This window comes from Rhinolophus ferrumequinum, chromosome 6 (assembly GCF_004115265.2).
Source record: "Rhinolophus ferrumequinum isolate MPI-CBG mRhiFer1 chromosome 6, mRhiFer1_v1.p, whole genome shotgun sequence".
Classification (NCBI taxonomy): domain Eukaryota; kingdom Metazoa; phylum Chordata; class Mammalia; order Chiroptera; family Rhinolophidae; genus Rhinolophus; species Rhinolophus ferrumequinum.
Genome location: NC_046289.1, coordinates 96,105,484 through 96,162,232, shown reverse-complemented (window position 1 = coordinate 96,162,232; position 56,749 = coordinate 96,105,484). Strand labels below are relative to the sequence as shown.

General features: G+C 44.3%; 1 protein-coding gene across 1 annotated transcript; it reads left to right on the top strand.

Moving 5' to 3' along the window:
* The first annotated feature begins 6,999 nt into the window (after window positions 1–6,999).
* LARP6 (La ribonucleoprotein 6, translational regulator) lies at window positions 7,000–34,242 on the top strand. The gene is made up of 3 exons (XM_033109126.1): window positions 7,000–7,310; window positions 28,470–28,680; window positions 32,684–34,242. The coding sequence occupies exons 1-3, from the start codon at window positions 7,111–7,113 to the stop codon at window positions 33,749–33,751; spliced, it is 1,479 nt and encodes a 492-aa protein (XP_032965017.1). The 5' UTR covers window positions 7,000–7,110; the 3' UTR covers window positions 33,752–34,242.
* Window positions 34,243–56,749: the final 22,507 nt, after the last annotated feature.

Sequence of the window (56,749 nt, the reverse complement as noted above, 5' to 3'; positions counted from 1 at the left end):
CAGGGCACAGTTGTGTCCATCAGGCACCTCAGGCTCCCCCTGCAGCTGAGGAGCACAGGGGATGCCAAAGCTGTGATCTATTGTTCTGTGCTGTGGCAAGAATGCCTCCCCCTTTGTGTGTATGTTCAGTTAGTAGGGCCCCAAACTCATATTCCTTCTGCCCAAATAATTCATATGAGTTATAGGGAAACACTTCTTTTAGTTTGAATGCACATGCTCCCAGTTTTCCCTGGAACTCAGATATACAACCACAGGGCATCAACTGGGTTTGGGCGCTGGGGCTTTGGCCCATGCATCAGACACTAAGCTGTCCCTCAAATCATTCCTCCTTTCTGACAATGGAGGCTTTGTCAGTGGGTCGGGATTGTGGTGCCTGGCTCCTACTTCCCCGGATGACTCTTCTTCTGGGAGGAGCTTCAGTCCCTTCTGTAACGATCTCTGGGTCTGCTCACCAGTTCTCTGAATGTGCCAGACCCAGCTGAACCCAGCAGAAGTCATAGCTTAGGCTCTTGGGACCCACATTTTTTGTCTGTTTCTCCCAGTAGCTCAGGAGGAAGGGACAGGGTCTTGTTTGCTCTTGCAGCCCTGAAAGGTGGCATGGGCCCCGCCTGCAGGAGGTGCTCAACTTATTTTTATTGAAAGACCATCCCATACCCTAGGCCACTGGTCACCAAGCTTCAGCTTGATGGAAATCACTTGGGATATTGTTAAAACACAGATTGCTCGGTCCCATCCCCAAAGATCTGATTCATTAGGTCCAAGAGCCCAAAACGCTGTGTTTTAATAAGATGCCAGGCAATTCTGATGCAGGCGGTTCTTGAATCTCCCTTTGCCTCTGTCTCAGGCAGGCCTGAACCAGGGACACTATTAGACCTTTAGCTCCTTTGTGAGAACTAGAAATAGGCACCTCTTCCCCTTCTAGTTGCACCAAGTCCAGGGCCAGGGTGACGATTCGGTGAGCAGAGTTTACGCTGTGATTTCATCCACTTTGCTAAGGAAACGTGCTATGTACAACCTGCATAACTGCTTGCAGCAACCTGGTCTAAAACCTGTTCCTGCTAAGAGATGATGCAACTGAGAAATTCATCTTTAAGTCACCCCAATCTCTCAGTAAATTCCAGGAAAACTGTGCTGGTTACTTGCTCCTGGATACGAGGTGAGCCAGTAACCAGTCTCCAGACTTCTTGGAAGGGGTCTGGAGAATACGAGCTTGAAATATCTAACAGAGGCTCTTAACCTTTGCCGCGTGTTGGAATCACTTTGGAAGCTTTGAAAGATTCTGACGCCTGGGCTCTACCCCCAGAACTTAATTGAGTGGGGGTGCAGCCTGAACATCAGAATATTTAAAAGGTCCCAGGTGATTCTAATGTGCAAACTCTGACCTAATACAGCACTCACCCTGATCAGAAGCATGAGCTGCTGTGTTTCTTCCCAGGGATTGGAGCAACCCGGCTGGGCTCACCTTTCTGACTGGAGAACGCAGCTGGCTCTCTTGTTCTTAGTGCAAGTTCTTCTGGCTTTTCCTCCGGCATTTCTGCCAGTCACCTTTACCCCTGCAATGTCTGGACACTCTCCTGTACCTAGCCCTCCTCTCACTTCCCTCCCCTCAAATAAAATCCAACTATTTTAATGTGTCATATTCTTCATTAGTTTGATAACTGGTCTTCCACAGGCATAAATGGCAGGCAAAGCTTAAACACACTCTCTGAAGTATGTGCCAACACAATCTATTAATGTGCCACAATGAAGTTAATGTTATACCAGCACCGTGTTCTTTTTACATGGTGGGAACCCAACTCGGCATTTTGTTGCTTTTTTGGTGGGAGGAAACCTCAGACTTAGGGGAGTGGGAGACAGTAACTGAGAGCCTTTTTGGAAGCCCCCACTGTTTTTGCCACTTGCAACAATGGTTGACTTCCATTAATAATGTTGGTGATGCTGTTCTTGCAAAAGGGTTAGAAGAAGGAATACAGAATCTAATTCTCCTATTAGAAAATGAGTTCTTAAAAAGAGAGACCATATTCTATTCCTTTTTGACCTTGCATCATTCTTACCAAATAATTTGTGTACTTGCATCATGCAATGAATGCGACTGAGTTGTCAAATTTTAAAAATTCAAATCCAGCACAATTTATTGAGTGGCTACTTAGTCCTGGGCCCTGAACTAGGTGCTTCCGTACGTTATTTCATTCACTCTTACTCAGTCCGCAGGTGTTAGTTAGGATACAGGCCAAGCTGCCATAAGAAAGATATCTCTACATACAGGATTACACAAGGTGTGAGTTTCTTTTTTTCTCAAATGATGGTCCAGATGATGGTCCACTAAACAAATCCAGAGCTTGTTTGTTGGCTCTCCCAACTTTAACATGTGGATTCTATCCTTGGGTCCAACTTGGCTGCTTCAGCCAACTGATAGAGGAAAAAGGCCAGGGAAGCACATCCATATTTCTAGAAGCACAACCTAGAAAACATTTTACTCACATCTTATTGGCCAGAATTTAATCATATGGTTATAACAATATGCAAAGTGTGCTGGGAAATGTGATCTCTAATTATATGGACATGTATCCATCTAAAACTGGTTGATGTTATTATTTTATATTTGATATTATTAAACAATGGAAAATATATATTGATGGACAAGTCTCATAAAACACCCCGTACCTATGGATGAGTATCTTAGTTTTTATTGAAGCTGGAAATGAATTCTAGGAAGATGCTGATTTGCTGCCCGGAGAAGTCCTCTGTTTTCTCAATATATTCAGAATTAACTTGGCTCTGAAAAGCTACCTCAACTTATAAGAGCTTGGCATATAGACAAAATAATAATAATAATAATAATACCAATTTCTTAATTGCCAATGGAGGAAAATACATATTAGTAACTCGAATGTTTGTGTTCCCCATTCAGGCTAAGATTTTCCCAGAATGTAGTCACTTAGAAGACCACCTGACGGTATATACTAGCACATACTGAGCATCTAATCTGGGCTGGGTACTGTGCTAGACATTTTCCACAAATGATCTGATTTGATCTACATCCCCAACTTGATGAGGTAAGTATCATTCAAATCATTTTACAGGTAAGAAAACTGAACAGCAGAGAGGTTATGTAGCTAAGATGTGGGAAGGCTGGTGTCTGAACACAGGTCTGTTCCATACCAGAGCAAGTGCTTTTTCCATTATACTCCATTGCTTACGTGGGAGTTTTTCTAATTAGCTTGAAGACATCCTTGGTGATATTTCCACCGGCTTTGCCTCTGTACAGATTTCTACTATGGAATTTGTTGCAGTAGACACTCTTATGGTTGAAGGCTATCTTTTCCAGGCTCTCTCTATCTCCTGGTAATGATGGGTCATGTCTTAGTCATTTTACAAAGTCGACACCAGCACAGGACCTGGCATTTGTTGTATGTGTAAGCAAGTAATTATATGAGTAAATAAATTCCCCCTTCACCTACCGCTAAAAACGGACACTTTACACTGTACCCCATGTTATCAATTCTTGCCTTCAACATGTAGCCCACCCCCACTTTCAGCACATTAATATCTTATTCTGAGTTCTTGGTTTCCAACTCTAATGCCAGGGACATTCAAATATATTTCCAACTGACTCCAAAACAAGAACCTTTTACATACACACTGGGAAGGTCTTCTGTGGTTGATTTTTACTTCAGACTAACCTCAGTCTATCTTGATGCCTTGTCAATGTGTTACTTTTTTGTCTCATCCTCAGAAGCAATAGAAGAAAGCTGTTTCCCATTTCAAGTTTACTAGAAAAATGAGCCCTCAAGATTCCAGGGAAAGGGACGGATGCCAGCTCCAAAGTGAGGTCATGATTTTGTTGAAGAAGACTTTACTAATCAGTAAAATCAGTGCTGACGCAAACTCCCTGCAATGATACTCAACACAGGCCTGGGTGGGACTGGCCTCATTCTCCAGCCACAGTTCTGTGAAGCAAGGAGCTGGAAACCAGAAGGGGCTCTTTAAAAGGCCTGGTTCCTTCACTTGTGACACAAATGATGAGGTCCGTAAGTAGAACTAATCAAATCAAACCAAATGTGAAGTTGCCTTAAAAATTCCATGCAAAGTTTGCATTTGATTCCACAGTATATTCCAAGTTGCGAAATATACATGTTTATATAAAATATAAAAAGTATTAAAGTACATATGAGGTGTGTGATCAAAAATTATGGTGAGTGCTGCTGCTGAGTGCCATCCAACAGAAAGGCAGGGATCTTCAATATGGGTAGCAGTGAGTCAAACCTTAGTAACAGTGTGTGACAAGTTTCAACTTGTTCAGTGCAGTCAGTCGGGTGTGAGCTATGATGGAGAGAAAGTGTATTTTTAAGTGTGCCGCAAATCATGGATCACGAACAATGCTGAAATTCTGTTTCAAACTGCAAAAAAGTGCTAACAAAGCACACAAAATGTTAAAATTAGTTTATGGTGATGCTACAGTGACCATGATCTGGCACCATGCAACTTCTGGCTTTTCCACAAAGTCAAAATGGCCATGAAAGGAAAACATTTTGAATCGATTCATGACATGGAGGCAGCCATGACAGCGCAACTAAAGACATTCACAAAAGAGGACTTCCAGAACTGGGTTTCAGAAAGTGGTAAGAACGATGGGACAAGTGCATTCGAAGCGAGGGGGAGTATTTTGAGAAGGATTAATGACAATGTGACTTTTATTGGAATAATTTTTTAAAATTTAAATAGTCACTGTAATTTTTTATCACACCTCATATATATATATATATATATATATATATATATATATATATATATATATATATATATATACACTTTTCTATCAGTGGAGCCCTGGAAGAAAGGGGTTTGTTCTCTTGGGGGTACCCATTCCCTAACAGGAGGCATTCAGAGCTGTGTGACGTCTGACATCCTTCCTACCGTGTTTCCCCGAAAATAAGATCTAGCCAGACAATCAGCTCTAATGTGTCTTTTAGCGCAAAAATTAATATAAGACCTGGTATAATTAAGACCTGGTATAATATAAGACCCTATAATTAATATATTATATAAGACCAGGTCTTATATTATATAAGACCTGATATTATATTATATTATATTACATGTGGTATTATATTATACCCAGTCTAATATTATAGTAAAATAAGACCGGGTCTTATATTAATTTTTGCTCCAAAAGACACATTAGAGCTGATTGTCCGGCTAGGTCTTATTTTCAGGGAAACATGGTAGATCCAACATTCTTTTATGAAGAGTCAGGAATAAATAATATCAGAATTGGTATAGGCAAATATATTTGAATCTAACAGCATATAAAATCTTTTTATTTTTCAAAACTCTAACCAAACAAAACCCTTCTTCAGACCAGATTCATTCACCAACTGGCAGTTCTCAAGCTATGGGGGCTTAGGAACCTATATTTTCAGAAAAATCCTCAGGGAACTCATATGATCAGGCAATTGGAAACCCCGAAATAACGTAGGCATAAATTCTTCATAAACTTTAAAACCTGGTACAACTGTGAGCCATTATTGTGGGTAAGGATTATAATACCTCTTGTCTTTGCCACACAGGATGGTTTAAATGAAAGAATGTGTATTGCTTTGTAACGTTCAGGAAGTAAAGTGATCCGATCTGCAGGCATGGAGGCGACTGCAAACTTCTCTCCTCTCCATCCTCATTGCAGGGCTAGACCAGGTGGCTAGAGACTTTATAAGCTCCATAACCCTGGAGAGAGGCCCAGCTGGCTTGGAAAAGATCCTTTCCATTTCTTGCTTCTTCCTTCAGTAGCTCAGACCTAGGGCTGGGAGCTGTCCTCGGCAGAACACCAAGCGTCTCTCTCTTTCTTCATTTATTCATTCAAAGGCCTCTTCTGTCAAAAGACAGATCTGACAAAGAAATGGTGGCTGATTCCAGTCAAACCTTAATAAGAAGGGCTGTCTTTCCTGCATCCCTGGGTCTTTCCTGGCCCCAGCCCAGACACCCAGGGCCCCATGCATGGTGCTCTTTTATAAGGGCACTGCTTTCCAAGAGAGCCCATTTCTTGAACCTCTCCTGACTTGCTTCCCTATATCAAAATGCCTTGGTCCAGGGTTCTGTCCTTTTGGAGTCCTAGTGTGGCAAATTAATATGATAAACTATGTTTAAGGCACTAAATTAAGAGTTTCCTGAAAGCAGATTCAGGTTTTATTCATTTCTATGCCTCTGTCCCTAGTTTGTGGGTCACATTTGAAGGGTTGAGATGGAACTAATGAAAGCTAAATGTGGAAAGGTGGCAGGGTTTTCGAACATACTGGCGTTCAATGGCTCCCTTTATTCATTCAACGAGTATTTGAATACTTACTATGTGCAGGGCATATTCTAAGAAGCAATACAGGGCAGTGGCTTTCAACCTTTAGTAAACTTCAGCATCACTCGGAGGGCTTGTTAAAAGGCAAAGTTCTGAATCATAGATTCTGATTCAGGAGGTCTGGCTGGGCCCTGAGAATTGCCTTTTCTAACCAGTTCCCAGGGAAGGCCGGTGCTGCTGATCTGAGGGGCCACACTTTGAGAACCACGAGTATAGGACATGGTAGGCACCAAGTCTGACCTGGCAGGACGCAGTCGTGGGTGGTTATACCAGAGACTACCGTGGAGATTTCCGTCACCTTGGCAGGTCAGTGGAAAAGACATTGAAGAGGCACCCAAGCCCCTTAAGCTGATGTCTGCGCCTGCTCCCCCCAGACACAGCAATGAGATGTGGGGCGCCCCTCCACTCCCCAGGGCAGTGGTATAAGGAGCGGGCTCGAGGCCGGAGCCCTGACTCCTCCCCTCCGGTTCGGGCCCCGCGAGCCGAGGGCGCGCACTGGAAGGCTCTGGGGTCCAGGGGATCGTTCCCGGACAGGCCTCTGCGGGAGCAAAGCAGAGGAAGTCACCTCCCCGCCGGCGGCCCCGCCTACGCTGGCTCTCCGCTAGCGGCCGGGCGGTGGCGGCTGCGGCGCGGGGCGGGGCGCCGCGACCCCCGTCCCTCCCCGGCCGCCTCCGCTGCCTCGGTCGCAGACGCAGCCGCCCGGCTGGCTCGGCCTCGCGGCGCGGGGACCCGGCGCCGCCGCAGTCCCGGCCGGTCCGCGAGCCATGGCCCAGCCCGGCGAGGAGGCTCTGCCCGGGCCTGAGACTGCGGTGCAAATCCGCGTCGCCATCCAGGAGGCCGAGGACACGGAGGAGCTGGAGGACGAGGAGGAGGGCGCGGAGGCGCAGGGCGCGGGGGACCCGGCTCGGTATCTCAGCCCCGGCTGGGGCAGCGCCAGCGAGGAGGAGCCGAGCCGCGGGCACAGGTAGGCGCGGCAGCGCCAGGGCCGCGGGGGAGCCGCCGACCCCCGAGTCCAGGCGAACGGGAGTCCGGGGACGGCAGCGCAGCGGGCGGAGGGGTTTGAGTCGGGGCGGGCGCACGGCGTCAGAACCGGCTTGTGTCGGTCGTTGGTGCTCCGCTCCGCAGCTTTGTAACCCCACCGAGGCTCCCTCCAGGGGCCGGCGGCGGGTTCTGAGGGCCTGGACGTGGACATGCTCTGGGACCCAGGAGGAAGTCCTTCCTGGGCCATCTTCGTCCTGTCTCGCCTTCAGTGAGCTCACCCAAAGACCCTCCAAAAAGCCCGCGCAGCCCGGTCTTCACCTCCGAGGCTGCACCACTCCCTCCCCAAACCACCCCGAGAGTGGTCCTTCCTAGACCTCACTGCCCTTTCCGCTTATCCACATGGCTTCACTCAGTCTCTGGGTGGGGGCAGGCCAGGCACAGCTGACACTTGCTGCTGGGAGATCCCAGGAGGGGTGATTTCATGGTGTAAAGCGCTCTCTTGCCCTGATTCGGAATCAGTTCCAGGCTTGCTGCCTGCATCCTCCCTGGCTGGGGGATTCCCATTTTCAAGCAGCCTTCTGCATCCGATTTCTAGGTTTGCATCATCAGCTTGCTGCCTTGGCCTTGGGTCCCTGGGTGATGGGTTATCCGGAGCTGGTATGGCACAAGAAGCCACCTGTCTCACCTTGCCTCTGGGCTTTGAGCTTGGTCATCAGCTGGAGATCTTAGTCTTGTGTCCACTAACGCCAGGCCTTTCGCAACTCTGGTTTTGTTTCTGCTGTTGAAAGGAGATACTCCATGTTGTATGGAGTATCCATTGGGATGGGATCCACAGGGCAATGGCAGAACTTGCAAATTCTGGGAAAGGCCAACAGGCACTTATGAAGAGCCCTGTTCTGGGATTCTGCACATGCTTCTAGCTGTCAGGGCTCTGCAGTTTCTTCTGTGGCAGACATGTATCTTCTTCACTGGGCGAATACTGAACTCAGGGCATAAGGAGACTGGGGCCAGAGCCATTCCCCTTCACTGGCTGACACTTTCCCAATGGAAATGGTCTGGATTTACGGACCCAGAGATTCAGGGCAGTTCAGTGGAGACAGGTATTCCAGGAGGAAAATCCAGCTCAACAGTTTAGAGCAGGAAAGCTGGGCCACAGCAGATGACACAGGAGATATGTCAGCACTTTATATACTGTAAAGCCTGATTCATTCATTCAGCTCTGCTGAGTATTGAGAGTATACAAATAATGAATCCGTAGTCTCTGGCTTCTCACAGTCTTGAGGAGAAGGCAGCCACCTGGTCAGATAATTTCAGAGGTCATGTATAGTAGCCTCGAGTGATTTATACTTCTGACTTCGTTTTTGCCTGTAACTGGCAAAAAGCTGTCCCCTGTCCTGGGTGCTAAGTTTTGAAACTGTACCATTAGCTGGGATGAAAGCCCTACTTATTTCTTGGGTCTGGAAAGATCCCTCATGAGATCTAAGCGAACATGATCCTCAGCTCTGGTAGGCCTCTTGCCCCCCCCCCACCCCCCCTCTCCCTGCAGAGCCACCCTTCTTTCCCAGTTCCAGTGGCTGGAGTCTCATGGAGTTTTCAGTCTGAAGCGTTTCCTGCTGCCCACTGGCATAGAGTTGACCCCAGAAAATCCCTGGGGCTCTTCAGGGTGGTGGAGCTGACAGAGCCCAGCAGGCAAACATCCAGAGCACAAAGAGGTCCAGCCAAGAACAGGATCCACACTGTTTGGGCCCAGCTTGGCACAGGAGCAGCCACCAGCCTGAGAGAAGACTTCTGAGCTCCCAGAACCTGCAGGAAAGGAAAGCCCAGGTTCCTAAATTGAGAACATGGCGCCCACCCCACAGCCCATTGCTTCTTTCCCTGCCTGTCCTAACAATTCGTACTACTCACAGAACCGACCCCCTCTAGGTCCCTGAACACAGGGTGCAGTTTGTGTCCACGTGCCTTTGCACCCGCACTTCTGGGTCCCTCTGACTGACTGATTGCTAGTCACCTGCAAACTTAGCTGCCTCTTCCCCTCCATCCCCGTCCCTACCCCAAGGCTGGATTTGCTTTCTCTCCACTGTGTGGCGGTAGCCCTCTGTCCGTTTTATGCCTAGCACTTACCCACAATTGTAATTCTAGAGTTCTGTGTGCCTCACCAGTGTATGAGCCCTGCGAATTCAGGTGCTAGGCTTGCCCTATTCTCATTTTATCCTCAGCACCCGGCACATAGTGGGTGCTTTATAAATATTTGTTGAATGAGTGCATGTCTCTATCATCACACTCACTCCATGGAATTGAAATATCTGTGTGTTTCTCCTCCACTAGACAGTGAAATCCTTGAAGGCAGTGACCTGGCCTGAGTCCTCTCCATATCTCCAGTACCTAGCCCAATACCTGGCTTATACCCGGGGGAACAGGAATAAATGGAAATAAGGAAAAATCTTTATAAGCTCCACATGTCCATTAGTCTTCTCACATCTTGTTCACTAAAAAGGTGTCTTTCTTTTCAGTTTTACCTTTTTCACCTACAAATTTCAAACATAAGTTGAAAGAGTAGTACTGTGAGCACTCATCTATGTACTCACCACCTAGATTTAACAATTGTTAATATTTTGCCATATTTCTTCGATGGACATATAATGTGTGTGGTTTTCCCTGAATCATTTGAAAATATCTTGTGCATAAGATTTACACCCTAAGTACTTCATTTTGTAGTACTTCATTAATGTTGACTTTCTCCTATAAAACCGTAACTCTATTATTGCAACTAAAAAAATTAACAATAATTTCCTAAAATAATCTGATAGCCAAGTTTCATATTTAAGGTTCTCACCATTGTCCCATACTGTGTTTTACAACTATTTCTTTCCCCCCTAAACCAGAACTCAATCCAGGTTGAGACATTTGCCTATTATGTCTCTTTAGAATCTTTTAATCTAGAACATTATTCCCCCCGCCACCCCCTTCCACCCCCAATGCTTTGCTATCTTGGAACTAAGAAGCCAGATGTCTTGTTGAATGTTTCACAGTTTGGTTATGTTCTCATCATCTAGTTTAACTTGCTCCTTTGTACTGTGTTTCCCATAAATTGGGATTTAGAGCTACAGGGTTGATTAGATTCAGATCAAACATTTTCTCATGAGCACTTCATATGCAATACGAGGAACGGTTCATTGCATCACCTTAGGCAGCATCCACCGTTAGTGATGCTAAATTTGACCCCTTGGTTAAGGTGATCTTGCCATTGCAATTAACAAGTAGTATGTGTGGGCTTCTTGTGAATATTCTTTCACCAGTGAACTTTCCCCTAATGGTTTTAGCATCTGCTGATGACCCTTGCTTGAGTCAGTTCATTGGGAATTACAACTAGGTGGTGTTCTATTATTCTCTGTATGTTTATTAGCTGGCATTCCTCTATAAAAGAGAGCTTTACCTCATTATCTGGGATTGAATAAGAGTTCCTCCCAATGAGGCAAGCAGAAATGGTTAATTATTCCCCCTTTCTTTCAGCACTTCCTTGCTTTCTGATACTAGATATTCTAGGCCTAACTTGCACATTTCCTACTCCAGTCATGGGATCCAGCCATTTCCACAGAAATCCCAAATACTAGTAGGAAGGTATTTAGAAACCAGGACTTGGAATTAAGAGTGCTGATTTCTACTGGCGTTTCATTGCCTTTAGGCCCTTTTAATAGACAGAACTGGGAAATGTTTTCTAAAAAGAAATTTGTGTTGATAATTCCAATTAAAATTTAATATTATGTTGTTTTTGCTTTGTTTCTTTTATTTCTTACACTGGGAATCTTGATTCCTAATAACATGAACCTATTTACTTGTTTGCTTTGTCTTAGAATGTATAAAAATGATTATAGTACTAAATATCAGTACAAATAATAAAACCAGTGGCATGTCTGCTTTTCATTTAACAAACAGAAACATCTGAGTTTCTTTCTTTTCGTGATGTTTAGGGACATTGCACAAGCTATCATTTCCCTGTTCTGGATGATGATAATGCCAGCCTCCATTTATCAATGCCAACTTTGTGCAAGACGTGGAACTAAGCACTTTGTATACCTTATCTCTGCTCCACACCACAAATCATTATTTAGATCGGCGGAGACATCCACTAGTTGTACTCCTTTCCCAGGCTCTAGGAAATACACCAGAATGTCATGTCAGAAGACAGGTCATGATCTCTGTCATAAATATATCAGAACCCATGGGCCACAAAATACAGGATGTGGCTTCCCTTAGTGCCATCCAAATGTAGTTGTTCCAAAATGGTTTTTCTGAAGTCAGAAACATACTTGTATATATTTTCTATCTATCTCTATGAAGAAACTTCATCTTTTGACTGTGCCCTCGTGTTTTTATATTGCATTATCAATTGTTTGCTTTTTTGAACCTTTTCAGGTTCGTTATCTTTTTCTAGAGGCGAGGCAAAAGAAACTTCACACAGATGGAACTGGACCCTAGTGTTTTTCATAAGTGATGTTTTCTCTCTCTGTTCAATATCTTTCTTGTTGCTGTCCAGCATTTTCCTGGTCTTGGTGGCCAAAGCACCACATTAGGCCATCTGCAAGGATAAGTGAGTCCAGGAAATCTTTCCTGTGTTGAAAGTCACAGTGAGCTCATCGCTGCACCATTTCTGTTTTGGTATTTTCCTTCTGTAAGGTATCATTTGAATAACCACTGAACGAACATACGCGTATTCAAATTAGCTTGAGATTTTATCAGAAAAGCAGCCTTGGAGGTTTTATGCTGCACTTGTTTCTCCAAATTATTTACAAATATGATAAATATTTCCACACTGGTCTGTGGAGCTAAATCATCTGTTTTGAAATGTGGCTCCTTATTGCTACCCCTTGTTTCCATTTCTTGCAGGTTTACAGCTGTAACAGAACTGATCACCACTGTAGATTTTGCAATGCTTTATTTAAAATGAAACAATAATGTAAATGTAAAAGTCAAATGTAAAACTTTTTCAATGTCCTCTTGAAAGGCCACTAACAAAATATACCTCTGTCTCAAAGAATCCTGATAGGTGTGATTTGCCATACGGAAATGATTCCCCTTACCTTGGTGACACTTTTTAAATTCCTCCTGTGCAAGGCTCTAGGTTGGTGCTAGAATGAAAGAAAACAGTATGAATCCTACTGTCCAGACACTTAGGGTTCAGGGCACTAAGAGATGTAGTTCCGACACAAGTATAGACAAGTAGTGGTTCAAATTTGAAATGACTTCCTTCTTGGGAGAATTGCTTTACGATGGGCCTTGATGTGTAGCTAGGATTTCGACCTGAGAGACAGGGACAAAGCATTCAAGGAGATGGGAAGAGCATGCAGGAACCTTGTGACCGTTACAGGGAACTATACGTCTTACTTGCTTGAGACAAAGGAGCTGGAAGGAAATAGAAATAAGTTTGTAACTGGTTACAGCCAGATTCTAAATGGATCTGCATTAAGAGTTAAGGACTTTGGATTTCATTTAATATGAAATGGGAAACATTATTGTTATTATTATTATTATTATTATTATTATTCTTATTCACATCATCATTAAAGTAGAGAAGTGACATCGCTGTTCTTCAAAACATGTAATAAGGTGCAGAGTGGAAGAGGCTTAACTCAAAATACAACTGGAGTGGGCTGGGGGCCAGGGGAGGTGGCAGGAGCTGTGAAGACAGAACCCTACGACTGCTCCGGATGGGAACTATGCGAAGGATGCAAAAGGGAAAGGGGATGCTGGTATCTCAGAGATCATTTCAATTCTTCCTTTAGAACCATCGCGCAGCCTCCCTGCTTGAAATGAAAAGTAGCGGGCAACCGACTGTTTACTTCCAAGGGGAAGAAGAAGAAACAAGATTGTTTTCTATAGGGATTAAATGAACTAACTGGTAATCTAGGGCTGCTGAGGTGGAGCAGTCCCTGCAGCGTACAGCCTTCTCCATGTAAAGCCCCTACTTACTGATCCGCCGCCTGTTCTCTCTGAAGTGAAGCCTGCCGGTTGGCATGGCCCCCCACCCCTTGTACTATATAGAGCCACCGAAGAAGAAAACCAATAGGGAACCCACACGACCCACCAAGGAAAAGCAATCCAGAACTTCATTCTTCAAAATGAATAGCTATGGAGCGTAACTCCCCACTCCTTAAGTGTGGGGTGTAGGGTGACTTCCTTCCAAAGTGTACAGTATGGAAAGGGGCAAGAAAGAGTCACTTGACAGTGGACGTAGACTACCTCAGCCAGGTGATCAGGGTCACGTCCAGTGATCAGTCATGTTGATAGTATGTGCCCTTGGTATGACGTGAGGAAAATGGAAATTTACTTCTGTTGTCCTCCCCAAAACCTATATCCCCAGTCGAATCATGAGAAAAATATCAGACAAATCCCAAATGAGGAGTAGTCTACTACCTACCTGAACAGTACCCTTCAGCACTGCCAAGGCCATCAGCAACAAGGAAAGTCTGAGAAACTGTCACAGCCCAGAGGAACCTGGGGAGACATGATGACTAAATGTAATATGTCATCCTGGATGGGATCCTGAAACAGAACAAGGACATTAAGTAAAAACTAAGAAAATCTGAATAAAGTACGGGCTTTAGCTAATAATCATGCATCAGTGTTAGTTTATTACATTATCATGCTAATGTAAGCTACTAATAAAAAAGCCTTGTGTGGGGTATATAGGAACTATTTTCACAATATTTCTGTATATCTAAAACTATTCTAAAATGAATTTATTTTTTAAAATGCTTATAAAGAAAAGGATGAATTTTTGACCAGTCACATGAAGAGAATCAATGACATGAAAGTTAAATTGAAAAAGTGACCCCAGAGGATACAGAGGTGACACTGTTGGAAACAAAAAGACTAAAAGTATATACTCCAGTTAATACCTTGAGAGACAATTTAAAATATCGCATTCACAAAGCAAGAGCCAGATGATATTAAAAAGGAACAATCTGAAGACACAGAAGAGTTTTCAGAGAAAAAAGTAGATTCTTAACAAAATTAAAAAATTCACTAGGAAAGGTTGGAAGACAATGTCAAGGACATCTCTTACATGTTTCCCTGAAAATAAGACCAGGTCTTATGTTAATTTTTGCTCCAAAAGACGCATCAGGGCTTATGTTCATGGGATGTCATCCTGAAAAATCATGCTAGGGCTTATTTTCCAGTTAAGTCTTATTTTCGGGGAAACATAGTACCATGTAAATCAAAGACAAATGCAAAGACAGACCACATGACAGAAAAGATAGAAGACATAGAGGAGCAGTCCAGAGTCAGTCAACTAATAGGACTTTAAAAAAGAAATGTAATCTTAGCAAATACCTTCTTCCTGCAGTGAACAGTATTTACATAGCCATACAAATACATGCAACTGGTTGACTTTCACTATCTATAGACAAAACATAGAAATTTAGTTACAGAATAGAATGTAAATATTATGAACCATGACAAAATGAAATAAAGGTATGTCTGACAGAGTTTGGAAGGTTGGAAGGGGACGAAGAGGTGAAGGAAAAGGTAGGGTAATGATATGCACATCCTCTATAGTGAGGAATTGAGAAATATTATTTACTGTTGATGGAATAAGCAACAGGGTTTTACATGTATTATTTAAAAAACACAATTAGAAGGTTAATAGAAAAATTTTAAATAACGTAAAGTTTTAAAAATTGGAAGAAGAGGCTTTGGGGGATGAATAACCCCAAATCAACATATAATGGGACATGCATACTGTCTAAAATTGGCAAAGAGAAACAGCGCCATAAGCATATCTTATAGACTATCAAGCAACTCTCATAGAACAAAATGGTTAAATAGAGGATGCCTGCAGGGAGGAGAGGTGGAACAGGGACTTACTGTTTTCTTTATAAGTTCTCTACCATTTTATTTCAGTTTTTGCTATGGATATGTATTGCTTTAATTTTGAAGATTCACTTTTGATGAGCTATTAATATGTCCAAGGGTTACATAAATGAGAACAGTTGGAATGGAAAAGAGAACAGATGGCAGACACGCAGAATAAAATCCACACTTGATAACTGACTTGATGTGGGCCTGAAAGATGCATTTTAGGTTTTGAGCCTAAGTGCAGAGATGAGTGAATAGGAAAAGTAGTTGGGGCATTTTGGGAGGGATGATATATGGTTTTTACAGGACTGTTGTATTTGACTGAAAGTTGCCAATATTTATATTTAAAGAATATAAACTTCTTTAATGTCTGTAAAGGATACAGGGTCTGTTTCATTCAAAGGCTGTTGCATAAATCAGGATACAGTGCAACATGCTCCCAGATACAAAATAGGTTTTCCTGCTCTTCCAGCACAGTTGCTGTTGACAGCCCCCATGCAAGGGAGGGGTTCCCTGGGTGCAAGAAGCTCACCTCTGCACTCGCAGAGGGGTGTTAGATCACCTCCCCAGAGCTGCCCGCCTGTTCTAGAATCTCTGGCTACCTGCTATCTGCTCACTGGGTGCAAATAACTGATGCAGAGTCACCACCCAACATGTTATGGGTTGTTGACTGTGAGACTGAAAGGAAGAGGAGCTTCCCAGATAGAATGTCTCTTGGTAGCTCAAGTTCTGCAGAAGCGGATAATTTGATTCTGGACATAATTGAATTTGAAGTAGTATCAGACTATCCAAGTGGAAATGTCAGGCAGGCACAAGGCAGTTAGGAATTGAGGGGTAGAGCTCAGGAGTTAGAGAAGGATGAAGGGGTGCAAGGAGAGGCAGATTTGAATTGGATGAGCTAACCAGGGACTGAAATGTAGAGTTTGCCGGGGATAAAGCATCAAGGAGAGATCCTTGGGGAATACCTACATTTAGAAATGGGAGAGGAAAGAGGAGACAGAAAGGGCAGCTAAATGGGGAGAAGAATCAGAAAAAAACAAATTATATAATTCCAGGGGGAGAGTATCAAGAAGAAGGTGGCCATTCTGCATCCGGGGCGAGAGGACCAAGATGGAAAGAAAGCACCTGGATATGGCGATTGGGGTCTTTGGTGGATTTCCAGACACAGAACAAACTTGGGGGTAGGAGGGTGGGGCACAGGGGAGGTCTGAGCAAGTCTGATCTGATGAACTTCACTTTCTCAGTCAAGTCTGAAATAGAATCATCTGCAGGGAGTAGCGTCTCTCCATGGCAGATCTTGGGAAGAACAGGAGGCACTGGAATGGGTCTGGAGGGTTGAAAAATTACATCACCTTCCTTCCATTTTTTAAAAATTTTTTTTACAAGTACAGTTTTTATAATAGCTTCAACTGCTCTAGTTTGGGAGTAGGACATAGTGATCTGTGGGTCCCTTCGATGGTCTGGTCACCTCTGATATACTAGCCACGTGTAGTAAGTTAGGCCATTTTGCTAATACCCAAGTCCACCCAAAATTCTTCATTGGTCATTATGACACCCCTCACCCCATCCTCTGTTTTCCTGTCATCCTTGTCAGCTGGGCTCAGAATTTCCTGTGCATTTGTAGTTATTTTTATCTGGTATATTCAGCCTGTTTTCACTGCTATCTAGGGTATAAAATTTATCTAATAAGTGAAATTTTGTTTTGCCCTTTTTTAAATTAGTTTCAGGTATACAAAACAACATAATGGTTAGACATTTACATTCCTTACAAAGTCATAACCCCAACAAGTCTACTACCACTCTGACATGGTATATAGCAGTTATGATACCATTGACTATATTCCCTGTGCTGTGCTTTATATCCAGTGACTATATATAGCATATGTATATATATGTCATGCCAGGTGTCATGCGGGGTCTCTTCTGGGGTCTCTGGTCCCACTCCCCACATAAGAATGCAGGACATGGTGAGGCCAAAAAGGAACACCCACGGAGCCTTAGGTAAGGGAGTCACACCACTATATTCTCGCTGGCGGCTGGGCCGGAGACACAGGAAGCAGGAGCCACACTGTCCGCAACCCGCCCTCCTGACTGCAGTCCGCGCTTGCCAGCCCCCATCTTCTTGCTAGCCCCCATTTTCTGCTAGCGTAGCCACAGCAGTTATATTAGTGCCCAATGGCTCACAGGTTACAGCTGATGGCCAACTAGCCACAGCTGATGGCCATCCAATCACAGTTGATGGCCATTTACTACCTGAGCCAGCACCTTTCCACATGAGGCCGAGAGCCTGGCAGCTGCTCTCTGGGGCTCTATCCCCACAATATATTTACCAGGGGTGCCAAAAAATGTATACACATTTTAAGATTTGTTATCTATGCTCACGCAGTAGTTTACGGTAATCAGAAGTGTCTGGACGCTGATGGTAACCACTTTGAGCACCTCTTGCAATTGCAGAAGTCAAACGTAGTTTGTCTTCATCTTTTCTTACCGGAATATATTGAGTACTACAATTAATTCAGTTTGTCCCTTTCTTAAAATGTATATACATTTTTTGGCACCCTCTGTGTGTGTGTGTGTGTGTATATATATGTATATTTAATTATAGTTGACGTTCAATATTATTTTATATTAGTTTCAGCAGTGATTAGTTATTTATATAATTTATAAAGTGATTCCCCCCAACTTCAGTACCCATCTGACACCTTACATAGTCTTTACAACATTATTGATTATATTCCCCATGTTGTGTTTCACATCCCCGTGACTATTTTGTGACTACCAATTTGTACTTCCTAATCCTGTCACCTTTCTCACCCATCCACCAACCCTTTTTCCATCTAGCAACCATCAGTTTTTTTTCTTGTATCTGAGTCTATTTCTGCTTTGTTTGCTTGTTTATTCTGTTCTTTAGGGTCCACATGTGAAGGAGATCATATGGTGTTTGTCTTTCTCAGTCTGACTGATTTCACTGAGCATAATATTCTCTAGGTCCATCCATGTGTTGCAAATGGTAAGATTTCTTTCCTTTTTATGGCCAAGTAATACTCCATTGTAGAAATGTACTACAGTTTCTTATTGATGGGCATTTTGGTTGTTTCCATGTCTTAGTTATAGTGAATAGCACTGCAATAAACTCAGGGTTGCATATATTTTATTTTGTGAATTAGTGTTTTGGATTTCTTTGGATACATACCCAGGAGTGGAATTGCTGGGTCATAAGGTAGTTTTATTTTTAATTTTTTTTTTTAAGTCTGCCTCTCTCTTTTTTGTTTGTTTTTTTGTTTGTTTGTTTGTTTTAAAGATTTTATTGGGGAAGGGGAACAGGACTTTATTGGCGAACAGTGTGTACTTCCAGGCCTTTTTTCTAAGTCAAGTTATTTTCCTTTTGATCTTAGTTGTGCAGGATGCCATTCAGCTTCAAGTTGTTGTCCTTTCAGTCTTAGTTGTGGAGGGTGCCATTCAGCTTCAAGTTGTTGTCCTTTCAATCTTAGTTGTGGACGGCGCAGCTCAGCTCCAGGTCCAGTTGCCGTTACTAGTTGCAGGGGGCACAGCCCACCATCCCTTGCGGGAGTCGAACCGGCAACCTTGTGGTTGAGAGGATGCGCTCCAACCAACTGAGCCATCCGGGAGCTCAGCGGCAGCTCAGCTCAAGGTGCCGTGTTCAATCTTAGTTGCAGGGGCAGAGCCCACCATCCCTTGTGGGACTCGAGGAATTGAACCGGCAACCTTGTGGTTGAGAGCCCATTGGCCCATGTGGGAATCCAATCAGCAGCCTTCAGAGTTAGGAGCATGGAGTTCTAACCGCCTGAGCCACCGGGCCGGCCCTATTTTTAAGTTTTTGAGAACCTCCATACTGTTTTCCATAGTGGCTGCACCAGTTTGTAATCCCACCAACAGTGTCTGAGGGTTCCCTTTTCTCCACATCCTCACCAACACTTGTTGATTTATTGATGATAGCCATTCTGACAGGAGTGAGGTGTTATCTCATTGTAGTTTTAATTTGCATTTCTCTGATGATTCGTTATGTTAACCATTTTTTCATACGTCTGTTGGCCATCTTTATGTCCTCTTTGGAAAAATATCTGTTCAGGTCCTCTGCCCATTTTGTAATTGGATTATTTGATTTTTTTGGTGTTGAGTTGTATGAGTCCTTTATAAATTTTGGATGTTAACTCCTTATCAGATGTAACATTGGCAAATATCTTCTCCCATTCAGTAGGATGTTTTTTCATTTTGTTGATGGTTTCCTTTACTGTGAAAAAAACTTTTTAGTTTGATGTAGTCCATTTGTTATTTTTTCTTTTGTTTCCCTTGCCTGAAGAAATATATCAGTAAAAATATTACTAAGGGTAATGTCTGATAGTTTGCTGCCTATGTTTTCTTCTAGGAATTTTATGGTTTCGGGTCTTACATTTAAGTCTTTAATCCATTTTGAGTTTATTCTTGTATGTGGCGTAAGAAGGTGATCCAGTTTTATTTTATTTTGTGTATCTGTCCAGTTTTCCTAGCACCATTTATTTAAGAGACTGTCTTTACTCCAGTGTAAACTCTTGCTTCCTTTGTCATAGATTAAATGACCATGTAGGCATGGATTTATTTCTGGGTTCTCTATTCTGTTCCATTGATCTATGTGTCTGTTTTTATGCCAATACCATTCTATTTTGATTGCTATGGCCTTGTAATATATTTTGATATCAGATAGCGTAATATCTCAAACTTTGTTCTTCTTTCTCAGGATTGCCGTGGCTATTCAATGACTTCTATGATTCCATATAAATTTTAGGATTATTTGTTCTAGTTCTGTGAAAAATGCCATTGGCATTTTGATAGGGATTGCATTGAATCTATATATTGCTTTGGATAGTATGGACATTTTTACTATATACTTTCTATCCATGAGCATGGTATATGTTTCCATTTATTTATATCTTCTTTTATTTCTCTCTTCAATGTCTTACAATTTTCTGAGAATGGGTCTTTTATTTCCTTGGTTAAATTTATTCCTAAGTGTTTTTAGTGTTTTGGTGCAATTGTAAATGGAATTGTTTTCTTAATTTCTTTTTCTGGTAGTTCATTATTGGTGTACGAAAATGCAACCGATTTCTGAATATTAATTTTTTATCCTGCTACTTTACTAAATTCATTTATCAGTTCTAATAGTTTTTTTGGTGGAATCTTTGGAGTTCTCTATGTATAATATAGAATCATCTGCAAGAATGACAGTTTTACTTCTTCCTTTCCAATTTGGATATCTTTGATTTCTTTTGCTTGTCGGATTGCTGTGCCTAGGATTTCCAGTACTATGTTGAATAAAAGTGGTGAAAATAGGCATCCTTGTCTTGTTTCTGATCTTAAGGGGAATGCTTTTAGATTTTCCCCATTAAGTATGATATTAGCTGTGGGTTTGTCATATGTGGCCTTTATTATGTTGAGATATGTTCCTTCTATTTCCACTTTGCTGAGAGTTTTTGTCATAAATGGATGCTGGATTTTGTCAAATGCATTTTCTACATCTTTTGATATGACCATGTGGTTTTGATTTTTAATTTTGTTTTTGTGGTGCATCACGTTAATTGATTTGCAGATATTGAACCAACTTTGCATACTAGGAATGAATCCTACTTGATCATCGTGTATGATATTTTTAATGTATTGCTGAATTCGGTTTACTAATATTTTGATGAGGATTTTTGCATCTATGTTCATCAGAGATATCAGCCTATAGTCTTCTTTTTTTGTAATGTCTTTGTCTGGTTTTGGAATCAGGGTGATAAAATGGTGGCCTCATAAAATGAGCTTGGGAGCCTTTCCTCCTCTTAGAAGTTTTTGAAATAGTTTTAGGAGAATAGTAGGTATTAATTCTTTTTGGATGTTTGGTAAAATCACCTGTGAAGCCTTCTGATCCAGGACTTTTGTTTGTTGGGAGCTTCTTGATTACTAATTTGATTTCATTGGTATTAATTGGTCTGTTCAGATTTTCAGTTTCATCTTGATTCAGCCTTGGAAGATTGTATGCTTCTAGCAATTTATCCATTTCTTCCAGATTGTGCGATTTGTTGGTGTATAGATGCTTGTAGTATTTCCTTAAAATTTTTTGTATTTCTGTAGTGTCACTGTCACTTCTCCCTTTCATTTCTGATTTTATTTATTTGGGTCCTCTCTTTTTTTCTTGATGAGTCTTATTCAAGTTTTGTCAATTTTGTTTATCTTTTTTTAAAAAACGGTTCTTGGTGTCATTGATCTTGTGTATTGTTTTTTTAGTTTCTGTTTCACTTATGTCCACTCTGATCATTACTATTTCCTTCCTTGTACTCACTTTAGGCTTTGTTTGCTGTTATTTTTTCAGTTCTCTTAGGTGTAAAGTTAGACTGTGAGATTTCTTTTTGTTTCTTTAGGTTAGGCCTGTATTGATATAAATTTCCTTCTTAGGACTGCTTTCGTTGTGTCCCATAGATTTTTGGGTCATTGTGTTTTCATTTTCGCTTGTCTCAGGTATCTTTTTATTTCTCCTTGATCTCATTGTTGACCCATTCATTTTTAGTAGAATGTTATTTAGCCTCCATGTGTTTATGTGTTTTTCAGTATTTTTCTTGTAATTGATTTCTAGTTTCATACCATTGTTGTCGGAGAGTACCCTTGATATGATTTCAATGTTCTTAAATTTATTGAGACTTGTTTTGTGGCCTAACATATGGTCTATTTTGGAAATGTTCCATGTGCACTTGAAAAGAATGTATATTCTGCTGTTTTGGGGTGAAATGCTATAAGAATATTAATTAAATCCATCTGGTCTGTGTGTCATTTAAGGCTGCAGTTTCTGTGTTGATTTTCTGTATGGAGGACCTGTCCATTATTGTCAATGGGGTATTAAAGTCTCTGCTATGATTGTGTTACTGTTGATCTCTGCCTTTATGTCAGTCAATATTTGCATTAGATATTTAGGTGTTCCTGTGTTGGGTGCATAAATGTTTACTAGGGTGATCGCCTTTTGTCAGATTGATCCCTTTGTTATTAGTTAATATCCTTCTTTGTCTCTTATTATAGTCTTCATTTTAAAGTCTATTTTATCCAATATAAGTATTGCTATCTTAGCTTTTTTCTCGTTTTCTTTGCGTGAAATATCTTCTTCCATCACTTTACTTTCAGTCTGTGTGTGTCTTTCAGTCTGAGGTGGGTCTCTTGTAGATAGCATATGCATGGGTCTTACTTTCTTACCCATTCAGCTATCCTATATCTTTTGACTGGAGCATTTAATCCATTTACATTTAAAGTGATTATTGATAAGTACATAGTTATTGTCATTTTATTATTCATATTTTTAATCTTCATTTGTTTGTTTTCTCCTTTCTTCTGTTTAAAGGAGTCCTTTTAACATTTCTTGGCTTGGTGATAATGAATTTCTTTAGCTTTTAGCTTTTCCTTGTCTAGGAAGTTCATTATCTCTCCTTCAATTTTAAATGATAGACTTGCTGGGTAGAGTAGTTTTTGGTTGTAGGTCCCTGCTTGAGTTACTTTGAATATTTCCTGTCACTCCCTTCTGACTGAGAAGTTTCTTTTGAGAAATCAGCTGAGTCTTATGGGAGCTCCCTTGTACGTAACTAGCTATCTTTCTCTTGCTGCTTTTAGGGTTCTCTCTTTGTCTTTAAATTTTGGCATTTTAATTATGATGTGTCTTGGTGTGGGCCTCTTTGGGTTCATCTTGTTTGGGACTATCTGCATTTCCTGGGTTTGTATGCCTATTTCCTTCACCAGGTTAAAGAAATTTTCAATCATTATTTCTTCAAATAGGTTCTCAATCCCTTGCTTCCTCTCTTCTTCTGGTACTCCTGTGATGTAAATGTTGTTACAATTGATGTTGTCCCATAGTTCCTTAAACTATGTCAATATTTAAAATTCTTTTTGTTGTTCCAATTTGGGTGTTTTTTGCTACCTTGTCTTCTAAATCACTGATTCAGTCCTCTGCTCCATCTAATCTACTGTTGATTCCTTCTAGTGTATTCTTCATTTCAGGTATTGTATTATTTATTTCTAACTGGTTCTTTTTTATGGTTTCTATGTCCTTCTTTATGTACTCTCTTTGTTGAAGTTCTCACTAATTTCCTTAAGCATTCTTATAACCAGTGTTTTAAACTTTGTCTCTGGCTGGTTGGTTCCCTCCATTTCATTTAGTTCTATTTCTGGAAGTTTCTCCTGTTCTTTTATTTGGAACATGTTTCTATGTTTTCTCATTCTGGCTGCCTCTGTGTGCTTTCAACTATGTCCTAGGTATATCTCCTATGTCTCTCAGTCTTTGCTTGGTGGCCTTATGTAGTATGTATCCTGTGTGGCCCAATGGCACAGTCTCCATGATAACCTGTGCGTGTGTTCCAGGAGTGTTCCTTGAGTATGCTGTGTGTGTATTCTTCTGTTGTAGTTGAGCCTTGATTGTTTTTGGTGCATCAGTTGGTGGGATTGACTCCCACACTGACTGACTGAGAGGATTGGCTACTCCCACAGTGTATGAGCTGCTGTGTGGGGGCTGACCCCTCAGAGGAGGATTCACCCCTATGAGCTCTTTTGCATGTTGAGACTATCCTTTGGGTGTGCTGCTTCGGGGTATAACCAGGTAGTGCTCTGGTGTGGTCTGAAGCTGGCTTCTGGGTGTGTTGTTTCTGGTGTCTCTTGGGAGGGGCTTCTGTGCAGGCCAATTTTAGTCTTGCCTGTGACTGGCCCGTTACTGCGTGGTAGGAGCCACAAAGCTATATGTGGTTGGCTGCTGTCTGTGCTAGACCTAGAAGTGTGTGTGGGTGGCCTTCCTGTGAACTGAGGCCAGCTGCCACCAGTATTGGGCCTGAGGCAGCTTTGCAAAAGGACCAAAGCCCCCTAGGCCTATTGTGCCCTTGGCTATGCAGTACTAGCTGGGTGGGATGGGGTCCCAGGGAGTCATGAGATGTGGCTGGTAGTTTTTACAAAGTTAATGCAGTTTCGGTTCTTGCACTGGTCCTGGGCCCATGACCACTTCGCAAAATCCCCTGAGAACACTGTGGCCAGCCACTGCTCGCCTCAGGCTCGCAGGTCGCTGAGAGCTGCCCAAGAGTATCTGTGGTCCACGTTTTGGGTCACTGCCCACCACCAAAAGTTCTCCGCTGCTACAGGCCATCTGCTGCTGTAAAAGGCTTCCACAGCTTGTGGGGCAGGGCCTGCTGCTTAGTAGTCATGAGTGTCCCGGGTGATGCAGTACTAGCTGTACAGGGCATCATGAAGGTATACGTACATGCAGATTTTACCAGACCAACACAGTCTCAGATTGGGCCTTTTGGGGGAGGGTTCAACATAGAAAAGATGGCGCCTTCCTGTAGACAACACATGAGTCAGGCTCCACACAGGGATAATGGCTCCTGTCCCTCCAGACCTCACTCTGAAGTCATACAACTCAGTCTTTCCCCGTGTATCTCTGGCACCTCTCGAATTGCTGCCCCACTACTAGAGAGCAGGTGAGTGATTGCAAACACGTGAGTCTGTGTGTGGGTTCTTTGAGAGGACTTCTGGGTTTCCAGCTGCATTCCATCTCACCAGGAGGAGCAGACACAGTCCTCACTGATTTTCACTGCCAGATGTTGTGGCAGATCCACTTCCCAGTACACGACCCCTGGCTGGGGACCTTTCCTTCTTCCAGGGGGACCTCCACCACCAAGGGGTCCCTCCTGATGTTCAACCACTATCTGTGGGTTTGGGGTCAGTCCATTTCACATCTCCATGCCTCCTACAAGTCTCAATGTGGCCTCTTCTTTATATCCTTAGTTATACAGGTTTCTGTTCAGCTAGTCTTCAGATGATTCTTGAGGTTGATTGTTTTATAATTTATTTGTAATTTTGGTGTGATCCTGGGATGCAGTAGGCATAGTGTTCACCTAATCCACCGTCTTGGACCCTCTCTCACTCTTTGTCTTTTGATTGGAACATTTAATCCATTTACATTTAAAGTAATTGCTGATAGATACGCAGTTATTGACATTTTATTATTATTATTTTCATCTTAAATAAGTCCCTCTAAGATTTCTTATAATACTGATTTGGTAGTGCTGAACTCCTTTAGATTTTTTCTTGTCTGGGAGGCTCTTTATCTGTCCTTCAATTCTAAATGATAGCTTTGCTGGGTAGAGTAGTCTTGATTGGAGGTTCTTGCTTTTCATCGCTTTGAATATTTTGTGCCAGTCCCTTCTGGCCTGCAAAGTTTCTGTTAAGAAATCAGCTGATAGTCTTCTTAGAGCTCCCTTGTAGGTAACTAACTGCTTTTCTCTTGCTGCTTTTAAGATTCTTTCTTTGTTTTTAACCTTTGGCATTTTAATTATAATGTGTCTTGGTGTGGGCCTCTTTGGGTTCATCTTGTTTGGGACTCTCTGTGCTTTCTGGGCTTGTATATCTATTTCCTTCACCAGGTTAGGGAAATTTTCAGTCATTATTTCTTCAAATAGGTTTTCAATTCCATGCTCTCGCTCTTCTCCTTCTGGTACCCTTATAATGCTTGATGTGGTCCCAGAAGCCCCTTAAACTCTCCTCATTTTTTTGGATTCTTTTTTCTTTTAGGTGTTCTGTTTGGGTGTTTTCTGCTACCTTATCTTCTAACTCACTGATTTGATCCTCTGCTTCAACTAATCTACTGTTGATTCCCGCTAATGTATTCTTCATTTCAGTTATTGTATTCTTTATCTCTGACTGGTTCTTTTTTGTTCTCTATCTCCAATTTTATGTTTCCTATCTCTTTTGAAGTTCACCCTGAGATCACTGAACATCCTTATAACCAGTGTTTCTAATTCTATAATACATCTGGTAGATTGCTTTTTTTTCCATTTTGTTTAGTTATTTTTATGGAACTTGTTCTGTCCTTTTATTTGGGACATGTTTCTTGGTCTCCTCATTTTGGCTGCCTTCCTGTGTTTGTTTCTATGTATTAGGTTGGACTGCTATGTCTCCTCGTCTTAGTAGAGTGGCCTTATGTAATAGGTGTCCTGTGGGACCCAGTTGTACAGTCAGTTGTGGAGTCACCTGAGCCTGGTACTCCAGGTGTGTCACTTTTGTGGGTTGTTTGTGCCCTTCTGTTGTAGTTGAGCCTTGGTTGTGGTTTGCACATCAATGGGAGGGATTGGTCATCAGAATGATCAGTTGTGAGGACTGGCCGTGACTACAGTGGAGGAGCTGTGATGCAGGAGCTGACCCTATGGAACAGGATTCACTTTAGCAGGGCTCTAGTGCCTGTCCAGTCTGCCCTTTGGTGTGTCATCCCTGAAGGTGGCTGGGTGATGCTCCAACTGGGTCTAAAGCTGCCCATCGAGTGTGCCAGCCCCAGGGCCTCCTGGGAGGGTTCCCACCACAGGCTAATTTTATGTTGTAGCATGGTGTTGTCACACAACAGCCTAGCCGATTGTCTCCCCCATGTGTTTCCTTAAGGAAAGAAGAGTCTGTGAGTCTGTGCATTTCTGGGACTGTATACTTCTCTCTATTTAGTCTCCAAAAGAGGGTTTGCAGCCAATGACGAGTAAGATTCCCCATGGCGGGGGGACAACTCAAGCCAGGTGGAACCCTGTGGAGACCCCCATGAGCTGCCTTAGAAAGATCTAAGAAGGAGCCTTGCCCCCCCCTTTCCCCTGCCAGGGAAAAGCCGCTGCTGACTCTGCCTTTCCCCTCTCACCTAATTGTGAGAAGAGTCTTTAGAGCAATAAGATTAAGCTTTCTCTGCTCAGCTCTGTAAAACAACTTTGACATGTAATATATGTCCCTCAAAGGAGTCACATATCTCACCTCAAGGACTTTCTGCTTCGGCTGTTTAAAGATCAACATAATTGGTTTGGGTTATTTCTAAAACGTGATAAATGAGTCTCACAGACCGTGTCAAAAACAGTAACACTTCCTTGTATACTTATCAATAAAAACCGCCAGTCGGCTTCATTCTGGGCTGCAGTCTTTCATGACTGTGAGACCCCTGGCCTTCTGAGATTTAACTGCATTAAGTCTGTTTCTTTCTTTCTTAAAAACTCAACCCAAAGCCTCCCCTTCTTGCACCCTTACTGCCTGTGTTGCGCTGGACGCGACAGCGTGGGTCAGAATATTTTTCTTTGAGGCTCAAATATATTTCACTGTATATATGTATATATATACTACATCTTGTTTATTCATTCATCAATTGACTCTTGAGTTACTTCCACCTTTTGGCTGTTGGGAATAATGCTGCTGTGAACTTTCTGACCCTTTCTGGGAGCCAGGCAAGTTCTCCCAACAGAGTAGAAACATACGGGTGGACTAGATGTCTGATCTAGATTGTTCAATGCTCAGAACATGTCAATGGAAGTTCTGCGTCTGATGGCCATGTTATTAGACATCAAGATGCCATATAGGATGACTCCCTGTTTATAGATAAACTGGGAGTTATGGCGCCCTATGATCATAACTCCCAGTTTATAGATAATGGAGCTGAGGTAGGCGTGGCAGTGGAGTTCCTTGCCTCAGTTAACTCAGTTAATAAATGGTGGTGTCAAGATTCGAACCCAGGCAGTCTAACTCTAGAATGGGGACGTTTAGTTGCCCCACTAAACTGTCTTCTAGGAATTGAGATTTGCCGGGTAGGGGAGGGAAGAACAATAGCGTATGTGAAAATCCTCCTGCCGGTGTCAGAGAATCCTGTAAATGTTGGTAGAGGGTGTTATTTTAGTGATCCTCCCTCCTTGTTAAAGACAAAAGCTTGATTTCTTAGCTCTGTGGAGGCAAAACCTATCCTCTTGTGGTCATGCGATCACCACCTCGGAGGAGTCCCGCTCAGGTGTGACCCAGGGCAGTTTCCTGGGGCCGCTGTAACAAAGTACCACAAACTGAGGATCTAGAGCAACAGACATTTATTGCCTCACAGGTCTGGAAGCCAGAGGTTCTGGAAATCAAGGTGTGGGCAGGGACATGCTCCTTCTCAAGGTGCTAGGGAAGGATCTGTCCTAGGCCTGCCCCCTAACTTCCGGTGGTTTGCTGGCAATCTTTGATGTTCCTTGACTTCTGCATCATCCCATCTCTGCCTGCATCGTCACATGGCATTCTCCCTGTGTGCACGTGTCTCCAGATGTCCCCTTTTAAAGACACCAGTCATACAGGACTAGGGCCCACCCTACTCTGGTATGACTTCATCTTTACCTAATGACATCTATAAGACTGTTTCCAAAAAAGATCACATTCTGAGGTGGGGCGCGTTGGGACTTCAACATATATATTCTGCCAGGGAGAAACAATTCAGCTCGTAACACCTAATGTCTCCTTCTGGTCTCAGCGGCGCCACGACAAGTGGGGGCGAGAACGAGCGTGAGGACCTGGAGCAGGAGTGGAAGCCCCCGGATGAGGAGTTAATCAAGAAACTGGTGGATCAGATCGAATTCTATTTTTCCGATGAAAACCTGGAGAAGGACGCCTTCCTGCTAAAGCACGTGAGGAGGAACAAGTTGGGATATGTGAGCGTCAAGCTGCTCACATCCTTCAAAAAGGTGAGGCTTCCTTCTCAGGAGCAGCCTCAGGGATCCCAAGGGTGCTCGGGGTTATGGGTCTAAATAGTTTTCACCCCTTGAAACCTAATGACTCATGATTCTTTATTTCCTCTGAGGCCCGTTGGTAGGAATACTGGCCCACACTATTAGGCCTGGGTGTTGGGACAGATCTCAGCTGGCAGCAGGAATGAAATGACATGGCTTGTTCTTAGTAAAGTCAGGCACTCTTGGCAGGCGAGTGGGTCGCCAGGAGGATTCTGTGCCTGGACAGGGGGACTCGGTGGCCTTGTGAGACACCTGCCAGGCCTAGAAGGATATGAAATCCAAGCTTTTCATTTGTCCGGTTCAATAACTAAAAGGAGGCAGGAGTGCTCAGAACTCTGGAGATGAGTCGTCTCCAAGACGCCAGTGGTCTTTGTTTTGCTGTGAAATGCCCACCTCCTCCTCTGTAGGTGGAGATCTGGGATATCTAATGATCACTGCCGTATGGACAGCAGACCACATGTCCCTGCTGTGTACACAGCCAGCACCTGGACTGTGTTTGCCCTACTTCTCAAAGGGCCGACAGGCCCATTGGTGTAAGAACTCTGTGTTTCTCTCGGGGGAAGTGGTGTACTTACCAGGATAGAAAGGCACTATGCGACCTGTTGCATCATGAGATCTGTAACGAGTGGGGCCTGGCCTAGTTGCCTGTCCACTTTGTCAGGGAACACTAAGGAGAGCTGTTCTCCCAGAGCTCTTCTTGCCTTGCCTCCTGGTAACTCTGCTCTCTTCCATTGCTCTCTATATTCAGTCATCAAACATATTCATCCTGTATGCTGAGTACTGGTTAGGCACAGGGTATATTAAATGAACTTGGCATTCCCTCCGCCCTTGCAAAGTCCAATGAAGGAGAGAGATCAGTGAAGGATTACAGTATGACCATAGACAGTACCACAGAAGAAAGAACAAAGCGCTGTTGGGGGTGAGTTGATCGGAGCAAGTAACCCTGCCTGGAGAATTGAGAAGTCTTCCCAGAAGTGGTGACATTGAAGTAGGGTCTTGGAGGAAGGAGTAGGGGTTTTCAACGTACAGGAGAGGGAAAGGGACATTTCATGTTGTAAAGGAAGAACGTACTCTTCCTCCTGTGTATCTCCTTTATGCTCACACTACTGCCACCAGATGTGGGGGCGAGAGTTCTCACACCAAGCGATTCTGATACCAGCTGGGTATCCTGCAATTTAACTCAATTCTGACACTGTCTTCCTGGAGATAGTGTCAGATCCCAGAAGTTAAGGGCTCACTCCCACAAGAATACCCCCCATTTCAGATGCCAATTGCAAATAGTAGGTCCCCAGATTACCCACAACTTCTGTCCAACTTGGCTACAAATTGGAGGTTTTGACCTCCTCCCCTTGGATTTGATTAGTTGCTAGAATAGTTCGCAGAACTCAGGGAAACACATACATTTACCAGTTTGTTAAAGGACATGATAAAGGATACAAATGAACAGCTAGATGAAGAGACACAGGGTAAGGTCTGGAAGGGTCCTGGGTGCGGGGGCTTGTGTCCCAGTGGAGTTGGGACATGTCACCCTATAGGTAGGTGGCTGTGTTCACCCACGGGGACTTTATGGAGGCTTCCTCAGATAGGTGGGATCAATTATTAACTCCGTTTCCAGCCCTCCTCCCTCTTTGGAGGACGGGGTGCTGAAAATTCTAAGCTTCTAATCATCGCTTGGTCTTCTGGTGGCCAGCTCTGATCCAGGAGCCACCTGGAGTCACCTCATTAGTACAAAAGATGTTCCTAGTGCTCTTATCCCTCAGGAAATTATATAGGTTTCAGGAGTTCGGTGCCAGGAACGGAGATGAAGACCAAATATATATGTGTGTGTGTGTGTGTGTGTGTGTGTGTATATATATATATATATATATATATATATATACACACACACACATATATCTATTTCTTACTATGAATCACAATACCACACGTGTGGAGAACAGAGAGCACGCCCTCACATGAAGTATTTGTGGGGGACCTGGAATGAAGTGGGATCATTCCCGCCCCTGGGACTCTAAGCTTCGGCCCAATTTTCTTTCCTTTTTAAATTGCCACTATGGATCCATGTAGGAGGGGTCTTCTCTGCTGAACACTGGCTACAGAGTGGACACAGACTCCCCAACACCTACAAAATGAGAGCAAAGACCCTTTTCCTCTTAAAGGGTTTCCTGCTAATCATAGAAAACCTATGTGACAAAGGTCACAAGCAGGGAAATTACAGAGTTTCTGGAATTCTCACAAAGCTCTAGTAGTTGCACGAAGCCCTCAGCACCCTGGTTCCTCTTCTTAGATGGCACCTGGATACTCCTCCTCAAGATTCAGACACAGGCTGGGACACAGACTGGCTGAGATTGCCCAATGGGCCTTGCTCCGGGCTCTGGAGGGGTGCCGGGTCCTCGCCAGAGCCTGCTTCTCTCTGGAGTGGACGCGGTTGTCCATCAGCTTCCCCTGCCCCCTGAGTAAGGCAGTGCTGGCCTCCCCTAGTCACCTGCTGCTTAGGCTTCAGGCTTAGGTGGTCTCCTCTCCTCTCCGGAGTGCTCCCTCCCTGATGGGTTGTGTTCTACCCCCAAGAGAACCACTGCTGGGTTTCCTACAACCTAGCACTGACCTGCAGCCATCATCTTCACCCTGTCCAGATCCCTACTTGACATCATCCACTTGAAGTCTGACCCTTTGCCTGGACGCGCTTCTCTCTGCCCTTAGCCTGTGTCATGGTGATCAGCCCATGGAGTCTGTGTGCAGGTGACTTGGGGTCCCTGTACCCTAAGCCCAAATCTGGGCCATTTCACCGAGAGGCCACAAGCTCGAGTGGATAGTACCCCCTCTGCAGGAGCCTGCCTGCACCTCTAATAGCTCTGCCTGCCAAGGTGCCCCCCATGCCGCCCTCCCTTCTTGAGTCCTGGGAAGTTCCTATTTTGGTCTCAGGGTTCCTCTACAGAGCCACGGCTTTGGGCTGGCCTCAGAGGACTCGGGGTGATCTCGCCATTCCTGGCTCAGGCTACCCACCCCACCCACCTCCACTGTGTCTTTGGGATGACTCATTCTCCCTGGCATTCTCTTCACTGGAAGTGGGCCTCCTGAAAATTACTGTTTTACGATATAAATATAGCTTTCACGTACTGCAAGCCTGATACGCACAATTTCCACTCAGGGAGGAGGGGGACTGTTTCATCATTCTCCATGGGGCCCAGGTCGAATTTGATTGTAAGTTGAAACAGTCCACATCATTCCCAGGAGATAGTGCAGTGAAATATGAAAGATCTTTTGAGAACTTCTCTGTATTAAATGTAGAAATACAACTTCAGAGTAGCTGAGAATCTGTGAGTCCTATCAAAATGATAGACCGTAATATTTGCAATAATGACAGCACCTAATATTGAGTACTCACTGTGAGCTAGACACTGTAGTCAGTTACATGTGTGTGTGTGTAGATAGATAGATAGATGATAGATAGATAGATAGATAGGTAGATAGATAGATAGATAGATAGATAGATAGATAGATAGATAGAAAGATAGATAGATATTCATTTAATCCTCTCAATGACTCTATGAGGCAGGCACTATTATCTCCATTTTACAGATGAGGAAGTCGAGGCACTGAGAAGTTGAATAACTCCTCAGGTCTCACTGCCAGTTAGAGGTGGGCCTTCCATTTGTGTATCCAACAGCTTTGTTCCAAAGCCTGCAGATTTAACCTCCAAACTTGGGCATGATAGAGTATTTCCATGTCATGAAAACGTCCCGTGGACAGCACTACTACAAACTGCTGCCTCATTTGACGTTATGGAAAGTACGTTTGTTCACTCATTCATTCACTAGAATTATGAGCACCTGCTCACACCAGGTATGATTCTAGATCCCAATGTTCCAGGGGTAAGGAAAGGACGGAGGGAGATTACAGAGGACACACGGTGGACAGGACATGAGGTGCCATTTCCTATTTGCTTTGCGTTCTTCAGGTAAAACACCTCACACGGGACTGGAGAACCACAGCACATGCCTTGAAGTACTCGGTGACCCTGGAGTTGAATGAGGACCACCGGAAGGTGAGGCGGACCACCCCGGTCCCGCTCTTCCCCAATGAGAACCTCCCCAGCAAGATGCTCCTGGTCTATGATCTCTACCTGTCCCCCAAGCTGTGGGCCCTGGGCACCCCCCAGAAGAATGGCAGGGTGCAGGAGAAGGTGATGGAACACCTGCTCAAGTTATTCGGGACGTTTGGCGGTATCTCGTCCGTGCGGATCCTCAAACCCGGGAGAGAGCTGCCCCCGGATATCCGGAGGATCAGCAGCCGATACAGCCAGGTGGGGACTCAGGAGTGTGCCATCGTCGAGTTCGAGGAGGTGGAAGCAGCCATCAAAGCCCACGAGTTCATGGTGGCGGAATCGCAGGGCAGGGAGAACATGAAAGCAGTCCTGATTGGTCTGAAGCCACCCAAAAAGAAACCCCCCAAAGACAAGAACCAGGACGAGGAGCCCACTGCGAGCGTCCACCTGAACAAGTCCCTGAACAAGCGAGTTGAGGAGCTTCAGTACATGGGTGACGAGTCTTCCGCTAACAGCTCCTCGGACCCCGAGAGCAATCCCACGTCCCCTATGGCTGGCCGGCGGCACACGGTCAGCAGCAAGCTCAGCCCCTCTGGCCACCAGAATCTCTTTCTGAGCCCGAATGCCTCCCCGTGCTCGAGCCCTTGGAGCAGCCCCTTGGCTCAACGCAAAGGCGTGTCCCGAAAATCCCCGCTGGCCGAGGAAGGCCGGCTGAACTCTAGCACCAGTCCTGAGATCCTCCGCAAGTGCATGGATTATTCGTCTGACAGCAGCATTACTCCTTCCGGCAGCCCCTGGGTTCGGAGGCGCCGCCAAGCCGAGATGGGGACACAGGAGAAGAGCCCCAGAGCGAGTCCCCTGCTCTCTCGGAAGATGCAGACTGCAGATGGGTTACCTGTGGGGGTGCTCAGGTTGCCCAGAGGCCCTGACAACACCAAGGGGTTCCATGGTGGACATGAGAGGGGCCGGGCCCAGGTATGATCACCTTCGGTTTTTAATGCCAGCTCCATTGAAAACCACCTCTGTTTTCAAGCTTCTGACACATACCTGGCATGACATAGAATGAAATAAGTCCCCTTTGAAAGATTTTGTATACATGTAGCCCTCTTAATTTATATATTTGTAATGTACACAAGTTGTCTGGTACGCTCTGGGTTTACGACCATCTTCCAGGTGAGAACACCTGTTCCTCCCAGCATGGCCATTGTCTTGACGCTGCCCGGAGTGTGTGAATGTCATGGCTCTGTGCGGCCGTGGGACAGAGGCTCCGCAGGGAAGGCCTGGCAGGGCGTCTCTTCTTTGGGGCAGGGCTCTTCCCTCCGGTGACAGAGCTGTCCTCTGTGGGCCACGCAGGTGCTGCCGGAGAGCCCAGAGTTCTCTCATGTAATGGTAACTAATGAAGCCGGTAGCATGGTTGCTTCTAGGACCAAATGTATGTTTCCTGTCAAATGAATAAATAATAAAACACCCAACCGGGAGTGCCAGCTCTGAAGTCATAGACTGTGCCTGACAAAATCTGCCTGTCTGACAAGGCTGGGGTTAGTGTGTCCTGAGGCCCTGAAGAGTAACGGGGACACATTTCTTGAATGTGCCTGGAGGCAGCCCTGGGGCTCCTGGCAGCCTGAGGGGTTGGCAGAGCGTGTGCAGATGTTAGAGCATCTCCCATCACAACGAATCCTGCCCAGGAGGCAGCTGAGTATGATATAGACCAAGGTCTCTAGACGTGGCCCCCTAGACTAACACTAGTGACATCGCCTGAGAACGCGTTAGAAATGCAAATTCTCAGGCTCTGCCTCAGGCCCACTGAATCAGAAACTCTGAGACAGGGGCCTGGAATCTGGATTTTTAACAAGCCCTCCTCACACCCCAGGGATTCTGATGCATGCTGGAATTTGAGAGCCACTGTCACTGTCAAAGGTGAGGGGATTCCCACATCTCCTCCCCCACTTACTAGTTCTGTGTGTGACCTCAGGACAGCCACTAGCCCCTCTCAGCCTCGTTGTACCCTGCAGAATGCTTTGTCTCAATGTCAGTGTCTAAAATGCAGTTGGCCCTCCATAAATGGTCGCCCATTTTCCTTGGGTTACTGTCCATTATCACTGGAAGCTGCGTTGGTGTCACAGAAAGAGGACTGGCCGAGATTCCAGGGTTGGCGTATCCATTTGCCATTTGGGGGGATTTTAGACAAGTCACATTCGATAGAATTTGTTAATAATTATTGAACAGTGATTAGATACCAGCCACTATGCCAAGGGTTTTCCATGCATTATCTCATTTAATTCTCCCAGCATCCGCACAAGAAAGGTTCAGATATTATCTCTATTTTATACTGCAAGAAACACTTTATGTGGGTACCTTGCTGATGAACCCGAGCTCTAAAGCTCTGGCCAAACCTTCAGCGGGGGCATAGCCTTCCTGTTTGTTAGCAGAGCAGGCCTTTCTTGAACAGCTTGACTGGGAAACTCAGCCAACAGCATTTTTACAGATGTTTTGTGATTTTTTAATGAAAACCAGCTCCCTGTCCGCATTGGGACATGAAGCCCTCTGGACCTCTCCACTGAGGTGCTGGCAGCACAATCGGACCCTACACACAGCCACAGTATCACCTTATCTGACCCACACCACCTTCTACACAAACAAGCACACCTGCTCCTCCTGCCTTTCCATCTCACCCAGGGACCTCACTGTCTTCCATGTCCCCAGACGGGAAAAGAGTCTGTGCGGCATTTGTGCAGAAGGCAGGTTCTGGAGTTTGACAGCCTGGGTTCAAATCCTAGTGACCTTTGACAAAGGAATAACTTCGCCTCTCTGTGCCTCGGTTTCCTCTCCCAGAAAATGTGGATGATAATAGTCCTACCTTGTATAATTTGTCAGAACTAAATGAGTCAGTACCCGTAAACCGCATAGTAACTGGCACATGGTAAACACTCAACGAATGTGAGCATCTCATATTTAGACCTTTTCCTTCACCATTTTCCACCTTCAGTGAACAACTCAGCGCTGTCAGTTCTAGCCCTGAAAGGTGTCGTACATGCTGTCTCACTCCCCACATGCTCACTTACGTCCTTACACCCCCCTCCCAAGGCCTCCCCATGTCCAATCCTCCTTGTTTACCTCCCTTATAATGCCTCCAAACCCATCTGACTAGAGTTCTGTTCACATAACTTCCTTACTTAGAAAAAAAGTGCTGGCTGCCCCTTCCCGTACCACGGACTAAGGAGCGAACGCCCTTTGCACTGTGCATCATGGGGGGAAGGCCCTCTGGACGTTAGCAGGGTTGATCCAAAAACGTGTCCATGCCCGTGTCTCATTTCCCATTGCCTCACTCCAGGGTGTGTCTGGGTTGAAAAAGGCTCTGTTTGGTTTCTGCCACACAGGACTGAAACACGTGAGAAAGGACTCTTTGAAGACACATTGGTCACCAATTATTTTTAACTACTTTCCCTAAAATGTGAACTCGCCTTTTCCGATAGTATTCAGCCGTGTGTTCTATCCTTGGGAGTTGTAAACATGATGGAAAAGTACCCAGAAACGAACAGCAACGCTCTAGGAGGAAAGGACTGAAACAGCAGGGAGTGTCGACTTCTTGTTCCAGTCACTGACAGCGGTCCTGGCGGGCGCCCATTCTCACAGGGGAAACGTGATCTGTAGGCTCCAGCCTGAGGGCGTCGTTCCCATGTAGCTCCCCTCACACGAGGGGCATGTTGATGCATCAGTCCTTTGTATGCTGCCCGTGGAACGGGGCCACGCCAGCCGCTCATTGCCCTGGGAGCTGGAATAAATGGGGTGGTGAGGGTCGTGTCTGGAATGTATGCAGCCCAACGGGTGAACTAAGCTCCTTTCCCTTGGACCCATTTCTAGGTGAGCAGCTAAGTTTGCACCACACCCCGTATTTGGAATCAGCTATGGGATGAGCAGAGGTGAGCGAGAGATGTGTCTTGTCACTGTACACAGTAGATATCTAATTAACTTCCACAAGCCTTCTATACTTTGGGGAAAAGAAACAGTGGGCTGAAGTACTTTGGATGAAAGATGTATCCTAAGTGATCCTTGCCCTTATCTGTAACCGGAATGTGTGGTAGGTTCAGGCCTGCTTTCTCACCCCTGCGGTCATAGTTAACTCACCTTCAAAGATGAGTTTGGGAAGGTCAGTTCATTATGGCTTGTCAGAATGATACCCCTGGAGGTGAAGTCCTCCCATGGGTTTGCTCTCTGCGCGCCCTCTAGTGTCCAAACTGGGACATAGCCCTGTCTAAATGGATCATAGCCCTGCATAGAGTCCAGCTTACACTTTTACGGTTGGGGAGTAAGAAAGACCCTAGTTCAAATTCCAGCCTTGCAACTTGCCAAACTAGGACGCCTGTCTCACCTGTCTAGGCTTCAGTTTCCTCATCTGTAAAATGAGGATGATAATACCTACAACATTGTGTTCTTGTAAGGATTAAATGGGCTAATACATGGAAAATACTTCACACCATCCCAACTTTAAAACATTGCTCCAAGAAACTTACCGTCACTAAAACTCTCAGCTATAAATTCATCCTAAGTAAGAAGAATGGGAAAGACTTACCTGGAGCACTAATCACTTTACATTATAGTCAATTGTTTATGCACCATTTCTGTGCTGAATGGTGAACCATGAGGTAAGGACCACATTTAGTTAAGTCTGCCCAATGGCTGGAGCTTGGGAAGTATTTGTTGAATGGATACTGAATAAAATCCTTGTTTTCCTGAGCCTTAAATATATTGTACAGTGTACTATACATTTAGTGTTTCCACCCATCCAAGCAGACCTGTTTCCAGGCCATATAGATTGCAAGAGCACTACAATTCAGCTCTGTTTGACCACTCCATGTCCTGAAACACTCTGGCCCTGGAATGCACCTTGGAGTGTCTGCATGTCTCATCGCAAGGTATGGGAAACCATATTGTGTATGATTAAGTCTAGAATGGGGACTCCTGAACTCTGAACCCCTGAGGAATCCGAAAAGGAGCATGTGAACCTAGGACAGACGGGAGGAGCTTAGGAATGGAGGCCAAGTCAGGACCAAGAGACCACTGAAGCTGCCTCTCGTGTGTGTAAAATGAGGGTGATGGTCCCATCCTGAAGCACCTGGAATACACTCTGAAGGGCCAACCCAATCAACATGTGCCCAGATGACTTCAGTTACACACATGTACGTGAGTAATATGTCATCTCAAGTGGCCATAGAGCAGACTTCAGGGAAAGAACAGATAGCAAGTATTATGAATGCGCATACATGTTTTCTTTATCCAAAAGCAATTCTTCTAATACCACAGGCCTACAACCAAGAAAAGAAAAGAAACGACACAGACAAGTATATTTGTTCTGCTTTTAAACACAAGAAATATCATGTGAGAAATTTCAACTGTTTTCACTTTTAAGGAGCTAAATTTTGGAACAGAAACTTGCTTGTTCTGAGTTGCACAGCCTCTTCAAAGTTGGAGAAGCTGACTTTGACATCGAGAACAGATTAGCAGCTGGTAATGGCAAATTTATAGAGTGCAACATCTGTTTTTTGTTTAGCGTAGCCTTACAACAATTTAAGGAAGATGGAGTCTATAAAACTCCAAAGTAGTCTGAAATTAACACCTTCACTGGGGAACTTAATAATAGGTCAAATGAAATCGCTGGGCTTTGTGGTCTTTACAGATTGGCAAATAATCAGATTTCGGGACTATGAAATGATTGTGAAGAACTCCTTGGGGGCAGACTTAGTCTCTGCATCCATTAAAATCTTGCTGACCATCCAAGGAAAACAGAGCTAGGACACTTACGTGAAGAGCTGGGATCCCTTTGAGACAAAAAGTGAGGCTTTATTGAGTTCTTATTCTTTAAATAATATAAAAAATAAAATCCCCATCAACTACAACATGTAACCTGTTTGAGACATCATATTAGATGTAAGATGCTGATAAAATTCATTGTTTATAACTGTTTTCATTGCTGGGAATAAAGGAGTGAGCAAGACCCAGCTACATCCTGTACTCATTGTGCTTTTATTCTAGGAGGAGGCAGGCAATACACCAATGAGCAAGATAATTTCAGATACCAATTTAGAAAAAAATAAAACAATGTAATGGTGTAGAAAATTATACCAAACGAGGGGATGAAAGTTTATTTATTTTTAATTTTAAAATAAAAAAATTTCAAGCAAATACAAAAGTCGAGAATATAAGAAACTCTAATAAGTTCCCCAGATTCAACAATTATGAATTTTTCCCACATTTACTTCATTTGGAACTTTTCCTTTCTTCTTTCTTCTTTTTATTTTTCTAAAAATTTTTAGGGCAAAGTTTCTGGATTTAATAGCTAAAATATTTAAAAACGGATCCCATGCTTCATTCAATTCATCCCTACATACTTCAGAATGCAGCTCTAGTAACTGAGGGCCAGATAAGTATTTCTAAAACTTTTGCTTAAATTTATAATTCCTAAAAATTATAAGTTATATAAAAATATAACTAGACATTTTAATAATTATTAGTTATATAAATAACATACAGTTATAAAATTGTAATTTATAAATTATAAATTATAAAAGAATGACTAAACATTATAAAATAACATGAAAAATAAAATTATATAAACAGTCCAAATCTAATCACCTGCACTTAGTAACTGTTTCAACTTAGGTGCTTTTTCTTCCATCTTTAAAAAAAAAAATTTATTACAATAGAATGTACTGTTGAAAAGTACACCTATCATAAAGGTATGACTTGGTAAATAAAGCATCACAGAGTAAACACATCTGTATTTACTACATGTAGTAGCTGGCACTCCAGCTGTTTTTTCTTTTAATTTATTTATTGAAGAAACTCATCATCATCCTGTAATTTCCCACATACTGGATTCATTCAACATTTCTTCTATCCCTGTCTTTTCTGTAAAACGGTCATTAGATCTAGACTCTAGACCAGAGTCAGGATTAATAACAGTCCGAGCCATAATGGAAAGGAAAACCCAGTACTGCTGATCCTGTCTTTATTTAAAATGTTGATATTTGGTTCATCATGAATTTTTTGCATTAATTTTGAGTTTTTAAAATATTGCATTAAGATGTTATTTGTCAGAGCGGCCGGATAGCTCAGTTGGTTAGAGCGCGAGCTCTGAACAACATGGTTGCCGGTTCGATTCCCACCTGGGTCAGTGAGCTGCACCCTCCACAACTAGATTGAAGACAATGCACTGCTGCTGAGCTGCCGGAGGGGCGGCCGGATGGCTCAGTTGGTTAGAGCCCGTGCTCTTCCCAAGGTTGCCGGTTCAATTCCCACATGGGATGGTGGGCTGCACCCCCTGCAACTAAAGATTGAAAACGGCGACTGGACTTGGAGCTGAGCTGCGCCCTCCACAACTAGATTGAAGGACAATGACTTGGAGCTGTTCAGCCCTGGAGAAACACACTGTTCCCCAATAAAAAAAAAAAAAAATGAAAAAGAGATGTTGTTTGTCTTGATCACTGAGTTTTTTGGCATCCCCTAACGAGTGGCATCATCCCTGGCTAGAGGCTTGGTCAGTCTCAGGTTCAGTCTTTGCCCGGATGCTACTTCACAGCCGACTGTGCATCCCTCTTGCATCACAGTTAGAGGACTGGCCTGGCTGTGTCTCTCTTTTCTAATGTTAAGCATGGTCAGCGAAGGATGTCAGCTCTGAGCACAACTGTTCCATATGGTACTGGAAATCCTAGCAAGTGTAATTAGACAAGATATAAAAGGCATTCAGAATGGAAAGGAAGAAGTAAAACTAGTCTCTGTCATGGGTGAGATGTAGAAAATCCCAAGAAATCTACAAAAAAAAAAAAAAAGCTTCTAGAACTAAGTGTGTATAGCAAGGTCATGGAATAAGTCAACATACAAAAATCAATCATTTTCCTATACCTACAAATGAACAATTGGAAACTGAAATTTAAAAAAACATTACCATTTATAATGCGTAGCTCCAAAAAGAATATGATACACTTAGCTATAACTTTAACAAAATATGTGCAGGATCTATATGGCGAAAACTACAAACACTGATGAAAGAAATCAAAGAAGACCTAAATAAACAAGGGGCCTTATTCTGTTCATGTGTTAGAAGATTCATTATAGTTAAAATGTTAAACTTACCCAACTGATCTGTACATTAAAGGCAATGCCAAGGGAATCCCACTATGTTCTTTGTAGGTATAGACAGCTGATTATAAAATTTACGTGTAAAAGTCAAGGAACTAGGTTATCCACAATAATTTTGAAAAAGAACAAGTTGCAAGACTCACCCTACCTGATTTTAATATATACTATAAAATAAAACTGCAGTGATCAAAACAGTATAATATGGACTCAAAAATAGACATAGGTGGGCCGGCCCGGTGGCTCAGGCGGTTGGAGCTCTGTGCTCCTCACTCCGAAGGCTGCCGGTTCGATTCCCACAAGGGCCAGTGGGGTCTCAACCACAAGGTTGCCGGTTCAACTCCTCGAGTCCCGCAAGGGATGGTGGGCTGTGCCCCCTGCAACTAGAAAACGGCAACTGGACCTGGAGCTGAGCTGTGCCCTCCACAACTAAGACTGAAAAGAACAACTTGAAGCTGAACGGCACCCTCCACAACTAAGATTGAAAGGACAACAACTTGACTTGGGAAAAAAAAAAAAAAGGCCCGGAAGTACACACTGTTCCCCAATAAAGTCCTGTTCCCCTTCCCCAATTAAAAAAAAAAAATAGACATAGGTAAGTGGAACAGCATAGAGACTCCAGAAATAGATCCATAAAATATGGTCAAATTTAAAGTTTTGTTGAGGTATAATTGACTTACAACAATCGGACAAATTTAAAGGGATTTGATAAATTTTGGCATGGATAGGTCTGTAAAACCATCACCTCAATCAAGATAATGAACATATCCATTATCCCTAAAAGTTCCCTTGCCTCTTTTGGTAATTTTGCCTCTTTCTCCCTACCCCTCTCCACCTACATACTTTATCTCCTGGTAATCACTGATCTGCTTTCAATCATTTATGTTAGTTTACATTTCTTGAAATTTAATATTAATGGAATCATGCAGAGTGTACTTTTTTGTCTTGCTTCCTGAATTCGACATAATTATTTTGAGAATCATCCATGTTGTAGCATGTATCAATAGTTCATTCCTTTTTATTGCTGTGCAGTATTCCATTGTATCCATTTTGCTTATCCATTCAGTTGTTGATGGGCATTTAGGCTGTATCATGTTTTGGCTATTACAAATAAAGCTGCCATGAACATTCATGTACGAGTTTTTGGACATGTGTCTGAACTTATGTTTCCATTTCTCTTTGTAAATAGGAGTAGAATGGCTGCATAAAGTGGTCATTGTGTGTTTAACTTTTAAAGAAACTGACAAACTCTTTTCGAACTGTACCATTTTACATTCCCACCATCAGTGTCAGAGTTTCAGCTCTGTCACGTCTTCACCAACACTTAATTTTAGCCAGTCTAAAAGGTGTGTGGTGATAACTCATTGTGGTTTTAATTTGCATTTTTTTTTAACATTGAAGGTCTTTTCCTGATGCTGAAGACCTTTCCACATGCTTATTTGCCACCTATATATCTTCTTTTATGAAGTGTCTATTGAAAGTTTTGACAAAGGTATTAGAGAAGTTCAACAGATTGTCTTTTCAACAGATGGCGGTGGAACAATTGAATATTCATATGCAAAGTTTGAACCTCAACCTACACCTCACATCAAATACAAAAATTAAATGAAAATGAATCCCAGACCTACATGTAAAATTAAAAAACTATAATACTCAGATTAAAAAATAAGAGAAAATCTTCATGCTCTTGGATCGCAAAACAAATCCTTTAAAAATGTTGATGAATTGGAATTCATTGATTTAAAACCTTTTGCTCTGTGAAAGACACTATTAAGAGAATGAAAAGATGAGCCACGAACTGGAAGAAAATATTTGCAAATCACATATCCAACAAAAGACTTGTTGTATCCAGAATATATAAAGAACTCTCCCAACTCAACAATAAGAAAGCAAACAACCTATGTTTTTAAATGGGCTAAGGATTTGAACACACACCTCACCAGAGAAGATACACAGATGGCAAATAAACATATGAACAGCTGTTCACATCATTAGTCATTAGGGAAATTCAGATGCAAAGCCAGAATGAGGTACTATTACATACCTATTAGAATGGCTGATATAAAAGATTCTGATACTATGAAGTGCTGATAAGGTGTGGAGCAACTGGAACTCTTGTGTGTGGCTGGTGGCAATATAGCATGGTACAGGACAGGCTCTCTGGAGAACAGTTTGATATTTTCTCACAAAGTTAAACATATACTTCGCATTTGACCCAGCAATCTCATCTGTAGGTATTTATCATAGAGAAGTGAAAACAGGCTCACACGAAAACCTACACACTCATGTTTAATAGCAGCATTGTGAATAATTGCCCCCAACTGGAAACTATTCAAATATTCTTCAATGAGTAAATGGGTAAAAAAAAATGTGCTGCATCCATACAATGGAATACTACTCAGCGATGAAAAGGAGTGGGCTATTGCTACATGCAACAATATGGGTAAATCTCAAATGCATTATGCCACATGAAAGAAACCAGTCTTAAAGATTACATACTGCATTATTCACTTCATGTGACAGTCTGGAAAAGGCAAAAGTCTAGGAACAGATCCGTGGTTGCAAGAGGGTGGGAGCAGGAAGAGATTATAAAGCGGCAGCATGAGGGATTTCTTTTGGGAACTGGAATCATTCTGTGTCCTGTTTGTGGTGATGATTACAAGAATCTATGCATGTGTAAAACCTTGAAAACAATGAAAGTGAAGCTGATGTATGGGAAGTTTTAAAAAGTAATAAAAAAAGATTGATGGGAGGTTTCAGGTGTTTGCGCAGCCTGATCTATCCTTATTAGTCCCCTAAACCTGAAATACTTGGTGAATAAACCCAAGGCCAGTGTGGCTGGAGCTAAGAGCTGTGGGAGACACAGTGAAATCAGGGAGAAGGGCAGGGCAAGCCCAGGTACAGTCATAGAAACAGTTGGAAAGGAATCTGCGTTTCTTAAAAATCTTTCTGGCTGCTATGTGGAGAATGGATGTATAACAGTGAATTAAGATAAAAGGGCTTTCTTGCTTCTACAATATGATTAATTAAAGAGAAAAGTAATCATACCTTGAGAAGAGCAGTCCAAATAATTGGAACATTTAACTGGTACTGAGGATGGGAAAGAATAAGAAACCAGTTCACTTTGATAATGCGGTGTGGTCTTGTGGTTAGAATCTCCTCGTCTGGCTCACCCCACTGATGAAGGGGCAGGGCTTCTTTCCAATGTGTTTTCTTGGCCTTCTGCCTCGAAATAAACAAACGTGGTGTCGCCAAGTTTTTCTGAGGGTCCCAGGCACAGGGTGACCTGATCCAGACCACAGAAGCCTTACTGCCAGCTTCCTTCAGCCCACACAGCTTGCATACTGTTGCTATAAACACAGCACTCAGGGGGCCCAGGCAAGTTTGGACACCTCCCAGAGCTACCTCCTGTGTCATCCCTGTTCCTCAGGGACAAGTGCGGGCTCAGCCACAGAGCACAGAGCATCATGGGAAGGGCTAGCACCTTGGACCTGGAAAACGAGCGTGGTCAAGGTTGTTGGGAGGCCCACAAGTCACCACTTGAGGCGGCTTCTCATTTAACACAGAAAAGAGGTAATACTTGGGTGCCAGTATATGTGTCTATTTTGCCAGACCCTCTGACCAGCAGCAAAAATGCCATCCCAAACCCCCAAGTCTGGATGACAAAATGGCATTAATTCTGGAGGGGCGGGGCAGGGGGGAGAGCGGGGGGGGGGGGGAGAGAGAGAGAGAGAGAGAGAGAGAGAGAGAGAGAGAGAGAGAGAGAGGCTTAAGCCTGAGTTCTAAGAGTCATTGACGCCTCCCAAGGGGGCATTTCAGTTGGTTCCTGGGATGTTTCTGCTCCTGCTTCGTTTCTCTTCTTCAAAGCTCTGATCACCTTGGTTTTGGGCAAATGACTCCTTAAGGAAAGGGTTAGTTAGGCTGCCCTCCTTGGAATCACTTAGCATGGGAACTACAGCCAAGCTCTGTGGCTCAATTTCAAGTTCCCTTTTAAATGGAAACCATTTGATACTCTTTGCGCATGCAGTTCTAAAGTCTTTGAGTACACTGCAAACAAAGGGGAGAGTGCTGGCTCAGATATTTAACTCCCTGCCTACACAAACAGTGGTAATTACTAAAAACAAAACACAATAAAAATAGATTTAAAACACAGAAAATAACACTTACCTTTGATTGTCACCAGAAAGCCCAATGAAAGAAGATTGGTTGTTAAGTTCCCCAGAACAGCCCACCCGTTGCCTTCACGTGTTCACTCTAGTCAATATTCAAATGACCAGGATCAAGATGACACGTGGAAACCAGGAAACAAAAACAAGATGTAAACTGGGAGTCAGGAGAGGTAGAGTCCAGCCATGGCTCTCAGGTCAAATAGCTCCACAGCCTTGGGGACGGCAGTGACCCTTGCCTCTCTCAGGGTCTGTTTTCTCGTGTGGAAAATAAAGGGCCTAGGATTTGGCCTATGTGTCCCAAACCTGTTACCCCTGGAAAGTTTTCATACTGCTTAGAGTCCCCAATTTTAACCTCTGGTCTTAAACTTTTCACTTTTTTTTTCTTCCATATATGTCCTTGTATTTATGGGATGTCTCTGCTACTGCAAACTAATTCAGTAAAAATCACATCTCTGGATCTGCCTTCGCAATTACCTGCCTTTCTCTTTCCCCCTGTAGCTCAGTAATGAAAAATATATGGTGTAATCTAAATGACAGCTTTCTCTTCCTTCTTAAGGGTCGCCTCCCTCTATATTTGGGAGAAGTGCAGGTTGTCACCATCCTCCTGTGTTCTGAGGTTTCCTGACCTCTGTGCCTCTGAATTCTGTTCTCCTGGTGGCTCTGGATTCTGTGTGGGCCACGTTGATAGGGTAGGTAGATAGATAGAAATGAGCAAGAGGAGAAATTTAGTCCCTGTTAGAAAGCCCCTTGCTGCAGCTCCTACTTGGGTCAAGACCCCTTGCAGCTGCCCAGCAGGACTCCAGGGCTACACATACCCCTAAGGAGTGTGTTTACACATGCCCCTAAATCAAAGGGGTGTGTTTCAACATAGTCCTATATCAAAGAAATGCATTAGAAGAGAGGAAGACATCCTACTTATCAGGGAACACATCCTATTTGTCAGGACCACCAATAACTTACTAGCCCAACAGGATTCTAGGTTTTCACATACCCCAACGGGATGTATTTACACATGCCCCCAAACCAAGGGGTGTGTTTGCACAGGCCCCTAAATCAAAGGGGTGTGTTTACGCAGGCCCCTAAATCAAAGAAATGCATTGCTAAATGCCAGAGGACCAGGCACCTCAGGGAGAGAAAGAGAGATAAGAGAAGGGAGAGGGGGAGGCAGGAATCCTACCCATAGAAATAAAGGCCTTCACCCAACGTGAGGCTGGGCCGCGTCCCTCTCTTCGGTCAGCCCCCTCCATGTCTCGGAGTGTACTTTCTTTTATTAATGCATTTCTGGCTGTTTTATTCTGCACAAAATTCTGTCTCTTGATTGAAGTCTTTCCTTCAAGAACCCAAGGACCGAGGATTCAACGCCATCTCCCAGTAACAATGTCTCGGGTCACCTTGGGGCAAGCTGACTCAGCATCCTGCTGTGTGGGGACAGAGCCCCAAAAAGCAGTTTCCAGGCTCTCGGCCTCACATAGAAAGGTGCTGGCTCAGGTAGTAAATGGCCGTCGACTGTGATCAAATGGCCATCAGCTGTGGCTAGTTGGCTGTCAGCTGTAAACAGTGAGCCATTGGGCACTAATATAACTGCCGTGGCTAGGCTAGCAGAGAATGGGGGCTAGCAAGGAGATGGTGGCTGAGCCTGCAAGAGCGGATTGCAGCTAGCAAGTGAGGTGGGTTGGCAGAGACAAGTGGACGGCGGGTTGCGGATCGTGTGGCTCCTGCTTCCTGTGTCTCCAGCCCAGCCGCCAGCGAGAGTATAGTGGTGTGACTCCCCTACCTATGGCTCCGTGGGTGTTCCTTTTTGGCCTCACCATGTCCTGCGTTCTTGTGTGGGGAGCGGGAGCTGAGACCCCGCATGACACCCTGCACGACATGCTGCTTCCCGAGTCACGCATGGTCTATGTGCAGGGGAAGGCAGGGGAATGAGTATTTTTGTTCCTTATAAAATTATCACACAAATGCAAATAAATGTATCAGACTTTACTAAAAGTTGAAAAAATCAAGTTACAACAAATAAGAGAAAGAAATTTAAACAGCCACCAGTAACTTTTTCTTGGAAAAACACCCAAGATGTGGGAAAAGCATCCAAGAAATTAAACATTTCACAGGAGGACACTCTTTAGGCGGGTGCTCTCCAGAGCCTAATCGTGTTCCTTTGACCTTGTATCTGCTTCCTTGTGGAGAGACAGGCTCCCTCTTCAAATCTCTCCGCTCTGGGGTGGGCATACCCTCCCGTGTTTGAGAAACTCCACCTCCCATCTATAGGGACTGGTCTGTCACATGAAGATCTCCCACTCCCCCACCCAAATCCCAGAAGCTCATTTAGCCACGTCTTACTCCACCCAGAATGGCTCAGCGAATGGTCCAAGATGAATCTGGGCTCTCCAAGTCCTTCAGAGCCAGACAACCTGTGGGGGACGTGGGGCCCCAGATCTGGTCCTCTTTAAGGTGTCCCACCAACGTGAATTGAAAATGGACCTCTTTATTCTTCCAAATGTCCACGGACTAAGAGTTGGTGCGCACACACACACACACACACACACACACCCCTCCCAATGAGAAACATTAATTTCCAGGATTGCATAGATTCAGCTTAGAACCTGAAAGAGAACACAAAACAAACTTTATTCCCCCTAACTTCCCCTACTTTGCAAGGCTCCCCTTGGAGTTTTGCTTCACGTTCTTTTTTACTTTACGAACGACCAGAATATGTTGGTTTGCACAGCTCTCCCCTCACCCATTCCACTTTCAGACTGTATCCCCTTAGTCTGAACAAGAATAAGAAAGGTGCCCAATTGGTCATATACCCTGTAAGAGGAGCTTGTGGAGCTTCTCAAAGACCCCCGGAAACTGGGAAAGTATTCCTTGTAATGTGAGAGACCGATGAAATTCTTAGATGATGGGCCATGCTGCTCCCCAATTTCTGCCTGCGTGCGAGGAGTGAGGAGAGGTGTGTGCCTGTGACGAGTAATTCTGGTCCTAACAGCAATGCTTATCAACTTTTACAGCAGCGCTCAATTCTGACTGCACATTAGAATCACCTGGAGAGCTTTAAAAATACCAATGCTTCACCCCTGAACTATGAAATCAGAATCTCTGTGGGTGAGTTCTGGGCATCACTGTGTTTAGAAGCCTGAAGGTCATTCTAAGGTGATTCAGCCAAAGCCAAGAACCACTGATGTGTAAGGATGGGAAATTACTACAGCTGGAAAAGGTCATGTTTTGTGGCACCTGAAATGAATTCTGAAGCCCCGGGCAGCCTCATTCCATCAGGTTCCTTCAGCTTCCAAGATTGTTGGGGAAATCTCAGATAGAGTGGGGAGCAGGTTATTGGATCCCTGTGATGCAGCTGCTGTGGAAGTCTGGAATGGCACTTACACCCACCCCAGGGGCAGAGTCCCGTCACATAAGCAGACTCTTATTTTTAATGTAAAGAGATGACGGCAATTACCATCCAGTGCCTGATGCAGCGTGGACCCTCAACAAATACAGTGTTTGTTGAAATAATGACTACGACCCCAGAGCATAAATAGGCAGTTACCCTCTCCCACCACGAGATGGCGACATACCAAACATCACTATAGAACAGTGGTCTCCACTGCCAAAATAAAAAGGAATGAATAGTTCAACCAGGAGATGAAAGATGTAGCCTAAGTGGGTTTGCTTTTTTAAATCTTTATCCTTTTACATAAGTGAATCAACAAAATTGAAAGTGTCTAAAAATAAAGTGAGACATATAGCTCATCTCTCTCCTAGACGGTCAAGCCATTTGGTTGACATCTGTGTCATGGCATCTCAGGAAAGTGGGCCAGGGCTGAAAACTAAGCTCTTTTATATATAAGTAGTACCCATTTGGTTGCTGTGCCAATAAATCCTCTGCCAAGAAACATATTTTTAAGTCACACTAGTCCCTAGCTCTCCCTATCCACAATGGGAAGTTTGGGAAACTATTCTGTGGAAACACAGATAGAGTCAGTTATAATGAAACCTCTGTGAACATGCCCTTGTAAATAAAGCAGGCCTTGGCACCAGGGAAAGTGGGTGAGAATTCCTGTCTAGATGTTGGGTCCTCAGAGAGGAGGCAAAGTGACATCCCCTGAGCAGTTTTTGATTGACAGGATGAGATCTAGGCCTATGGCCCCAGTGTTTAAAGAGACTATATACCCCAGGGAATCAGAGGTCCCACCCTGTCTTGGCTGCGTGCTGCCTCTGGGACCCTGAGCACAGGGAGATCAATCATTGCCAAAGAGGCAAGTTACCTACCTGCCCATCTACTCCTGCAGCCACTTGACTCTGGAGGGCGAGGAGAAGGAGCGGGCACAGAGGGTGGGACAGGATGGGCTTGGTGATTAAAGTCGCTCTGAGCCACTTAGAGAGAGGGATGAGGGTTAATGAGACCTAGGGAGAATCACTATTCAGACTCCAGGCATTGGGCAAGATGTTTCCCATAATGACGTTCTCTACTCCCATAATAGGTGATATGGGGACAGAGTCCCAGAGAACAGTTTCCAGGCTCTTGGCCTCACGTGGAAAGGTGCTGGCTCTGGTAGTAGATGGCCGTCAGCTGTGGCTAGTTGGCCATCAGCTGTAACCAGTTAGCCAATTAGCCACTGATATAACTGCCCCGGCTGCGCTGGTTGTTCAGTCGGTTGGTTGGCAGGCAGAGAAGCAGAGGGCAGGTTGCAGGTCGTGTGGATCCAGCCTCCAGTGAAACTATAGTGCCACCAGTGAGACTACAGTGGTATGACTCCCCTATCTATGGCTTCATGGGTGTTCCTTTTTGGCCTCATCATATCCCGTGTTCTTACATGGGGAGCAGGACTAGAGGCCCCGCAGGCCGCCCCGCACGACAAATGGCGCAGCAAGCAGGGTCCCCCACATGACAGGTGACCTGAGACTAACCCCAACTCTGCTCTCTTGAACCCTGGGTCTGTACTGCTAGATGCTGCCGAAGAGGAAATCATAAATTCAGTCTTCAGTGCCTCTGAGCCATCTTCCGCCATGTCTCTAGAAAGCACCCATGGTGGCTATTCCAGATCTTCACCGCTACTCCCTAATTTCATCCTTACTTCAATTCCCCTCTCAACAGATGGCTTTGCCTTCTAGTTCCCAGAGAACATTGAGGCCACGTGGCATGAAATCCCTCAACGTCCAGGCTCCCTCCTACAAACGTGTTTATGTCTGCCACGCCCCCATATCCTCCCACCGGTGTCAGAGAACAGAGGTGTCCCACCCAAACAGAGAGTAGAGTCTCCTCACTTGTGTCCTAGATTCCGCAGCTTGCAACCCTTCCCAGTTTTCCTCTAGGTCTTTGCTCTACTAACTTTTACCTCTCTCTCTTTCTGGCTTATTCCATGTACAAATTCCCTCATCATTAAAAGTGAAATAGAACAAAACAAAATCCTCCCTTAAGCCATGGTGAGACCAATAGCACATTTTCAAGCCACTCAGTTGCCCCAGACCTAAGGGCTCAGCTTTAGATATGGGGCAGGTATAGAGATACAGGGGGATAAAGAAGGGATAGGGAGCCCCTTCCCCTCTTCTCTTTAGCCTGCCCCATCAGTGGTTAGTTACTACTCAGAAGTGGAGCAGTGAAAGTAAACCCAGGGCCCCAGCAGCAGCCTGCTGTGCGAATGTGACAATGACCTTGAGATTGAGTCTTGACATCCAAGCTGGCATCAGAGGCTTCCGCAGGCTGCTGAGACTGTGGACAGGGAGCGTCTCTGTCCTAGATTGACCTGGGACTTACCTCCCGCCAAATTGCACCTTCAGTCTCCAAGACCAAGGCCAGGGTGAAAACAAGCCATGCAAGAAGCCTGTCCTTTCTGAGGATGAAACGCTGGCAGGAGCGGCAGCGGAAATAGCACTCATAGGTGAGGGGTGGACAACGTCCGGGCCTAGGTCAGAGTGGGCAGCTGAGTGGGCATGTGCAGCCTGTAGATGAAATGAGTGACCAGGGAGGGGGCGGAACCTGGGTTAATGTTCGTGTCACTCTCCTTGTTCAAACAGTAGAGAATCCCCACACTTAGAATCTAGTCTGGGAAACCTTCCAGACCGGCCTTGGCCATCGGTCACACCCCTCCCACAGGCCACGGATGTCCCTCTCTGCAGCTGCTGTCACAAGGCACTGACTCACAGGACTCCTGGGTGCCTACTCTTCCATTTTCCTAAGCATCACTACAAAACAGCATTGTCTGAGCTCATCCTTCATGTCCTACAATCTGCTAAATATTCTACATGTATGATCTCTTTTCATTTAATCGTCACCAACTCCATAAAGTAAGTTTTATTACCTCCATCTTGCAGGAGAAACCAAGACTTAGAGAAGTGAAATCATCACCCACGTCATCACATCACCTAGTGAGCGACCGAGCCAGGATTTCAGCCCTGGTCTGTTTGCCTCCATGCCCTCTTGGTTCTACTGCCCAAATGTCTCTGACAAGTATGGGTTTGTTCCAACACACTCAGGAGCAAGAAAAGAGCCAGGACTAATGTGACAAGTCCTCACTCGCCAGGGTCCGCAGGATGGCCAGTAGCAGTCGTTATTAAGAACCCTGTCTTAGTTCAGTTTCCCAAAAAACAAGAGGCGAAACGTATACTATGCTAAAACTGTATGGGAAAGGAGAGTTAGTCCCAGGACAATGACAGTGAGAGGGAGGAGAAATGAGCGAGGTCAAAATTCACCCCGTGGGGCATTTACTCCGGTGTCCTTCTCTACTTCTCGTGTACCTGGGCCCTCTGGGCAGCTACGGAGCCAGTCTCAGTGATTCTCCGTCAGGTTCCACATGGGTAGAAGAGCTGTTTCAGCTCCTCCTATCAGAGTGGGTATAATAAAGGTCATGCCAAAACCCAGTGCTCACCCCCAGGGGGCTGAGACAGCCAGTGTATTAGGAGGTAGGTGACAGTGGCAGCAGAGGCTTTCCATTGAGCAGGGCCAGGAAAAGAGCGTGGGGTGGGGGAGACAAGTGAGTTCAAGCATGTCTGACTTTTCATTTCTTTCAAGCTCAAGTCCAAGTTCCTTAGCATGGCATCCAGACTCTCCACAGGGTGGCCTCAGCTATTTTCCCAATCTCGTCCACTCCACTCCCATCCCTCACTTTCAGGGCTACCATCAGCCCATGGAGCTCCTATACGCAAATGAGAAACAGGCACCACTCTAGGTAGTCATGGCCCGGTGGGCTCTGGGTTTGGCAGGCAGAACAATGTTTGGGCATAAATTAGAAAAGCAAAGCACTTTGTCTTCCTGGTCGCTGCTCATGGCAGATTGCACAGCTGGATTTCAGTGTGCCCCGTGGCCACCCATGCACGGAGGCTGGGCCAAACACAATAAATCCCAAATGAAGAAACGGGCCCAGAGAGGCAGAGGCTCTGTCCAGGGTCACAGACCCAGACGCAGGGCTCAGTTTCTGACTTGAGTTTAGTTGCTGCCTCCTATTCACCCCGAGGGCCCAGGTGGGTAGCCAAGGGACTACCCCTCCCAGATAGAAAGAGTTTCTGCAGTTTTCCAGATGTGTCTGCCACTGACCCTGTGTTCCGGTCCGTTCCAGTGCCCAAGGCTGTACCCCAGCTTTTCCTTCCCCACCCCACGACCTGCAGGGAATGGGCCATGGGGTCCTTTGCCAGTGACCTCATGGGGAACCGCTGCCTGCTGACTTCCTGTTTTTATATTCTTTCTTCCAATGCTTGTTTTTCCGCCTTGGTTGTTCTTTGGTCATTTTTGGTTCTCCTCCCCTCGTCCACCCTGCAAAACTGAAACTTTATTTTTTGGATTATTTTAAATCCATGTTTCGATAGGGAGACGTTTTTGTTCCATTTGAGTGCTGTTTCTCCCCCTGTTCCTCTCCCTCCTCGTTCCCCGTGGTTTATTTCCCGAATGATAGTCTTCAGGTTCCACAGCGTAGAAGAGACAAACTCAAAAGCTGTGTCTGCAAATACCATGTGAATTCTGGGTTCTGTCTCTATAAGAGATTTTGGTCTATTGGGGGCTGAGTAGACAGAGGGGAAGAAAGCTGCAGCCTCCACACTGTGACACCCTTGGCCCTAAGACAAATGACACAGTCCCCACTTAAAACCACGTGGGCGCTCCACTTCTTCACGATCAAGTCCAAATCCCTTGGCACCCATCAAAGACCCTCCAAAGGGTGGCCCATTGTAGTTTTCCAACCAAGTTCATTGTTGTTCCATCTGCGTTCACCTCCCTCCACCCTACTTCCACTATTCCAGCCACACTACACTTCTTATCTGTGCTCCTGGGAAACATCATGCTCCTTTGTGCCCCCCACTTTTATCCTGTTGTTGTACCCGGAATCCGTTTCCCTTTCTTCGCCTCGGGAACTCTTAGTGGTGAATAACTCAAACGTCCCCTTCTCGGCAATGCCTTCACCAACTCCTACACGTTGACTGGTACTCCTTCCTCTGTGTTGCTTTGCACTTGTATCCGTAGTGCAAATACAGGGTATTTCTATCTACTCTTAATAGTTAAGAACCTCACTCATACGCTCTCTTTGGTGGTGTTTGACTCACCTTTGTTTCCTTTTGTATTATTCTAGTCTCCTCCTTCTTCCTCTCTGGATCAGTCATGTGTATTTGCATTTATTTGCTTTATAGGCATTTATCTCTAGGATAAATAGCTTTCTCTCCTATACTGTGTGTGTGTGTGTGTAGTGTGTGTGTGTGTTATATATGGATGTTTGGCTAATTGTAGTATTAAAATATGATTAGACCACCAGGGCCTGAGAGGCAAATTTCGTGTGGGGCAGTGTGAACTGAAAAGGCCAGCCACTCACAGTGTTGATCTCCCATGGGAGGTTGTGGATCACTTAGCTGGAAACCAGAACCCGGGGCAAGTGGGAAAGGAAATGCTTGTTGTGTCTTCAGGGCAGCGCTTATCAAAATATAGTTTGTAAGCCAACCGCATCAGAATCACCTGGGGGCTTTTTAAAAATTCAGGTTCCTGGGTCCCAACATAAGCCTATAAATCCAAGCTTCTAGAGGCAGTCCCAGGAGTCTGCATTTTAACAAACCACCTGGAGGTTCTTCTGCACCAGAGTTTGAGAATCACTGATCCGGGTGCTTTGGGTGCTGGAGTTCATGCCCCTGAAACTATGCTTGTCAAGGTCACTAGTTGTCAAACCTCCTGAATATCTAATTTAGTGGCTGCTTTTCCAGCTGCATTCATATGCAGGTGGTATGTGACCCCCTGGAGGGTTGAAACTCTTCCCTCCCCCTCTAGGACACCCCCTGTTTCTGGTTCATACCCTAACTCTTTAACCATTCATTTCCATACTCCATACCTGGCTCCTCTTCCTCCAAATGCCCCTCTCTCTTGTGTCTTCTCTTAGGTCCTGACCTTGGCCATGTCCTTGACATTCCACACCAGACCTATGGCTTCCACCACCACATGTGGACACTGATGGTGTGTAAGGTGATGTTTCCTGTACAGATGCTCCCCCTGTCCTCTATCCTTCCTGGGACTCTCCACTGGGATTGTCTCAGGCATCTCAAATTATACATTTCTAAAACTGTACTGCGTATTTTCCTCCTATATTTTTTATCTTTGTGGAGGCACCCACTAAGACACTGAACTGGACACCTGAAGGTCATCCACTTGTGGCACTTACTAGCTATGTCCCCTTGGACAAGTTACTTATCACCCTATACCTCCACTTCCTCAGCTGAAATATGAATGGAATGACAGTACCAGTCTTGCTGGGTCGTGAGGAATAAATGAATTCAGACATATAAAGGGCTTGGAATAGTACCTCACGTGGTGGGAGTGCTCAGTAAACACCGGCTATTAATAATGATGATGATGGCACTAATAAATCATTTCCTAGTTAAATCATGACACTAGTTAATCATTTTCTTACCCTGGTCTCCTCCTTCTCCCTCATAGGCCACCCAATAGGAGTCATAGTCCATTTTCTCTCTTTCACACTCTTTTTTCTCTGATATCTGTCCCTTCTTCTCTATAACCTTTGCTTGATCTTAGTCAGAGTACCCATATTTCTTCCCGGGACTCATTAAGGACTAGTCTCCCACCTAGACTCCTGTTTCCTTTCTCACTTTTGAGGTTCCTTAAAGGTAGGGCCCAGGCCTTATTTCTTTTTGTGTCCCCCAGCACTACCTGAGTGCATAATTATTTACAGAATAGATAAGTGAAATGATGGATGGATGCACGGACGGATGGATGAGTGGTGGATGGGTGAATGGACAAATCAATGCACCATGTGGAAATCTTGGAAGGGGTAAAAGGCCTTATATGTCAAGGTGGTAATGGAACAGTCAGGAACTTGGAAAAGCAAACTCTAATTAAGGTGGAATCCCCAGAAGGTGCTTCTGAACAGAGAAGTAACAACGGCATAATCAATTACATTAATGTATCTGAGGAAGCATGTTTCCTAGAAGGAATGGGGTCTGCAGAGATGTTAGAAGAGAAATCAATGTCCATAAGTGGTCAGTGCACCTCCCATTCTTCTCAAGGGAGAGAGGCGCTGGACCTGAAGTCAGCGGTTTTCCCCTCACTGGAGAGAGGGCACTGTTGTCAGACAGAGATATTTTAGCCACCTTTCCTGACTCATGTGAAATATTCTCTCTGAACCTTCCCACTTCCTTTTTTTAAATTCCATCCTCTTCATGGGACTGGGCTTTTTTAAGGACTAATTTAGTCTGGGAAGCAAGTAAGAATTGTGGTATCCTTGGCAAGTCCTCACATTTTATTTTGTTATCAGTATCTCATGAATGTGGTTCTCGTAGGTCCATTTCCAAGAGCCCAGTCAGCTTTCAATACACCAACAACACTGAGTTACTGGACCTATACAGCTGATGACCAGACCTGTGACTATAGAAAACCCACTTATCCACTCCCCGAGCCAAGTCTGGGTAGCCAGCTAGAGTCCCGAGTTGTGGGTCTCCTCAGTCACAGAATTGTGTTCTCCAGTGACATAAAAAATGTCTGGTAGCGGTCATGCAAGGAGTTCTGCCTTCGGCACCACCGTTTCTGAGAAGCGTTACTTAACTCCTTGGAAAATCCCCTCTCCAACTGGCCCACCTAACATTTAAGTTCGATGAGTCTGATTTCCTTATCTGTGGACCTCTGATTGGTAATACGGAATAACGATGGCAAATATAAGGCAGCTATATTGCTACTATCCCTGCCCATGTTCTTTGCACACATTGCTAATAAATAGTGGCCTTCTTGTCCATTAACTTGGATTTCAAATTCTTTTCAACACAGCCTTCCAGGAAGACACTACCAATCAATTTAAGTCGATAGATGAGATGTAACATATTTATCATTCCTAGACTAGAGGAATCTGTACATTTTTTTTAAGTTATCTCAGTTATCTATTACTGTACAACATGCTAACCCAAAATTCAATGGCTTAAAACTACAATTATATTTTCTCATGATTCCATGGGTCAACGGCCTGGGCTGAGCTCAGCTGAATAGTTCTTCTGCTGACTTTGTCTGGCTGCAGTCAGCTGGTGACTTGAGAGGACTGGAGGATCGAAAATGGCCTCACTCAGATGATTGGTAGTTGGAGATGGCGGTTGACTGCACCATGTGTCTCCAGCCGGCTGACCCAAGCTTCTACCTCTAGTGTGCTTATTCCAAAGTACTTTTCAAGCCCCTGTTAAGGTCACATGGATCTTTATTATGTGACCAATAATAAGGTCA

Bases quoted from the DNA above. Each gene is read 5' to 3' on its own strand.
- LARP6 (XM_033109126.1), top strand. From the start codon at position 7,111: ATGGCCCAGCCCGGCGAGGAGGCTCTGCCCGGGCCTGAGACTGCGGTG. The intron at 7,311-28,469 runs GTAGGCGCGGCA...TTCTGGTCTCAG, and splicing joins GAGCCGAGCCGCGGGCACAG to CGGCGCCACGACAAGTGGGG. The intron at 28,681-32,683 runs GTGAGGCTTCCT...TGCGTTCTTCAG, and splicing joins TGCTCACATCCTTCAAAAAG to GTAAAACACCTCACACGGGA.